The 72,089-nt window shown below is 43.6% G+C and overlaps 2 protein-coding genes across 2 annotated transcripts; one reads left to right on the plus strand and one right to left on the minus strand.

Moving 5' to 3' along the window:
- Positions 1–896: 896 nt before the first annotated feature.
- Positions 897–6,887, plus strand: olfml3a (olfactomedin-like 3a). Its single transcript, XM_036534308.1, has 3 exons — positions 897–1,136; positions 4,767–5,052; positions 6,053–6,887. The coding sequence occupies exons 1-3, from the start codon at positions 1,029–1,031 to the stop codon at positions 6,835–6,837; spliced, it is 1,179 nt and encodes a 392-aa protein (XP_036390201.1). The 5' UTR covers positions 897–1,028; the 3' UTR covers positions 6,838–6,887.
- A 5,421-nt stretch (positions 6,888–12,308) lies between these two features.
- syt6a (synaptotagmin VIa) lies at positions 12,309–56,876 on the minus strand. Its single transcript, XM_036532992.1, has 7 exons — positions 56,246–56,876; positions 24,357–24,741; positions 21,915–22,473; positions 16,186–16,306; positions 14,582–14,753; positions 13,160–13,310; positions 12,309–12,553 (listed from the first exon to the last, which is right to left on the minus strand). The coding sequence occupies exons 1-7, from the start codon at positions 56,400–56,402 to the stop codon at positions 12,482–12,484; spliced, it is 1,617 nt and encodes a 538-aa protein (XP_036388885.1). The 5' UTR covers positions 56,403–56,876; the 3' UTR covers positions 12,309–12,481.
- Between the last annotated feature and the right edge of the window lie 15,213 nt (positions 56,877–72,089).

Here is a 72,089-nt window from a genome sequence, read left to right on the forward strand (position 1 = left end):
TCCGAACTGCGCACTCATCATGTGTGGTCAGGGGAAAGGAAAACAGAATTGCATGCCTTGTTATTAGCTGCTCATACGTGTAGCTTTTCATCAGGGGCCAAGAAAGTACGTCTCCTTTGACGGGGCGTCTCTGAAATTAGGAACAACAGAGAAAAGGACTCTATTCAGCTCTGACCGTTAGGAACGACTTCGAGGATACTTATATAACAGGGGAACTCGGGTCCAAAAAATGTCCCCGTTCGCAGCAGGAATGAGCGGGCTGCAACGCACCGCTCATTGTTCTCCAGGTGGGGCAGTCAGACAGTACTGCAGCCGCTGTTATTTTTAGCCTGCTGCACTGCCAAAGTTCACATCCCTTTTGGAGTCCCATTTTGAAATTGCAGTATAAAGATTACAGCCTTAACCACTGGGAATGCAGTGAACCTTGCAGCGAGAGGAGTACTTTTACAGTGCAGCACTGTCCTGTCTGCCCTAATGGAATTGGTGTCAATCAGTCATCAAATAGACATGCCACATGTTTTGTGACAAAAGTTAAAAATATGTCAAGATCTATGATTAGGACATGATTATTATGTTATATTTTACATATGCCACTTAGAATAAATCCCTGTTCAGTATAACCATCAGTGGTATTAGATTTACTTTAAACATCACAGAAAGTTATTGATACACAAATCGGGGATACTTTATGCACAGTTGATTAAGAAAACTTATGTAAAGAGATGGGTGAGAAAAGAGAGAGAGAGAAAGAGAGAGAGACACAGGAGGTTTCAACGGGTTCAGATGCTCCTCCCTCAGCTTTTGCAAAAACATTCCTGCCAAGAGAGAGGGCCAGGGAGAGTTTGAAACTCCAGAAGGAGGACCTTCCTCCCTCCCTCGTGCTCTCACATGGACACACACACACGCACACACCCTCATCCACACACACACCCAGGACAGCAGCCTCCGCCAGAGCAGGATACACTACAGCTGCCTCCCGACTGCCTGGACCGACCGATCGTTGTGACGCCCCGCGCCCCTTCCTCAGCATGAGAACCTTCCTCATCCTCCTCCTCCTCGCCGCCTCTCTCTGCCTCTCCAGCGCCCAGCATCAGGCGCTGATGGACTACCTGGAGCAGAGACTGTTGGCCATCGAGGTGAGTGCCACTCCGCTTTACAGGGCAAACCCCCACATTCTCAAGGTGGCTGTTGCCACGGCGTTCGCCCCCAAAGACAGCGTCAATGATGTTTGGAACCAGGGCTCACCCAGCTCCAGTCCTCATTCTTGTTAGGTGCACAGATCTGGCACTGGGGAATTCATAGTTTAAGGGCATGTTAAAATGAAAGTCTTTAAGAATGCAATAAGCGCGAGAGTTGGTCAGACTTTGTGCCGGTAGAATGTGTCCTTCTGCAAACTGTTTTCTTTGGGGGCGTAGGTGTTCTAAGGCGGCGGGGAATGTCTCAGATGGAACTCAGCGCACAGTTGTGCCTGGAAGGTTTGGTTTTTGGTCTTTCTCCTCCAGTGTACAGTCTCAGCAACAGCAGTCCAATTAATGTAATCTCACTCTGACTCGTCAACCTCATTCATGCCCCCCGGCTACAAGGCAGCCAATGCAAACTGCTGTCTTATCTCTGTCTCTCTCTCTGTCACTCTTTCCTAATTCCTCCCTCACATCCTCTCCCTCTCCTTTTTCTCTCTCCTTTCTCCCTCTTTTTCCTCTTGCTCTGACTTACTTACTTTCTCTCTTTTTCTCTCACTCTCTCCCTTCGCTACCGTGCTTTTACTGTCTCTATCAGTCTCTCTCTATCACTCCTCATGCTTTCTCTCCCTCTCTCTCTGTTTCTCTCCCTGTCTCTTCCTCAAGAAACAACCTGCTTCTCAGTTTGCTGACTCCACACTAATATTCTTATAAACAAGCCAATTCATGAGTGCATTGTCAATGAGCTTCTCTTTTCGTTCCAGCTGGGGACTTGCTGAAAAAAGCTAAAAAAGAATAAAAGATGCTTTACTGCCCAAGCCGGATTCCCTTGATCACAGTGTGCTTTGAAATTCATGCCCACGGTTAATCCATGTTGCTGCCCGATAACATTGCCTCATCGTTACTCTAATGTAATAGGAATGCTATGGGCAACCAAGGCTTCGGCTCATATAATAAATGTTATGTATACTGCCACTTTTCTCATTTTTTCCCTAATATTCCATCACTGGATACAGTACATTTGCCATAGCAATAAATTGCATTGAGCACCACAGTACTGCGACACACTTCTGCTTTCTTTTCCAGTGATGTAGGAGTTGGGTTGCTTATAATCTCTGGGTTGTACAAAATGAATATTTCATAAATGAATTTATCAGAATCGGAGCTCATGTTTCTGGATGGCTCAGCCGGTCGCTCATTGTAAAATCTACATTGGGGGTTTTCAGCCATCCTGCTGACGTTAATGCTAAGGTTGCTGCTGTTCATCTTCATTCAGGCATAATTCCACCCCCATATGTCTTCCTCACTCCACCACGGCTTAAGCTGTCTCCGTGGCGCTGGGGACCGGTACGGGCACCTGCCTATTCTGGGTACATCCAGAGGTTTGGGCCATTCAGTGACAATGCCAGGAGGTCAGGATTTAGGCTGTCTATCACTAGCACTCTTCAGTTTGAAATGTTTTTCCTTAACCTTTGAACATTCTGAGGACTCCCTGTGATAACACTGCTGACCTCTAGGGGACTATGCACCTTGGCTGGAATCTCCTGACTGATTTCATGTGGTTTCGTGTTATTATTTCGGCCTTTTCGGTACGATATTTTCAGTACGATATTTCCTGACATAAAAGCTCCATAATGCTATCACTACCCTTTCATTTTAGCTGAATGCTTGTGCTTCCACTATGCACTTATGGTTAAAAGACGCAAACCACTGTCCCAAAGACATAGTACAGGCACACTGAGTAAACAGGAACAGGACAGCAGATTGTAAGTGATGGTAATTGTGCACTGCAGGACAAAGGAACACATGCATAGAGAATATGTGTGAATGAAAACACCAGCTCCTGCTTCAAGTGTATGCTCAGTACTGCAGTCTGCCCATTTGCTACCATCAGCAATAGGGCGTATAAAAACAGAGAGGATGAGAGACATTTAACCCTCTGTAAACCGGTGTGAATATTGCTCTTCGTTGTGTGAACTTCACTGAAAGGGATTTATGGACACCTACAGTACAAGGTTACCTTGATTGGCTGTCCTTTGTCCTTTGAGCAAGAGTTAAACAAAAACTGTTAATTAACTAGTTTACTTAATTAGTTAATTACTGTAACTAGTCTTGGAGTTAAGGGTTAACCTGCAAATATGATGTCATCTTGCCCACAACTGATTAATTAGGGGATAGTAGACAAAATAAGCACCATATAATATGCGGTAGTTATGAATAATCCTCTCATTCACTTTTAACAGTTCAGCTTATTTAGAAATCTGCATAATTCCCTTTCTGCATCTCCTGATGTGTTAAAGATAACCAGCCTTTAAGTCTGAAATATATGGAGGCTGTTCTGTGCAAAATTGAAAATTTTCTTTGCTTTTCTCCAATGTAGCATTCCATTCTCTCCTTTCCATTCTCATTTTTACAGTTTGACATTGGTTTGTAACTTGGACACAAAGCAGTGTCTCTGCGCCATCTAAGACTGCTCAGCATTGATGTAGATCCAGAACAGCTGTCGCGAAACGCCGTCCCGCCTGTTCCAGAAATCGATTGTCCAGATGTAGCAGTGAATGACCTGCCAACATCTCATTCAAATACAGTTCAGAACAAACAATCTAGAAGTTTATTCTGCAGACATGCCATTTCTGTTTGCGCTTTTTAAAATTTAAAACAGATATTCATATCTTCCATCCAGGAAATAAAGGATTGTATGCTGAATGAAATATGACATGGAAAAAAGATGAAGGTATTAGTACAGGGTCACATTTCTTTTTCTCCCTAAAAATCACATCGCAAACACTTGATGGTAGTGAAAGCCTACAAATATTGATTTGTAGCAAAAATAACACTGCTGACATGCCCCAGCTGCAAGATGCATCAAACCTAGCAAAGATAGATATCTGCTGTCTTGTCAAACTAAGCTGTTAAAGAAAACATAATTTCAGTAATCCGTTTACATTTACATTTTGCCATTTAGCAGATGCTCTTATCCAGAGCAACCTCCAACGTGCATATGCAAAGTACATTTAACAGTGCAACATAATAATGTATGTGTAATGTAATACTGAATACAGCCCAGTCATTATAGAGTTTTTAACTGTGATGCTGTTGCTGCCCTGTGTGCATAATTCGATCGGTAGCATATATTGACAGGTATCAAGATATGATGCCTCACTGGGCTAGTTTAAAACTCTGACCATTGGGCTGTTAAAAGCAGAATTCATTTGGTTCCGACAACAGAATGCTATCCTGCAAACAATTATTATTGGATGTCTGGACTGTTTATGAATCACAATTAGATAATTTCTCCTGCTGTCCCAGACCCTGTGCAATGCCCTGACAGGTGAGCAGACCAGAGATGGGGAAAACTTTATATGATGATAAATCAACAGTTTTTTTTTCTCTTCATCTCCTACTCCGCAGCTCCTTTTCAGTATGAGTGCATGCTTAATATTTCTGCCCCTTATTTACTGCATACATGCCACATACCCACATGGTACCTGGTCCATGTTTGCTCACTGTGCTCCACGGTCACGGTGACCTAACTTTCACGGTGGACCGCACATGAGACGTGGAACCTGTTGGCGTCTCTCCCTTCAGGACCGCATCTCTGTGTGGCACGAGCAGACCAGCCGCTACGCCACGGAGCTGCGGGAGTTCAAGCAGCAGATGGCGGCCCTGACAGAGAGCCTGGAGAAGGGCCGGGAGGCCCTGCGCACCGAGCTGGACGCGGTGGGCACCCGTGTGGACCGGGTGGAGCGGGAGATGGACTACCTGGAGACCCAGAACCCGGCGCCGCCCTGTGTGGAGACGGACGACAAGGTGGTGGAGCAGGAGGTGACCTCTGTGAAGGAGAAGAGCAAGGCCAAATATGCCAAGCTCTCGGGTGAGTGGCCCAGTGTTTGCAGGTAGTCTGGTAGTGGCCTTATCTCTTTACTCACAACAAAAAACAGCACACTCTGGTAAATGCATTACCCAGAGTCTCATTGCGCTTGGGTAGCCAGGCCTTTCTGATTAGTAAACCAGTGTCAGGGTTTCTGCCAAAATATTGCTCAGTAAAGTCCCTTGGTAGAGCAGTGAGATGACATGTATACACAGCATTATTAAATTGGGTGCATTCTGGAGCTAATTAGGTACTCATTTTTTAAAACATGTCATATAACTATGTTGGCGTCTGTTGTGTTGAAGGAATTGTGAAGACTCCAGTAACATGAAATATGTGCATAAATTGTTATTTTGGGGAGTGTCTAACTTCATGTTACTTCTTTAACTTTGGGGAGCGGCACAAGCGTTGTTTCGTTCTACTTCTGACTTGTTGAAAATGTTGTCCACTTCTGGGAGAATGTAGTTAAGATGAGAAGCATCCTTTTTCACAGTTGCTGTGCCCGTGTCCATGCCCCCCTTGATGTGGATTTGCCTCTTCCATCTGGTTTAATTTTGTCACATTGTATTTCATCACCGTAGGCAGTGTGCGCTGTCAGTTTTTTTCCATTTGATTTCAATGAGTTCATTTTCTCTTCACGGGCAATGAAATTGACAGCTCCAGGCTAGGCTGCATGTCCTGCATACTGAGGCACAACATCAAAAAGATATTCCAGGTGAGCAGGGAAACACCTGCCTCTTAAAGTCACAGTAATTACATATTTGTGATTGAAAAAGGAAGTATTTTAAAAAACGCAGCACTGGGCGTGAATGGAAAGATACGGCCCAACTCTCAGATCTTCTCTGATACTTTAGAATGTGCTCAGAGATGAAGTTATGATGTTATTTTGATAATGTCATTAACAAACTAATCATACTGACCATTGTGCCTGTGGTCACTTAAATAAAAAATGAATGTAATTGTGTTGCCCGCGTTGACCGTTGTGACCATGGCCACTCCGCAGATTGCAAAGACATGGTCTCCAGCATCAAAGCCATGAAAATCGTGAAGAGGATGGGCGGCCCTAAGGGCATGTGGACCAAGGACACCGTGAATAGGTCGACGAAGGTGTACATCTTCAACGGCACGGCCGAGGGCACCCTGTACGAGTTCGCCTCCGTGCGAGAGCTGGCGGCCTCGGCCGACATGTCCAGCGGCAGGTCCATCGAGCTGCCCTTCCTGTGGAGCGGCACGGGCCACGCCATCTACAACGGGTACGCCTACTATGTGAAGGAGGGCAAGGAGTTCCAGCTCATCAAGTACGACCTGCAGAACAGCTCGGTGGCGGACAGCGCCGTGTTCCCGGCGGAGGCCCAGGTGCCTGTCTACACCCTCAGCCCCGAGACCTACATCGACCTGGCGGCCGACGAGGAGGGGCTGTGGGCGCTGTACGCCACGAAAGACAACGAGCGCAACATCTGCCTGGCCAAGATGGACCCGGACACACTGGACATGGAGGACATGTGGGACACTCCCTGCCCCCGGGAGAACGCTGAGGCCGCCTTCATCATCTGCGGCACTGTCTACGTGGTGTACAACACCAAGCTGCCCAGCCGCTCACGTGTGCAGTGCATCTTCGACATCAACGACATGGTAACCAGTGAAGAGGCCCCCCTGCTGTACTTCCCTAGACGGTATAGCACCCATTCCAGCCTCAAGTACAACCCCCTGGAGAAGCTCATATATGCCTGGGACGATGGCTACCAGATCCTCTACAAGATGGCCATGAAGCAAAAGCCGGTGGTGTGAGCGCCCCCTAGTGTCCTGTGACATAACAAACCACTTTTTATCCTTAACTGGCTGCCCAATTTACAAATGCCTAATCAAAATCTGACAAATATTTAACTAGATTTTCAGTCTCAAATATTCATGTAGATGTTATTTGTATTTCTCTATCCAAATGATCATCCACAAGTACTATCCTTGTATCCTCTGTATACATACAGAGGTTAGGCAGCTGTAATTATATTGACATACTCATTCACAATTTCTCCAGCTATTTTTCAAATGAGATCACAGCAATACTGTGCAAGTCAGAAAAACACAAAGTAAGCTAATACTTCGAAGTCACCTCAACAGCTTTTTTGTATTTCTTATTTCCAAACTTGTGGGTGACATTGCAACCAGTGTATTATCAAATACATCCGGGCATAAATATGGATATAGTCATTTAACCAATAGCCTACCTGTGTTTATATCTGAACACTCTGGACAAATACTGAAGACCATAACTAATCATTATCTTTCAACAACCCTTCAAATCCCTGCGAAGTACAACAGTTTGATGTGTTCTCTTTCTTACCTTAAGCTGTTTCTGTACATGATTTTTCATACTGTTTCAGAATAAACAACAGCGACTGCTGTTTTCGTGGGTGTGTTTCAGAACCAAAGGAGAGGATCAAGAGAAATAACGAAGAGTCTAATTGCACATATTGTAACCTGCATCATGAACTTGTGAATGCCTCATATGATTAGACAGTGATTTTAAGTCAAGTCAGGCCCCATGGATTTGTCAGGCATCCCTGTTAATTTGTTTTAAATCCCATGTTTCTTGTGTTACATGTATAAATAGGTTAGCAATACACTGAGAGAAGACAACCCTTGCATTCAGACCTTAAAGGATAGTGGGTAATATGAGGTGAGTAAGCCTCTTATACTTTCTTTATAATTCACTTTTATAGGCATCGTCATTCATGGGATTTGTCTGGTACCATTCAATTACAAACTGAAACATTGTCCTTTATAGTGGACAACAGTTTACCACACACCATATCACCATTGTTTTGTTAAATTGCAGGTGCACAGGAAGTGAGGATGAGTTACTGAGCAATGAGGCTTGTGTTCCATAGGGAAATGGTTCACGCATTTGGACTTGAGGGTTAAAGCAGAAGCCTGTGAGATGGAGCATTTGTATTGATCAGTCTTGTTTCCGTTTCCCAGGGCTGCCGAAAAATATGTAATGTGAACATGTAAGCTACATTCGCTGACCTAAAGTATGCAATGGCATCATCTCGACGGATTTCTAATGTCTGAGACCTGTTTTTCATCGGCAGTTTAGCCTCCGTTCATTTCATCATGTTCATGTTTCATCAGTTTCTTCCCAGCTGGGGTCTGTGTTGCTTTTACAGACGTTACGTCTGATTGGAAAAGAAAACTCACTGGAATAAAAGCTTTTAGAACTAATAGTTTTATTGTGGATTCTTTAAAATACAAGGACAGTTTTCAAACAGTTATTTTACAAGTACAAAGTTTCAATACAAAATTGGAAAGTCAACCGATTGCATGATAAACGGAAGGAGAACATGAATCATATTAAGAAACACTACACACAATGGTAACCAAAGCAGCAAAGTCTTAAGCAGTCCTACGAACCTAAGCTAAACCAGTGATTCCCCAACTACAGAGCACACTCTACATTGTCTGGACAGAGGACTGTCATCACACACAGCGCAGGAAGTAGTGGGGGGTGGGGGAAAAAACTATCGTCGATCATTTCACGTTTTTTTCATCCGTCTGCAAAACGGAGTTGGAATGAAGGGATCCAATTAGGGTAGCTATATATAAATGCGTAAGTCTCAACAATCACGTAGTGCGGAACTGATGATGGAACGGAGAAATCCTTCCAGCTGAGCACTGCCACCTCGTTTACTTTACAGCTAACAAGTGCCAATTAGTGAAATGTCACAGCTCTCAGAGGCGTGAGGCTGTCCCCCTGGCCAGTCGCCCCCACGCATTGTCATACAGACAGGAGTAACTGAAAGATCGCTCGCCCCAGCCATTCCATTTTTTTTTACGTAAACTGGAAACAACCCAATCACTGAGGGTTCCCATTTTTTTTACATTTTGGTTCCCTGCCACTTCCTGTTTAGCCTAAAATAGGTTAAAACTTGATTTTAGATTGTGTTGAATCAGGCTATCAGGGTCCCTGGCCAGGGGAAGTCCTCATCTGAATGCTTTTTACATAGAGGTTGTGACACCTGTGAAGGCATCTTAATCCAACACTGCTTCAGCCTGATCAACAGGTGCATGGAACCAGTTTTTGTTCATGTTTGTTCATGTTTTTTTGGTTTGTGTGGAGGTGGGGGGCTGGGGGAGAGTCTAACTCTAGGGTAAGGAGCTGTCTGAAGGGACCTTGATGTTCAACATGAACACAGGTTAGAAGCTGAACCCCAAACTTGTCCACAATTCAAAACCTCACAAAAGCCCTGTATATGTAGTTATGAAGGTATCCCTTCTGGCAGGAAGGCCTGATGCACTCATGAGTGGATAATCTGTATGAGAAAGCATAGACTGTATCACCCTTGCAGGACCTTTGACCAATGTGCTTTGCCCTTGATCTCGAGCATTGCGTGAGTACAGCACAGTAACAAGTACCAAACTCTCCAGCTGTGAACCAGATATTGATTAAACCCTCTGAGATGAATCCCCTTGAACATGGCTTCCTTTGTGCTTTCAGTACAAAACATTGTGCAAAAGTGTTCGCTTGTGTGTTTACTTCATGGTGTAAAACATTACAAATGGTTTGTACTTCTCTTTGTATCAATCCATTTTTAGAAAAAAAAGCACTTCAAGAGGATTAGAAAAACGCTATTTCTAAATGTTTTCCTCTCAGCGTTACAAATTCAGATTTTACACAATATACAAAGGGCAAGCATTGCTGTAAAAAGTCAGCTGATCCAATACTTAGAGGATAATGTCATGTAAATAATCAACTCTGGTGCTAATTTATGTGCCAGCTTCTAATTAAGATGCCGATCGCACGAGCTTGAGGAGCGGTAAGCTCGAACACCACACAGTCAAGCTGCTGTGCACAGAACATCAGGTTCTCATTTCATTTTTTTTTACCTCTGCTGCTTTGCGGCAAATCTGACCATTCAGAAAATGGAGGTCATTACATTACCTCTTTCGAGTGTTAAGAGCAAACTGTGAATTTCACGTTAAATTGAGACATGAAGGTGTGTGGAAATGCTCTACATGTTGAAAATCAAGACAACAATAACCTAAACTATTGACACTATTAAACTGTATCACCTGTGAATGATTTCACAATTACTTCAAAAATTACTAAAGGAATTTTGGGCAAATATTAAATACTGGTATATTAACTATTACATGGACAAAGAGTTCAGGGTAGTTTTAATCATATCAGTCTAAACCGTAAAACTTGGGGGTGTGAGAAGTCAGTGAGCCTGAACAGAGTGCATCGGGGCTTTGGTGTAGAATGTAATCATATAATTGAGCAGCACTTTTTTACTTTGACATTGATGAATATATTCAAATATTGCTAGTAGCAGCAAGACAGGAAACATCTTTTCCTAATTTACTCTGGCAACTGAAAATGCAAAATAATATTTTTAAAATGGGATTTTAAATCATCTTGCGGCTTTCAATGCCCATTCAAAAGTAACAAGGCTAGTGTTCAATGTGGAAAGACTGAAAAATGCACAACAGGAAACCAATATGCTTCAGTCAATTCAAACCAATCATCAGACCTATATGTAACATATATGTATGTATGTATGTATGTATAGGACAGAGCTCTGTATTCATAGTGTGCTTCCTTTATTTTGCATAACCCAGTATGGTGCGTTCTGTTCAGACACAATTATTTCTTCACTTTGAAATTGAACTAATCCATATATTGCCAGGAAATCCAAATGGAACACAGAATTTGTTTTTGCAAGCTGGCTAACAAGGCAGCTCATATTAAATCTAAACATCTTTTAAAACAATCATAACAACTCATTAACTAGTAGTACTATGCATCAGGGTAAAAGTGACCATTACATGTCACAACAAAAAAGGTAAAGTCTTGCTGTAGCAGGCCTTGGTATCTGGATCTGTGGTCATCTAGAAGGATGCGCGCACCTAACTGTAATGTGGTTTGGACGGTGTTCCAGGACCAAGAAATACAGTGCTTGTTCTGTGATTTGCATTTATAATACTGAAGTGTTTCCTTAGCAAGACTACAGTATACTCACTGACCTGATAAAACACAACAGGATCACATTTGTAATGGTTATGTTATAGATTACCCAAAATGACTACAAGTATGTTGACCCTTTAATTGAAGAATAGGTACTTTTTACAGGAAACACAACAAAGGATTAATATACAGCTCTACAGCTCTACATGTCATAAAAAACATAAATAATTTTTTCAGACATGGACAAAATTTTCAGACATTGCCCATCAAATATTTTGCAAGTAATAGGATTGTGCTCTTTGGCCAGAAGACCCAACATCCACTACACAAATACTATCAAACCTACTCTGGAGAGGAGATAAGAGTGTGCTGAATATTCCATTAAACACGCGTTTAATGTCATTGAGCACTATGTTCTTCTATGTGTACGCTCACTATATGACCCTAGCACTTTCTGGCCAGGCTTATTGATCGTATCTACAATGTTCATTTAAGATTGATTGCCGGGTTTATGTATATTTCAGAAACATTGCAAAATTTACTGTCAGCCACTTGCTAACGCGTTTTTACCACACCCGTAGGCATGGGAATTGCGGTACTTTTTGAGATTTCTCAAAGGGCTTTAAAACCCTCAGATTCAATGTCATCATAAATAAAAATGCCTGTTATTCAATATGTTTAAAGTACTCTATTGATCTTTAAAACTAAATAGAACAGACGCGTTGATTAAATTTTACAATGCAGAACGTTGGTAATTGGATCGTGCTGTGATGTTGATGTTGTGGTATCCTTCTACCTCCTTCTCTCTCCTGTAAAATAATTAGAAACTAATAATTTTTCATACAATTTAACAACTGTACATTTCATAATGCCCATGTCTTTAATGGTCTCAGTATTAACCTCTTACTGGCCTGGTTGCTAGCTTCTCTTCCACTGAGACTTCTTCTCTGCTGTGACCTGGAAGCCAGCGCTTTGCACATTCTTCACACCCTTCCCCAGACTGTCCTTTTCTCCCATCACCACTTTTCCTCTGTATTGTTCGAGTTTGTCATGATGACTATCAAAGTGTAAAATCTAACCAAAGAGCTCTTCTGTGAGAGCAGAACAGAACATCCTGATATTTGGCAAGACCCCCGAGGGTCCCGTGATCTGACATGACACCGGTTGTCCTGGGAACATTAAGGCAGATCTTCAGGTACAATGAGGATGTCGCTCCAAGTTTACAGTACCCCACCCCACCCCTGATCTAGGATCAGCTGGCCCAACCCCAACCTCAGCCCCCAACCTTTCTTTGTGCAAACGGACAAAACTGACCCTGGATCGATGCTCGGTGGGGGACTGTCGATCTACACAGAGGATGTGCAGGGGAGGGGAGGGGGTTTTTCCTCAAGCGGACAGACATACAGAGAGTCACTAGGAGATGGCTGTGACCCCGCCGAGGGCCAAACAGGTCCCGAGCAGTCCTCCTCAGGGGCTGGAGGGAGGTTTGGGGGAGGGGCAGGAGCCCTGGCTGTCAAAACTGGCCGTACGACCCTTCCACTGCAGGGGAACACACAGAGACAGAGGCACCACTTCAGAGCCACGCTATCATTACCACTGTGAGCTCTGCTACTGCAGATAACAGGATGCTTTCACTTTAACAGGCGAGAAATGCATCTTTGCCTAACATTAGTTGAAGACCAAGCATTACACTGCAACCGATCGTGGCCAATAAGGCTGTCATATGGCCAATTTGGCTGTCATATTAAAACTGTTTATGTACACAAATAATACCACAGTTATATTATTTACTCAATAAACAATAAATCTAGTGGATATTCATGGACCATGTGTTACGTCATGAAATAGATACTTAAACTAAAGCTTGAATTATTCCTGTGTCAATTCCTTCAATTTCCTCTGGGTGTGTGATACCCCAGATGAATATGGGGAGAGCATAGACAAATAGGGTCCCTGCAGCTCTGTAGTCAAGAAAAGGGAAATTATGATGTTATGAAATGGGAAATTATGAGGATGACAGATCAAAACAAAGACAAATATTTTTCGGCATACAGTAGCGTGCCTGATGCACTTTAGGTCACGCAGTAAGTCACTAAATGGCAGGTTACTGTTTTAGTCTTTTTCCTCATGAACAGACAAACAGACCTCTTTTTCAGATTTCTTGGGCTCCATCAGGGGGTGCCAGTGAGCGATGGGCTTGCGGGGGTAAGCCAGCATCTCGTTCCAGTGGTCTCTGCCCAGCCCCTCGGCATTGCACCCCACGCGGTTTACCCCGATGATCTCATTGTGACCCACCCTGCAGGTGTAAAAAAAGTGAGTTGGTCACAGAAATGCCAAAACCCCAAAATGTGATATTCAAAATTCAAGATCCCTGATGCTGCTGCTCTGGTGTAATATGGATTTGCATGTCAGAGGCAATGCAAATGTTACAGTTGTTCTTTACAAGACAATTACTTTCTCAGCCATTAACAGCATGCAGTGTGTAATAGTGTGTAGCAGTGCTTTCAACAGTTGTATTAATCACAATCAATACTGCTGCTGAGCAAGTTTCTTGAATTATTCTGGGACAAATCTGCAGAATTAATAAGTAAACTGCATGCAGACTGAATAAGCGTATTTGCCAGGGTAAAATAATACATAATTTACAAATTACTGAAACACCAATACCTTTTGTTTGCCTCCTTTACTTAGAACCTGTGAATGGGGGAGGCGAAAATTATTGTTTTATGTAAGCGTGATAAATCGAAAGCCCTTGAGGTGCATTGAGTTTCTGCAGATTTGTGTTTGTGTGTGTGGAAAGAGACTTTCGCTCCCCTGAGCTCCACTTAATAAGAGCGGGGGGGAAAGCACCTGGGTGGTTTGAAGGAGAATAAAAACCTGAGCCCCAAGCACAGTGAAAATCAGCATGCTTCTTCGACAACATCTCCCACTGACAATGCATGAAATGCAAATCTGTTTTGAGAGCTTATCGTCTGAGACACCCTCTGATTTCTATGGAGCCGTAATGCTCCGTTACACCGGTTCAGAGAGGGGCAATCTATTCTGGCCCTTTCTAATCCAGCATCCCTGAGAAAATGTTTGTAATCCTGGGGTTTCAGTTGGCATGGAAACAGAACATGGGTGACCTGCTGGCCTCAGTACAGGGGCTCCCTATTGGTCATGGTCTTATATTTTACCCTCTGACTTTGAAAACCCTGCTATTTCATTGTACTTGGATCATGAGGAAATCAATGTACTTGTTCACTCCTTTGTGGTCTGTAACATCTGCCTTCAATCATTCTTGAGCTCACAATAACAGCCTAAGAGGAAGAAGGCCCAAATTCAATCTAACCACAATTTGCCTTCTTCTTTATTTAAGCAGGTGATTTTCATGCTTGCACATCGCTGAAATAAACAAAACAGAGAAACATGTCACATTGAAAATGTGTTACTTAAAACAGCAGATTGAGTTTCAGATTAAATCTGGGCCGAGGTCTCTCTTCATAACTCATGTATAAGACCTTGAGTTACTCTTGTTGCTCTTCTCTATGCTTATTTATAATGTGTTACACATGCAGCTTAGCGTACATGTCGTAGTCCATGACTGAGATGAGGAGGCTGACTTGGTCCATGCTCTCGGGCGGGATGTCGAAGATGATAGCCTCATTGTAGGTGGGGTTCAAGGTGTTCTTCTTGATGGTCGTCTTCTTCTTTTTCAAGCGTCTCCCATCACATATGAGGGACACTTTCACATAAGGGTCTGCTCATTGGAGATGGAACATGCATACTATTGTACAGTGAATATTGAAATATTTATTCCTCATTGAATGTTGGTATGTTAAAATTCTTAACTTCCATTTCAACCAAATTAAAATGTAACCCCTGGTACTTGATGGAAACCTTTTCCCTTAACTTAATTTTTAACTTGACTGGACAGATCTGGAGATGGTGTATATGGTGTAATATATTTATGTCATGTATGGATAAGCATATGTGTAAACAAATATTCATAACCTTTTTAAAGGTAGATTGTTTTTTAAGTAGAACTATTTATATGGAATTAATAGAGGCTGACTATCATAATCTTATAAAACCCCTGTGCTGTTCATAAAGAAAAGCTACACTGATTAACAGAAGCCACAACGTATCTATTGATTACTCAATCAAAAGCAGATACGCTTTTTGTAGGATTTGTTTACATCACTCTTTCTACAGTATAATAATAGCTTTCCTGCAAGCCTAGTTTTCTGCCTGCAGTGTTCACTGTTGATGAGTCAACACTTGCTATTCTGCAGGAAAGAGACACCGAGATTGAATACCTCATGCTGAGCTGTAATGGCACGGCCAGAACCTATCCGTCTTGCAAATGCTGTGTTATTTGTAAATAGATGGTTTTTAAGATCCATTTCGCCGGTATGTTAGTAAGACATAAGCCACCACAAACTCGCATAAAATCAAGAGGAAGCAGCTCGCCTTGAAACTGAATTGCTTGGGGTTATGATTTAATAGCCATGGCTTATTGCTCACAGATTCAATTCAGCCACAATGGAGGCCATCAAATCTTCAACCAAGGGATATTTTTTAACTTGTGAAATGTCAAAACAGATTAAAGCAAACAATAATAAACAATTTTCCGTTGGTATGACATCTGATTCATAGCTTGGAGCTTCATCCAAAAGTCACTTATGATTTAACTGCAAATATATGATTAATAATATATTTGCAAGACTTGGTTTTAGTCATTTGTATTTGAATTTGAAAATAGGCCAGTTATTAAACCCTAACCATTCCATGTAAATATGGAATACAGTTTGGCCCATAAGCATGAGTGGCTGTTCCAGTGAATGACAGTACACAATGCTTCATTGATAACTGATTTTTAAATGAGCATTTAGACAATATCTGTATAATGGTGACTCATTATTTCTGTTGACTGGAGATTTAACAGAATTATGGTTTTATATTTTTAGTTCAAACATTTCTATATATAGTGCTAGTACATAGTATAAGGTATAAGTGTAGAAAAATTATTACCTATCAAACCTTCTCAAAAAATCAATACAAATTCCACGCAAGGACATGCTTAATGAGAGATTACTGTAAACACATACAAACACACACATGCAGTGGTACACAAGTGCATATGTGTGGGCGCGCACACAGATAGAGACACACTGTGTATGGAGCAGAACCTGAGTATCCTGTGATGTCCATGGCCTTGAGGTTCCTGCACTTGATAACAGTGAGGGTGAGGCGCCCGGCGGTGGGCAGATAGCAGAGCGAGAACATTATCTCCCCCAGGTCCACGCTCTCCTGTGGGACCAAGAGCACGAGGTCAACCCGCTAATATGACATATGGTGCCCTGTCACAAACGCCAGAACCAGAATGTCATAAGCACAGCAGTGTATCAGGGAAAAGGTGTGTCCCTTTCTTGTAACCTGAAGCTGACAAATCATGAGCTCTTACACACAGAGAAATAATTAGCCATCTATTAAAATAATTATTATGAAAGCATAAAAGTAATTACTAAAGACACCAGGGAGACTGGAAAATCAGTGCAAACACTGTGGGTGGTTGTGGATCTGACTGTAGCGGTAGTACAGATATATAATCTGTATCTCTCCAGAGCTTTACTCCTGAGCTCCACAGAGGTAATCTTTAGGATAATAAGTCATTGTGTCAGCCCCAAACAGCAGAAGATTAAGGGCCATTGACTGAATTCCTCAAAGGTAGGAAGTGATGAGAATAAAGTTAAAAGAGGTTCATGAGAGTCAAATTGAGTCAAGAGAGAGTAAAGAGGTCTGCGGCCACAGGATCCCTTTCAACTGTTCCATTACTATATTCACATCTAAGTCTATCAAAATCCTACAGAGAGCTTGCCAAAGCCTGTAATAAATTGATTTGTCCTGTAAGGTGGAACAGGTGGCTCATATAAATGGTATCCAAATACCAGTCATAAATCACTGCAGAGGGATTCATTCTCCACTGAATCAAAGCCTACACTGAATTCTAGAGCTGTGCCTGTTAATTCTGAGCCTGAGTGCTGAGATCAGGGTGGATGATGCTCAGGCAGAGATTGACACGAAAGCCAATTAGCTGTTACGAGGGTCAGAGAAATGAGCTATCTCTCTTTCTCTCTCTCTGTCTCTCTCACATGTATGCAGCCCAAACTGACCTCTAATTGAATGTCAGTATCCTCAAACATTTCAGACATTTTCTTAGCACCAAGCGGAACACTGAGAGCCTGGTAATTCCAGCGACCATGATCCCTTTGCTGCGCGTCCAGGGTGGAGACATTTGCCAGCTCAGCGAAAACGTCTCGAGTCCACCATCAAGCGGAAAGCCGGTGAGGAGAGGTGACAGTTGCTATCAAGTCCTCCTCCACCACCTGCCTCAGCTAAAGCCTAGCAATCCTAATGCCGATTTCTAATGTCTGCTGTGGTTAGTCGGGGGCGCTCTGAGCCTCATCCTGTAAACAGAATTAAGGTTGATGGCTTCTGTTTTTTCTTTTCCCCTTTAATCACTTGAAATGAGCATCGTAAGCCCCTCGTGATGGGCTAATCCCGCGACTCTGTCACTACAGTGGCTTAATGGCCCACGCACCTTAAGGCGATTATGCTCAGAATGTAATTTGCAACTTTTCCTCGACTCCGGTTTAAGACGGAGGATTGAGCAGTTCAATCCTGTGCTATACGGTTTCTGAATACAATTGGTAAAGTATCCCAGGGACAATGCACAGAACAGGGAAGCAAGGCGGCGTACTGGATAAGAAACAACTTGTAACCAGGGGGTTGAGGGATTAAATCCCTGCCCCTGTTCAAGGAATTAAAATTTATAGTAAAATACACTAAATAAGCAATTGTATAAATAGATAATATGTAAACAAAGTTATTCATCCTTGGTCAAGCTACCTGCAGTATGAAGTAAATAAATGTGTTAAGAAATCAGAACTTCACATTAAAAAGTATCTCCAAATTGTTTCAGAAATTAGGCTCACAGAGTATAATATGATGAAAATTAAGCAAATTAGAGGAATTGAGTTAATAAATCTGAGTATAAGGAATGGTGAGACCTTCATGGAAGGATCTGAAAAATACTGTTCTAAAAATTATGCATAGTATTTATTCAAAGAGTCTACAGCCTGTATTTCTTTGTCCAGAATGCATTTGACAAACGACAATATCAGCTTTTCGGACAGCCTACAATGCCATTGTGCGGCACATTGCCTTTACACCTAAGCATGGAAACAAGTGAAACCAACCCACGCCTGACTGCCTGTCAAATAAGGCAGTCGGATGGCAATTCTGTTTCACTGATATGACAATTGTGATGAAACTGTGTAATGTACCAAGACTTTTAGAAATAAGAGAGAAATAATTTCTTCCGCAATAAGAAATTTCTGGCGGTGCACTCCTTTTTTGTATGTACCATATCTCTCTGCCACGGTGTCTTTATGTGTCTGATTACCTCAAAAAATCCTTCCTTGAAGTCTTTCACCCTGTGACAGCTAGTTCATTCCGAATGACGTTGCCTTTTAAACACTCATTCACCGTCATACAGCTGACAGAACCGGCTTCCTTTCATCCCCATGATGTCTATCGCAGAAGGTGAAAAAACTGGATCCTACAGCTAGCGAGGGAAGCCAGATCTTTATAAATACACTTGAGACTACATATGAGTACTGCTGAGTTCTTCCCCCAGCAGTTTGGATGGATTAAACATGGCTAAGTCACATCCTCGTGAAACTCCCAGCTAGCCCCTCCCCCCCCTCCTTCCTGTCAAACTGTTTATTTTTGTGGCTGATGGTGTTTTTTATTATTACATTTGATATGTTTTTCACCTCTCTGATCGACAGTCCTTTTTTGTTTCCCCCCGCTCCAAACTCATTGCTTCCCTGTGTCAGTTAAAGGGAGCACAGCTGTAAAAAGCAGTTTTACTCTGCCGACACTCCTCCTCTGAATCTTTTGGGGTTTTTACTATGCGGGGCTCCATTCTCATTAAGCAGCGATCCGGCCCATTGTCTGGCCTTCGTCCCCGTCGATGTCTACTTTATTACAGCAATTATGGTACGGTCCACTCACTGTTTCTATTGCAAATCACCTTGGCTCAATGAAATTAGCGCACTGCGCAAAGAGCTAACAGCTTTCTGCCACTTTAGCAATAACTACAAGATCAGTGAATGGCCTCTCTGAGGAAGGCTTCTGTGTGATGAATGAGGTACCCGAGCCCCTGGAGTGGTGCCCAGTGGTGCGACTCCTACAGACTGGAGTATCATAGCCAAGACTATTTTGGGCACAAACTCATGCATACTGCAAATGCTGTCTTTCCCTTGTTTTCTCAGTGCAGTACATGTGATATCAACACACTGCTATAATGTAGCATACCCAGTTGAATCAACTTATAGGTATTTTTAGGCACATGCGTTTGCGCGCACTAATGCAATGTCATAAGGGTGTTATACAGTACATGGGCCGTTTGAATGAAAAAACATTGAAAGATAAAAAAAAGGAAAAAATGTTTATAAGAACTAAATTCACATGAGATATACTGTACCATTGACCTGTCTCTTTTTACCATTACCAAAATTACCACAATACATAACACTTCGGTTTACTAGTGTCTTTGCAGAACATTGTCATTTAATGTCCAGGGAATAACATGTTATTAATGTTTTTAATATACTGCACTACCTCTGAGTTACCTGATGCCTTTACCATATCATATTTGATTTTTGCATGGCCCCATTGATAGCAACCATAAAGAACTCCCCTCTGGGCTTTAGCCTTGGGCATGCTACCTCATGTCACCTCACAGGTAATGCAATGTGGCTAACAACTTGGCCACCAGTGGAGTTTGGTTGTGGGGTGCGGTAAGCAGGTAATGCTCTCAAATAGGCAGGCCCAAATGAACAGAGGTAGTATAAAAGCAGGTGAGGATTTTTTTTTCATGTTAGAAAATCCTTATACACCCTTAATTGAACTCTGTAGTACCCATGTCAGTACCTTGAACTGATGTAACCCCACAGTTAGCGGTGGGTCCAGGGTAATAGGAAACTACATCATATTAAGACCTCAGCTGCAGAGCACCTGCCTCTGCAGTGGCAGTGAGGGCAAACAAAGGCAAGCAGTGAGTGTGTAACTGCGGCTGCCATGGGACCACCCACATCGCTGGGCAGGCCCCGAAACTCACCCAGTGTATGCGGCTGCTGACAACTCAGCAGCTTCTGCTTCTTAAACCTCACAAGCGCTGACACCTGCCCACCACTTTATCAAAACAAAATATCTTCAGCAACAAAGGATTGCCGGGGAGGGTTTCAGATCCTCAAAGCATAAGAGGGAGGATTGGACTGAAAACACCTACACAGGAATTGTTCCTGTCTGGTTATCTAATCTGCCATCTAATACATATGCCACGGAAGATAATTGCTTCAAATAGAACATGTGCTATTGCTAATAAGCTCAGGGACAGGGAAGCACTGAAAGGCAGTGCCACTCAAACTAATATGATCTCAAAGCTCAGCGGGTTTAACCTTAACTCTGAAGCATGCAGACAAGCCTTTAGTGTCAACAAAACTAACAGTTTAAGGTCCTCTGGGGCACTGGATTAGTTAATGTGTAAAACCAGTAAAGGTCAGTCAGGGAAAAAAAACAGTGATAAAAGAACCTCCTCATTAATACGCTAATATGCCAATGCTAAAGCTAAAATGCTAATAATGACTTTTCTTATACTACTGTCACCACAAATTTGTCAACCAGAACTATCATGCTGTGATTATTTGGTCTGGTAATACGCATTACACTATAAATGGAGGTCTAAACTCAGACCTGTTATTTCCTTTAAATTCTTTGACTAGCTGCCTCTAACTTGTGGACTTTGATCTTTGTGCAGTGGTGAAAGACTGCAGCGCATGATAACAACAGATTAATAATAATTGCAATAATCTTAAAAACATTAAAAAAGATAAATGCTATTTTGCCAAAAGGGTCTGAGTGATACTGATTCTATCTGGCACCAAGAAGGGAGAGCATAAAACATTACCCATCCCTTTGAAGTCCTCTCTAATGAATCTGAAATATACAATATGTGGATACATTTCCTTTTTCAAATCCAAATGTGTCTTTTAAAATTTTAATTAAATCCGGATTACATCTTAAAACTTCTTTGCTACAATAATGAGTGTTGTATTTTCTATATCCACGGTTTGTGCTTTTACCATGTTTAAGCAACCTTTCTGGGGGAAAAATGAAAATAGTTGTTGGCGCCTAGACTTAACGTTGACTTAAATAAAGTCTTGGAGAAAAGTCAAACTGTGTTGAGAACAATTTCTTTTGGTTTTCTACAGAGGGATACCACTACGTATGAAAGCACTGTGGTATGAAAAGTTGCTGCATTTATCAAAAAGTTGTGAAACAAAACTAACCTAACATTTTAAAGTTGAAGAGTATGATCTCTTGAGTTTGTTTAACCACTTGGTACCACTTTCATGATTGTGAAAATCTATCACATAGAATACAGGAAAAAAAAAATTCTGTTGCTTGACAATGTCATTGTTAATGCCATTGAAAGCTTGCTGTTCCAGCACTTATAAACAGAGGAATATCTGTATATAGCAAGGCATGCTGGACAGGGAGTCAAACATACTTTATAACATACAGACAGACCTTGCACCAAAACAATAATGGAAAGTTACTATTAATTTTCAGATTCAGCCCCAGGCACAGTTTCATCTGTTTCCAATCGTAGGCCAAGAGAGAACTCTCACTGGAGATTCCATCAATGAGCAAGGCTCACTTCCTGCATACGTAATAAGCTTTGTATTAATCATGGGGAACAGAAAAGGTGAGGTGACACAAATTGAAGCAAATGAGGCACAGTTTGCCTTATCAAGGGAAAAAACTAAATAAATAAAGAGCTTCTTACGGTGGTGGCATACTGAATGTCCTTCCAGATCGATGTCTCCCTGGAGAGGTCTGACGCCTCGAAGAGATTGTCCAGTATTACCTCCCCGATCATGTCGTGCCGAGAGAATCGGTCAAAGTCAAACACGCTCAGGTGGAGCTTGCTGGTGGCCAGCTCATCGTAGGTGACCGGGAACTGGAAGGACTCGTCGAACGTGGGGTTGAGGGTCTTGCGGTGGACGCGCGTCTGGAACTTACGCTTGCGGTCAGGGAGCAGGTAAATCTTGACGTAGGGGTCGGAGCTGCCGCATAAGTCCTTGGCGGGCAGGTCGAAGGCCTTGAGGATGTTGACGATGAGCGCCTCGTTCTCATAGTCGTACTTGAGGGAGAAGTTGATCTTGCCGCAGGTCTTGCCGCCGTTCTTGGACGACTCCTCCGTCTCCAGCGTCTTCTGCTTATAGAGCTCGGGCTTGATGCGACCGATGCAGGTGGGCTGCTCGTCCACGTCCACATAGTCGTTGCCCAGGTCCAGGCTGGACACCTGCATCTGTCTGGGGAGGTGCCTCTTAAAAGAGCTGTGCCTGCAAAAGGAAGGGGGAGGGGGTGAGAGAGGGACAGGCATAGAGAGGAGAGGGTGAAAGAGTGAATGAAAGAGAGACAGAGAGGAGAGAAAGAGAGAATGAACAGGAGGGGAGAGGGAGAGAGGGGGGAGGAGGAGGATGGGGACACAGAGGGAGCGAGGGAGGGGAACACAGGGAGAAAGAAGGTAAAGGAGCCAGAGTGAGAAAGAAGGAGAAAGAGGGAGAGAGCCAAGAAGAGAGAAAACCAGGGAAAGAGAAACAGTGAGAGAGAGAAAAAGTGTCAGAAGGAAAGGGAGAGCGTGAAAGACAGAAGTAAAGGTAGAAAGGGGAGGGGGAGCATGAGAGAGAGAGGGAAGGGAGGGGAAAGAGAAGAGGAGAGAAAAGGAAAAAGAGACAGACAGAGAGAGTTGAGCTGGCTTGGCAGGCTTGCCATAGTGATGTGACAGTGTGAACGGTAAATTCGTGCGCTGGAATTGTGCCCAGAACCAGGTGTGAAATCTGGGTGGTGCACAGCTGCGGCTGCCTCAAGCTGAAATACCCCTGTCCAATTTCACCCACTGTGGAAACAGGTGCTTCCTCTGAGGTAAACAATACCAGCAAGGTTCTGCATAAACCCACAGCCAGGAAATTATGATCCTTTTTATTTCCAAATATCATCACATCAGTGGCACAAGAGATAGTTACATGAATAAAAAAACTCAGTTGATACTAAGACATATAATCCCCAGTCATTTCAGTAGTTTGTTGGATTTGCTGCCCTAAAGAGGCACTGGAAGAACACCAAAGTGATTTGTCCTCAGTGTAATCTGCTCCCTGTAGTCTTAATTATTTTCCATGAAAAGGGACAGTAGACCTCATAAGTCCAATATGCATAATGAGGAGCAGAGCATTATTCTGTGGAATCGCACATAAATCTGGAATAACCTGAAGGTCTTAGAGAACAAGAAAAGAAGTTATACAAATTTTGGCACCAATGTGCAAATTAATAAACATTAAAAATATATTTCTAGAAATACACAAGTTGCATGAAATCATGGACTTAGATCAAAGGTATCTCTCTGTTTTGCAAGCATGAAAAAGCATGTTAAGTTCATATGAGATGAACCGCTGCCAGGGAAATCAATTTTCCTCACCGCTGACTTTAATTTGCTGCCGTTATGTAGAGATTTTACTCCTCTTTTCGGGACCCACGTGCGGCTGCTATAGCCTTGGAACATCTAAGCGATTCAAGACGATGGCGAAAAATCACATGTGAATTGACTTCCGGCAATGTGTGTGCACTGCTTCTGTTGGTATCAAACAAGAGCAAACAGCTTCTGCTGCTGTCTCATCCATCTAGGGAAGAAAAAAGCCAAACTCCTCAAAGTGGCAGCAACCAGATCGTAGGCTTATTGCCCTTCGGCTATGGAAAATAAGACCATTAAGACAATTACTAGTGACTGCCAAAAGCCTCCAAACGTTCGCCAGAGGAGGCATAGCAATAATAAAAAAAATTATTATCTATATTTGTATTTTAATTATTTTAATTATATTTGTATTTTAATTACAATTTTATATTTACAAATACAAAAATATCCTGGTTTAGTATTTGAAGTACAAATTACAAAATTTCAATATGCTTTGAAATGTTAATTTCAAACATAGGTACAGTGTACAAATACAAATGCCAAGTCTTTTCAAATACAAATGCTAGTTTTTAAGTGGCTGGTTGCCCACTTCCCTGTGTTAATCTCTGCATGATGCAGTTGACCTTTCTCGGCCCAGACCCACCAGGATCAAGACCCATAATCCTCACTGCGGTAGCACAGGAAATGCTCAGATTTATCAATGGCCCTTAATTCAGAGACCTTGGCGTCCGAGGCGTGCGAGGGGCGTGGCCTGACCTGGTTGAGGAGGCGGGCTCAGTGGTCTGCCGCTGCATGCGCTGGGTGCGGCGCAGGAAGTGGTCCTTCATGGAGAGCTGCACATCCGCCGGGATGTCAGGCGACGTGTGGCTGATCTTCACCGCCGCCTCCAGGAAGCTCATGGAGGACAGGGGGTCCTTCAGCTTCTCCGTCGCCATGGTGACCGGGGCGCGATGCGGCTGCGGGGCGTGGTTGTCTCCGCCTCCTTCGGGGGGGCAGGCCGGGGCAAGGGCAGCGGCGCTAGAGGACAGGGCCTTGTTTCGCCAGGGCACCCAGCAGAGCTTCCAAGTGGCGAACGCACAGAGTCCCAGAAGGGCCAGGCCACACACCACAAACACTACAAGGAGGAAGCTGAAAGAGAGGTCTGACAGAGAAACACGGGAGGGGAGGTCGCACAATATGGACAGACAGATGGCAATAGCAGCGAGAGGGAAAGACACACATAAGGATCCTGGTTAACAACAAGCCCAAATTAAAACGATTTCCTTTCAGTTGTGAATTGAGTTCTGTAGATAAATAGACATTATAAATATCACAGGGAATACATTAGACATATGATCAGGCCTAGTAATCAATAACTGTTTCCACATATAACCTGCAGTATAATGAAATGAAATATAGACATGAATAATATAACACAGATATATATTTTCACACATTTCTCACAGAATGGCTGAGGCTGAGTATGGGAAATATTAAACAGTACAAAAGTGGTTATGTGTAACATGAAAATGCAATAAAATTAAAATTAAAAACCCTCCTTACAATATGTAACATCTTGATATTTGTTATACAAATGTAGTTGATGAGGACAGACCAACACTAAGATCAATAAAGCTTGGCATGGATTCACAGTTCTCTGAGCATATGTATCACAAAGTGTAACTCTAAATGGAAGGCAGAACCAATTAAACATTTTAAAGTTTTTTTGAGATTACATGCAGACATGTTCCCCATCCTGATATATTCATAAATAATTCAGCAAACAACAATCCATTTTGTAAAGCGGACCGTACAGAGCCGTACATCAAACGACATTTTAAGAGCAAACTGAGCGAGTCTTAACATTAGCTTGAAAAACTAATTTAATCTCCAGACGAAGAGCCTGATAACTATTGCCCTTATATAAAAGCTAAAATGAGTTAACAGCCACATTAAATCAATGCAGAATTTATTTAATGAAGAGGGCTCATGGGTAATTAAGTAGAAACGCCGCTTATCAGCCATTAGCTGCATTTTTCCTAACACTGTTTTTATTCATTTTCAGATGATAGATTGCCTGTCTGTTGGGCCTGGGTTTTCACATTATAAATAATTTGGAACATCTGATACAGTAAAAGTGTGCCCAAAATTTCATTTTAAACTTTAAACATTTTCAAGCATGGGGTGAGGGGTGAAGAAATTACGCATAGTTTAACATATTTTGTGTTGCTGTTGTTTTATGGACGTGACCTTCTGCATCACTTCAACACGTTCATCAAGGTTCAGGTTTTGACCCCTTTGGGTGTGTTAACAATTTGGAATTGATCATTACTACTCTCATTACTCATTAGTCAGTCTCATAGTCCACAACATGCTCACATACACAAAATCCCTAAAAGCCATAATTCCCTATGGCTTAAGATTAATGAGAATTAAGCCATCAACCAGAATGTTAAACATACACAGGCACGCACACACACACACACACACACACGCACACACACGCACACACACACACACACACACACACACGCACACACACACACACACACACACACACACTCAGGAAGAAAGATACACATGCATACACATATAAACACACACAGACACTCATGCATACACACAAAGGCAAATACACACAGAAAAAGGGACACACACTCACAATGCACACACAAACATGCACACAGGCGATATGGCTATAGCAGTCCTAATGTTTGACTTGCAGATGTGTGTGAATGCAATTACACATCCTCAATAAATTAAAAATAGGTCTATAATCTATTTTCAAAGGAATCCAGTCTCTCTGGAAAATCACAGCAGCGTCTAACACCCTCAGCGGCTGTTATATCTCTGCATGCTAAAGAAAAAAACTGCTGAGGGTCTCAGTTTGTGTGAGTATTATGGTCGTATTTGCAGAGGAACCAAATGAAAACAAAGGCTTGGGGAGGAACCAAGAGCACTGACAGACCATACAGATATCCATTCTTACTCAAAACTGCCTCACCATCGTTGGCAGGGCCCAGGGGAACAATTGCCTTTACAAACGTTTTCTTGTTATGAAGAAATGAATTATTTTCCACCTGAAACTGGTGCATTTTAAATGTATGCCTGTGTCCATTTGATTCTGAATTTTCTTCAACAGTCAGGATTTTTCTGCAGTTTACCTATAATAATTTACCCAGTAGTATCCCCTAGGTTCTTGGGGCAGTCTGTATGTGCACTGACTTCACAATTCACACTGAATGCAGTGTAGCTCAACAGCGCCCTGGCAAACTCATTTTACGCCTCTGCTGGATGATTTTTTTGTAAAACATGTAATTGAATATATTGAGTTAAACAGTGTTGTGTTGAACACCGCTCCTAACATCCAAGGTCATATTCTAATTTAATGGACATTTTGCTGTTTAATTAATGCCATATGCTTCCAAAATCTGTTCCTCCAAACAAAAACTTTCACTCCGTGACCTGCACTCATATTAAAGCTCCCTGACCTTACATTGGCCATATGTGAGATACAGTTTGTTCAAGGTAAAGTTGCTGGAAGGGACTGCTCTGTCTTTGTTGTCTCTCCCAAGTCATTCCACAGTGGACTGACACGATCCACATTAATTAGCATGAATATTTAATTGTGATCATATTATCAGCTGAGCTTGATTAGTTTCCAGGTCGAGCACACTATCATCAATATTCATTTGGATTCATTCAAAGCAGACAGCCTAGTCTGGGTTGACTTATAGTACATAACTGACATTTTCACAGGCTGTGCATTCATATAGTAGGATATTTACTGTGGCAATCTGAGTCAGAAAGAAAAAATAATTCTGCAAATGTAGCACTGCACGATTACACCTGTATATTATTGCAAGTATCACAAATCTGTCTTCTAAAGAAGTGGAACTCTGCGTTTACCCACTTGCAAGACAGAGCTGTGGACAATCCTGTCACAGTCGGCTTTCACTGGAGATAAACCCTCCAAAACTTTTGACAAACTGCACAGTCCATCTTTGGAGCCTGAGGTTTCAGCTTGACAGAAGATTAGCTTCTTTTTGCTCAGCTGGGGATTCAATGTCCAAACTTTCTGCCTCTGGACACTCAGCTAAAGCCCACAGTGAATTAAGCATCTGGTGTGGAGGATTCTCAGCTTATCCCAAGTGGAGACAGGATTTCAGAGTCTGGGGATTTGCACCTTGTAGGGGTATAATGGGTCATAGCCATGACTTTTTCCCCATCATCCAAACTCACTGACGATGCAAACCCACCCACTGGCCAAACACAGGCTGACGAGCTGTTATTTTTAACTTTTAGCATTAGCACTGATCATAGGTGTAGCACGGCAGCCACTCAACTGCTTCTCAGATGCTGGATTCTTAGGTCAAATCCAATTCCAATATCTTTTAGTTGGATCGTGTGTGTGCGTGCGTGTGTGTGTTAGTGTCATTTATACCTTTGAAAAAAAGGTTTCCAGGCTACTGGCAAAATCCTTTAATGAATAGGTCAAAGCATGTACCTCAAAGGAGGACAATCCATTCAGACTGAGGAACTGCAATTTTAATTTAAAACATCTTTCAGAAAATTAATTGCTGTGAAACTTTTTAGAAAAGAGGAGGCGGCAAAGAGCTTTTCATTCATAATATCATTGAGCTAATCAATAATAACCGTGCACCAAATGCATTATTTATGCAGGCTGAAATGGGTTCTTTCCTGTGACTCACCAATGACAGGCAGGAGTCACTTGTGAAATGATAGTTATTGTATATGTAATAAATTGCATGATACTGAATTTTTAATAACAAATAGATAGCCCTTTTAAAATGTGTTATGAGTGAAGAATAACAGAACGGATGCACTCTGTTTGCCCTGTTCTTTTTTCATTTCCCAGGGGACCTGTGGATATAGCTGTAGTTTTGGGGGAGGTGGACCAATGAAGACAGAAGACATGGGGCACATGTAGGTGCGTGTAATGAACGGTAACCATGCAATACCGCTCTCCCCAGACCATCAGCATGGGAGCGGTCTGGCACTCAATTAAGGGCCGCTCCCCTGGGACGATCCGGGCCTCCGAATCAATCGGTGGGAATTTTCTGTGCCTTTTGCTGGCGGAATTAGCAGGGGGGATCGATACTATCGCGGTAGATCCCTTGTTCGCCCTTCGTCTGGAAAAAGCCCACCCTGGGGTGGAAATGATTAATGCATGCTTAAAAGGGACAGGCAAAGAAAGAACTGTGCTCTCCTGTGTCCAAATTGCTTTTGAACAGTCTTCTTGCAAAATCACAAATTCTGTAGCTGTCTTGCCATGTTCTGACCCTCTTTGCCATCACACTAAACACTTACAACATTCTAAAACAATTCCATGTGAACTTGCTCTTACGTAGAAATTTCTTGTATTTTATTGTGGATCGTGTTACGTAAATGACACATATAAATGATTTTTGGTTAGTCCTTGCTCAAGGACCTGAATGCCCCCTTCTGTGACTAGGTTTCTGAATTTTCTTACAGGCAGACCTCAGGTAGTAAGAATGGGCTAGTTCACCTCTAGCACCATCACCCTGAGTACAGGAGCCCCACAGGGTTGTGTCCTGAACCCCCTACTCTACTCTCTCTATACACACAACTGTGTGTCCTCTTACAGGTCCACTTCTGTTGTCAAATTTGCTGATGATACAGTGGTTCTGGGCCTCATCTCCAACAACGATGAGACCGCCTACCTAGACAAGGTGGAGAAGCTGATAACCTGGTGCCAGGAGAACTGTCTCTATCTGAACGTCAGCAAAACCAAGGAGCTGGTTGTGGACTTCAGAAGGAGGCAGCAGCAGACTTACACCCCACTCATGATTGGTGGGACCCAAGTGGAGAGAGTGAGTAGCTTCAGGTATCTTGGAGTTCATATCACTGAGGACCTGATGGCCAAAACTGAGAGGATCAGGAGGACCCAGGCCATCAGACTCCTCAATACAGACATGCCCGCCACACTAATCTTGAACACAAACTCTGGTCTTTAATGATGTGGTTGTTACTTTCCTGCTCTCAGTACTACCTGCATTTGGTACTTTCTAGTTTTTATTCTTTTTGTACATGTTTTCCTTTCATCTATTTTATCTATTTTTATCCAATTTATTTTTATCTCTTCTATTTTGCACAGTCTAAGGAGTTGGACCAGTTTTACATTTCATTACAAGTTGTATACTGTTTATAACTGTGCATGTGACAAATAAAGTTCTTGAGTCTTGAGTCTTGAGTCTTTATACATTCAGAATGTTTTCATACTTTGGTCAGAATGTGAATGTGCTGCGCTTTGTATGATGTGGTATGCATGGTCTTTATTTTGACAAATTGCATTGGAACTTTGTATGAATATTGTGAATATTGAATATTAGAATACTTTGCACACATCTAGGGCAGGTTTATTAGCTGTTGCAGAGCCTTGAGCTCTGCACACTGCCTGTATATGGTTTTCCATGGTTTTCTGTTCTCCACAGTAATCGTTGTACATTAATGTAAATTCAGACCAGAGAAGCTGAAAGCTCTCATTAGAATCAGCTCTGATGCCAAAATGCTTTCATCAGCAAAGTTTGTCATAGGGAACAGACAAAGCCTGTGATGAGGCCTTGCTAATGATAATGCTGTCCTCAGACTTTTCTGTCAGAGACCGAAAACTGAGTGATCACTGCACTCAAAAAACAGTTATTCCTGCGATGATGCATGATCAGAGGACACCAGCTAAAATTATAATAGACCTGCTCATTTGTGGTGGATCTGCACAACCTCGTGAGTGCATATATGTGTTTTAGACTTACATGATAACCAGTTGAAGGGCATAATTAAACAATGGCCAAACAGAGGGCAGTGTCAAAGTGCATTTGCAACCAGGAGCACCCTGCGGCATCAACACGGACTCCCACTGCAATATGCAACCTGCAATGCTACAAAGACCAGAGGTGAGGCAATTTCATGGATCAGCGGTCTACTGCGATGAGCATGAGTCTGAGTGATTGAGAGGTCTCATCTGCGTCTTAATACCAGATTAAATATACATGACAGAGATGTAAATGTGTGCTGTCTGTGCTTGGCTGCACTTCCAGCTGATTGGCTTTAATGATCTGTAGTACAGCGAACCCATTTACCCCAACCTCTGCTTCCCTCTGAAATGACACAGAGAACAATAGACTGTGTATATATATTTTCTTTTTCCTTTTACTAGCTGGTGCAAGAGCTCCACAGGTACATTCAACTTAACAAGAAGTGCTAAAAAGACTCTCATTATGAAAGCTGGGTCTTCTCAGACATCATAACCTGTGAATTTCTGAATGAAAAATGTCCAAGTGTGATTTGCCGAACCAGGCCTCATGAAGCGTTTCATAGGGCCAACAAATTTAATTAAGCCTTGTTTTGAAGCAGAGTCAGGGAGCAAACTGAAGCCCCAGGGTATTTTCTTCAAGTGCCTTCCAATCTGACCTGGTTTCCATAGAAACCTGGCCATTAGACGAAAGATGCGCTCACTGTTGCCCATTATGTATTGAGTAGTCTGAAGCAAAATAAAACGGCACACCTTCCCACGCGTCTGAAATTGCCATGGAAAGGGAATAGGGGATGGCAGACATTGCCTACTGCTGCCATGTGAACCGAGGTGCCATACCACAGCCCCAAGAAACCACAACAAGTGTTACCTGAAGTTTCAGTGGCCCTGAATGTCATGGAGATGTAGGTACCCCCCCTCCCGATTATTCATGGCCCTTCTAAAATAATGCACAGCTTATTCTGCCACATAACCCATTCACCTGGGTTCACCCCGTGCGGCGTCTCAAGGGATAATGGGAAGGCAGTATGTCATCTCCATATCTATGGCCTCGAATCACTTAAAGCCTTTCTTTCCTGTGTATTTTAATGGAGGACAATACTGCAGGGGCATGAGAAGGGGGCCCTGGAAAAAAGGAGTGGCAGCTAGCCACGGTAAGCGAGAGCAGTGGGACAAGAAGTGTGTGCAAGCACCCCTGCCTCATCTCCAGAGCCGTGACAATCCATCATGCCATTCACATTGTCAGGGAAATAGACAGGGCTCACCTACTGACTCATTGTCTCCATGCCAGGGCGGACGCTGGGTTTTATCAGAACGAGTGAAAACGAACGTGACGTTGACACTTTCAGCCGCCCCGTGAAGAATCAGCACCTGTCACTCTGGTCCTCCCGGCCTCTAGCGTTTTCACGCCTCGACCGCCATCAGCGGTCAGTTGCGTTGTCTACGCGGGTGACGCGGGGCACAGCTGTGGCATTGATTGAGCTCCTCTGAGGGGTAGTGACGAAACGGGCAAGGGAGGCGGTCGTGGCCCTGTTGTTCCCTCCTGCTGTGAACAGAACATTCCCGGGCGCATGGGCAAAAGCTGTCGAAGGCGCTCGCCCTTCCACCCCTCAGCCATAAATTTGTGGGGCTTCTGGGAAAAATCTCTGTGCTTCACCCCAGGCGGCTTTAGATCATTTTATTTCATACCTTATTTCTCACTGCATTAAATCTCAAAATCCCCAAATCCCCAAATCTCGGTCCCTGACTCCAGCACTCTGCCAGGTGAGAATGCTCTGACAGGGGTGTGTAAAATTAGGAAGCCAGGGAATGGGTAGGAAAGCAGCGCAACAAAAATAAGAAAACGATATTCGTATGGCGAAAACACTGGCCTGTCAGCTCGCACAGGCATTATTTGGTTGATTTCAATCATTTTTTGCAAGAATGAGTCGAGTGGAGCGACGTTATGACAATGCTCTCAAATTGCAACAGGACAGAGAGGAGTGTGGAAACAGCGTGAGCCACCTTTTGAACACAGGCTATAGCATAGCCTTAAGTGCTAAGGCACATAACACATTTTAACAAGGGGGGCGATGTGAAATAACTTTGCGAAGAGGCTGCAAATGCTCAAAAGGAGGTGAAGATTACACTCACAGGGGCATTAGCACCAGAGACTCATTACGTCGACTGAACCTGCTAACAAGTTGAGGAGCGATGAGGTAATTAATATGCTGTGATGATCCTCAGAAAAACGCAACAGTGTTGTCAGAACTTCTTCTCTCATGTGTGGAGCTCCACGGCACATCTCCAAGGTCTCCACAGAGGCTATGGGAAAAGTACGCCACCCAAACAGCACAGAAATAAAAGCAGAAGGTAAACCCAATAACCTTCTGCTTATGATGCTAAGACCGCACCACTCACACACAAAACCCAGTCTCACAAGCTATATCGAGCCATTCAGCTTTATTTGAGTTGATTGGTTTGAATCTTAAAGGCTCCCGAAAATCTCCGGTAAGTTACGTTATTTGAAGTATCGGACAAGCCCAAGCCCAAGCACAGTGTGACTGCAGTGGTTCACAGCAGACTGCTGACCTCTTCTTTACCTTCACAATTCACCCACATGATCCTAATCAGGTCCTCGTCAACATCAATTGTGCAACAGCTTGGTACAAAAAAAAAATGTACGCTAAAAATAGAACAAATAAGGCCGTGGGAGAAATCTATAAAAGAAACATGTTTCACCACATTGTGTTCTGCGCAGGGCTGTTAACAAATTCAGTACAATGTGTTTCATTTCTGTTTGCAATGCTAAAAGTGGCCCTTTCTCATAATGTTCAGTTTTCTGATTTGATGTAATTTACAACCTAATAGCTAAAGCTTGGGCATACTATTTGGTCAGCAGTTGCAAGCTAATAGGCCATTAATCTGGATGTTGACTAAGATCTCCTATCTTTGACATACAGCTGTGAGTTTGCCAACATTTCAGGCACATAGGTCAGGCTTTTGGGAGATCCTCTACTGCCCTGGGTCCTAATCTCATACATATTTTCCGCAAAAAACTGGTGTGGTGGATAAAGCATTTTTATTCTGGACCTTCTGTCTTCAGAAAGTTAACACATCAAGCAGAATCTTTTCAATCATCTTTGAGATTCATAGGCTGAAATAAATTTCCTGGCCTCTGCAGATGTATCTTCCACTTTCCTCAGAGTTCCAGCTCATGAAATTCATGTTTAGTGATACATCAATGCTGTTTGACAGCACAGTCTGCAAGCTGTGGAGGTGGTTATGAATATCAGTGTAGTGCTTCATTCTAGCTAATTTAATTCTAGCTAGTTTACTTAATTACTAATTAATGTAACCCTGCAGGTAAAAAAATAATAATTCAAGTGGTTTAATTATTGTCAGCTCAATAGTGGCACATCACCAGTTCCCATAATGAGAAATTCCAACATTTTGAAATGCTTTTCACCTTGAGGCAGATGGCACAATTTCCAATTATAATCCTACAGAGTTAAATTTACTTCATCAAATGTAACGTAAAAAGTAAAATGTAAGAACTATTTGTGAGGAAAGAGGTAACCTATTTCAACAGCTGAAAGACAGACAGAGCGTGCTGTTTATTGATAAGCTCTCTTTGTGTTTCCATGTGTGCTGAACCTTGTTTGCATTTCCTGTTGGCTTTCCATTTCAGATCAGTGCTAACAGAGGCTCATGGCGGGTTTTAGTCTGGCATTTGAATGCAGGAAACACATGTCTTGTTTTCATGTTTCGCAATCCCCAAGATTAAAGCAGCAGTTATCAATTCTCTATCTTCCCGATGTTTAGAAACAGCCACCATGCGGTGCAAGGCAAATTGAGTCTCCCGTAGAAAAGCCACAGAAGATATTGCTCTCGTGTTTCAGCCCCTCTTGACCCCTTTGACGATATGGTAATCCGCTTTGCTCACTTTGACACAAAGAAATGTGGCCTCAATTTGCCAGCCGCCAGTTACCGTGATTGCCAGGCAGCAATGGCCCATGCGCAACCCGAGGCGGCCTCGCTCATTTTGAAGCTCACCTTCTTTTTTCCATACACCGCCTCACCGATGAGACAGAGAGCCGGGGTCCTACCTTCCCCGCGATAATTAAAGATCCATCAGTTGCTCTTTGCAAAGTGCAGGCACGCCAACTCCTCAGCCATGGAGAAATTCCAAAATACTGGTTCCCTCAATCTGGCCACCTAACCACCGCAAGTATAATTGGTATAATTAAAATCTGGCCTCTCCACCTGAGAGTTCAGGTATGAAATGACTTGGAGGGATGAGCCAAGTTGGTGATAGACGAAGTGGAATTCTCACTCATTGAAGTGTTTTGAGATTTAATGAAGAATTCTGTACAAATCCGAAAAAAGAATGGATGGATGGATGAATGAATGAATGAATGGATGGATGCATGCGTGCATGCATACAATCTGTGTCATTATCCCTGTGCTTGCACGTCACCACTCTTCCGGGCCGCCTGATCAAGAAACATTTCTTGTGGCATATGAAACTCGCTGCTGACAAAATCGCAAAAATCTCAACTTGAAATAGCCAATGTCATCTATATGGTTGTCACATCATTGAAGATTATTAGCCCGGAAAGTGGTGGGATGAAATCTACAACCCAGACAGCATAAAGCTGTCCTTAGTCAGTCAAATTACAGCTTGCCGCGTTCTGTAAGCCCCCTATCTTCTAAAAATAAAATCCTTCTTGCCAATCATTTGCACCTTTTATTCCCAATGGTCTGAGAGTGGTGATTATTATGCATTCCAAGTCCCCACTACAACAGTCAAAGCACTATGAGAGGAATAGGCTTTTCATCAAAAGCTCCCCTCTTTGTTCCGTCAGATTTAATTGGTATTAATATCAGTAATATAAGAGCAATTTACATATGGTCCAAATGAAATGTCAGAGTGGAGCAACAGTCACGAAGGGAACGCAGGGGGAACACAGTTGTGGGGCAGTGGGGGACAACACATGGAGGAACCTGAGGATGTGGATCAGCTGATTAGGTTTTACACATCTAGCCTGTATCCAGCCATGCTTCATCGGCTGTTTAAGTCCGAAGATATAACAATAAAACTGCAACGACCCATTCCTCCCTTATAAAACAATTTCACGTTTCAATTAATTTCATTGCAGGCGAAGCTAAATGGGATAGTCATGACCCATCCAAAATAACAAGGCAGGCGTTGGGAGGTCTAGATTTACCCCCCTAATTTTTTTTTTACAGCGCAAATGTGTAGATGTCTGTAAATAATGAATGATAGTCTTTGGCATATTTGGAGGTGGGATCTAGAATTTCTCATTACTGCTTGAATGTGAAACAGGTGGGTGGACATAATTTCAAAGGCAGGATATTAGCCTCACCGATGTATTACCATGTTTCTTCTTGTCTTTGATACCTCTTGGCTCAATTCGTATTTAATGGAGAGCCCCTGAGAAACCCACACATGTGTGGCCCTCGATGTCTCTCACAGGAGTTGCATAAAGGACATTTTTTAATAGTGTGCATGCAGGGAAAGTGCACCGCATTGATAAGACCTACCCTGCACCGCATTGTCTCTCCTTATCCTTTGTGGGAGGAAAGTCTGTTTTATCCTCCATGCGGCTGTCTCTGTATGATAATGGAAATGATTAGCATTTGTTGTGGGACAGCAGAGAGAGCTTTTTTGGGGAGATAAGAGCCGGCAGGGCCAGGCTGGCAGGGTGTAAAGGAATTTCATTAATTGTGGAAGCGAAGAGACTGACCACGGAGGGAGGGCAGTCGACAGGAAGCCAGACTGTTCCTTTCAAAATGTACAACCCGACATGGAAGGCATCCCACCGCTTCCTCACAAAGTCCTCTCGGACGAATATGTATTATAAGATTAAATGCATCTGGCACTTCAATACACAAAAGCCAGGAGGCTTTTTTTCACTCTGCTGTTTCTTGTTTTACACCGTTTACCCTGGTTTGCTGCTGGCGGTGACATCATCCATTTGCCAGGTCAACTTCCTTAATTTCATTGGCCTCCATTAACCCATACCACACATTTTGCAAAGCCAGGTTTTTTTCAGCGTAGTGGATATACAGCAGTAGGCTCTTAAAAGGAATCTTTTCAACAAGGGCATAGATTCAGTCTGACCTTTGACCTAACCGGTGGCTAGAATGACCAGTCAGCATGATGGGGTTGATTAGACAGTGATACTTGACCTTGGTCTGATTCCCAGAGCCCAGTGGGAGAAAAATCACTGAACATGAAGTGTGACACACAACTAGCACAATGCCAGCCATGCAGCTATTCCTACTGAGCCTGATCTCAAGGAGCAGGGCTCTTTCCCAAGCCCCCTCTCCTGCCAAGCCTTGCCCCCCCCCGGCTCAAGAGTCTCTGGGCTGCCTCCCCCAGTGCATTCCACAACTGCGCTCCGGCCAGCGGATATCGAGCCACTGCGTAAATAGGCGACCAAATCCCATCGATCAGTGCAATGCAGATGCATCTTCTCCATGCCCTCGCCTGAAATGACAGGTAATGTGGAAGCCAGATAATCAGCATACCGCCTGCCTGCCTAAAGCTTCAAGAGGATATGAAGGAAAGCCACTCTGTTTTGTTAAACAGACTTCATTTCCATGGCTTCATGAAGTCAATAGCATTTTAACAGCATGGAAGGGCAGTACCATATGCAAGGCAGACTGCATGTACAATTCTGTGGAGTCATCTTCCTTGTACAGAGCGATCCCCAAACATAAAACACAACAAGACACTTGAAACTTTTTTACTGCAAAGTCACCCCCCTCCACAAATAGGTCTTTTTCTGTTTTCCTCCACCCCCACCACCCCACCTTTGAAGATTTATCTTCGCTTGTTTACAGGGAGTTGAAGATTATAGTCATTCCGCAGTGAGGCAAGAATCGATCCAAGCTACACCCCTGTCAGAAAAACACGCCTTCGTTTTCACTGTCTTTGAAACAGATTGCCTCCCCAGAGGTGAGTACGCGAGTTTGCGTGCGTTTTATGCGTCCTCGGAATTGATGCCCCGGCAGTGAGTTTTTACAGCTGTGTTTCAACACCCCATTTCGCACCGCTAATGACGACCAGCGTGGCCACACAGGGAGTTTTACGGCTAGCTCTGAGTGCGTGACATTTTAAAGGGAAGTCATAAAAACGTGCTGCAGGAGAAAAGCCATGCCCCCCCCCCTCCCCACCCACCAGCCCGTAACCCCCCCCCCATCCACTCCAGCTCAGAGAGACCCCTTCAGCCACCCGGATCAACCCGGATCATGTCACCCAACATGAGCATCCCCATGTGGCAAGCACCAGAGCCTGGCCGGCGGAGAACTAATCAGATCTGATTGGATTTGGCCCTCGCTGCTGCTGCTGCTGCTGCTGCTGCTACTGCTGCTGCTGCTGCTGCTGTTACTGCTGCCGCTGCTGTGGGGGTAGGGAAGCGATAGCCAGCCTGTGACTGCACCAATGAAACAGGTGAACGCTCACCGATGCAGGACGAGCTACTGCTGGGGGGGGGGGGGGGGGGGGGGCCGCGCTCTCCTGCATTGTCACTCAGAGTGCCGGGCTTCGGAGAGGGGGCTGAAAAATCACACCACAGGGCTCCGTCTCATCCACTTTGCATTCACTTTCCAGCGCATTGCATTCTCTGTAGATATGTGTGGTAACTCACTAGGGGGAAAGCGTGCCGGCTTTGGACGGCAGACGGGCAGTGGTGCGAATTTAACCATGACGCTCCAGTTTGTGGAAGCGGAGCGCCTGCCGACATTTGCCCTGAACCAGCTTCACAGCGGCAATCTTTAATTGAACTGACACACAACTAATGCACTTAAAGTTGATGAAATCGGTCAACCCGCAGTACAGCACGTGAGAGAAGACTGCTGCAAGAGGAGGCTCTTCTGGTACGTTAGGGATCTATCTGCATGTCGTGCAGTCTATCCCCGAGTCAGGGGGTACTGTATATGAGAGCCGCGGTCTTTCCAGTTACATAACTGACGAGCCAAGCCGCAAAAGACACAAAGCATGATCAAAAGAGTAGAGGCTGCCTGTCTGCATGCAGTCATCAAGCTTTAATAAATAAAAAATATATGATCCAGAATCACCCCAGAAAAAGTGTGCAAGTGTTAAAAGAGCACAGTTGTGATTAAATATTAACACAGCCCTCAATTTATAAATGATATCAAATCAACTGACCCCCCGCAACAGAGATTAATCACATCAGTCACTCTTACAAATTGCATTTAAGCTACCGAGTGCATTTTACCATGGTGAATAGAAACAGATGATGAAACAAACAACAAAAAAGCCCCACACATGAAAAAAAAAACCCTGGATGCTATATCTGAGGAGGATCAGAGGACTGCTCCCCTGCTTTGATGTGCTAGATTGAAAACCCCAAAAAGTAATTATTCCACATGATAACAAACTTCAGTCGCCCGGGAAATAAAAGCGGTGAGATAAACCGCAGCTGGGAAAACACACCCGCACACACAGACACACACAGACACAAATCACAGGTGAACAGTGTACAAAAGTAAGTGACAACAAACAAAAGGAACTGCAGCTGACTCTCACGGAACGCCCAGCTCTCCCATTCTCCCTCTCTTTCCCACACCAGCAACCTGTTTCAGCTGAGCCGGTGATCCCACAAAGGGGGGAGCACACATTAAAGCAAGTGGACTGAAACGGAACCCCTTGAAAGCAGCTTGCTTCAGAACTGCTGAGAAGCGGAGTGGCAGCGGTACTCACTGGTGACTGGGGTGCTCGCTCTCTCTCTCCCTCTCTCTCTCTCTCTCTCTTCTCTCTTTGTCTCCCCGCTCTGGCGTCTCCTCGATCCTCTCCCTCCCCTGCCTCCAGACAGAATGAGCTTCCACTGCGCTGAAGACCCCGTTTCTATGGTACTGCCAGTGATCCAGCCAGTGAGATACTGTGCGCTTCCCTGAGACTGGAGAGCGGTCACTAACGTTTCATGAATAACCTCAGCTAATCCCTGTTGGTACAACATCTTGGTGGCTCTACCTAGCTGCTGCCCACCCCCCCCCCCCCCCAACAACCCCCCCCTTCACAGCACTCCTGCTAAATCAGTCTTTTGCCAAGTTCATTGATCTTGCCTTATTTCAGCCCTGTGAAAGGGCGGCATTCAGGGCTCGATAAATAAACATTATGAAATATATGCCTAAAAAAAGAGGAGAGGAACAAAAGGAGGTAGCCCATAAGTTGGGGCGTATGAATATTAATGAGGTGCCCTCATGAATATCAAACGCGGCCATGAATGGATGCCCCAATATTGGGCACCAGGGCTCCCGCCACTGTTTGTTTGGCATGGAGTTTTTTTTTTTTTTTTGCCCTCATTCAAACAAGGAAAATATTACGCAAATGCATGTGTGAGAGGATGACAGGGATCTTTACAAAGCGCAGCGACATGGGTACACTTTGTTCCGGTGGACTGGTTAAGACACCGCTGCACGGCCTGAGCACGCGTGTCCCCTCACCCGTGAGGCATGCCTTATCGGTTTTACATGCTTCCGAGCATATTTTGCCTCAGTCTCCTGCTGCAGTCGACTGGGGTCACGCACTTTATGGTGCTCCCTCCTGTACGGATATAGCAGTCTCTTGTAGCCGACTTCTCCTAAGATTAGCATCAGTGCATCCTCAGCCGCATCGAACGGGCAGGAGGAAGGAAAAAATAACTCCTCTGCTCTGCTTTTCTATCCACGCTATCCACGATAAACTGACCAAAAGAACAGAGCCAGAGTATTGATTAACGTGTCAAATGGGATCATCCTTTTTGTAGTAAACTCTCGGTGGCATGCGTAGTGAAATTTTGCTGCGCAAGGCCAACTGTGAAATGGAGAGGCATTTAATAACACTGGATGTAGCAGGGTAACGTGCTGTGATGCCTGTGATAATTTCTGAAACACCCTGAATCAACAGATCTCAATCTATGAAGTTTAATATGTCTCTGAAATGTGCAGGGACTGTTTTTTTGCCACAGTGTAATGTGTAAAGATTAGACAGACAAAGGCAGCGACTGTAACAGCAGATTGCAATCTTCAATGCCTGTCTCATGGGGGGGGGGTTCTGTTTGCATGGACATGGGCTAGCTGTTGAGGCCACCAAAACAGTATTTTCAGCAACGTTTGTTGGTTTTCACACTTATGGTTGCCAGCGGGTATCATGAATTTCAACTCTGAACGATGCCAGTAATTCAGCACATTGCTAATATAGTGCCAGGGAATAAAAAGGTATGCTCAGTGCACAATTTTAATTTGAGTAAGCTAAAGATTTGCAATTTAAAACAGATTGCAGACCACGTACGTTGGTGCAAATAATCTTTCATTTTTTATATAAATATTTTACATAATACCTTGTTGGATTTGACAATACATTAAAACCTGTATGTGGATACAACACAAAGCACTTTACTCTTTGGTGCTCTGATATGAAACAAACATAATAATAAATCATTTTGTTTGATTCTCACCTATACAGTCTAATTACTGCAAGACAAATATAACCGAATGAAAGAGCATGACTGGTCTTTGGGAATAAGACAGGATAAATGTATCAGTACTTTGCTTGCCATGATATATTAACAGTGGTTATATTTTACAAGGGGCATGCAGCTAGGTTTTGATGGAATGAAGAGACCGTCCTGCACATTTCAACTATGGCATTTATGACTAGGGAATGCAGGAATAAAACAATCTGCCTTGGAAGTGCAATATTTCACCTTTCACATCAAAGCTGCCCTGTGGAAGTACTTGGTCTAAAGTCCTTCGCTGTGCATATGTGTTGTATGCACCCTGTTAAATGGGGTTGTGGTAGTTTGTGGTTGAATTCTGCTGAAAGGGAATCTTCAAAATATAGCAAGCATGATGTTAATGAGTGACCACAGTGCCATGGTACATGGACTGTGTGGCTGCTGTCATTAGTATTATCATCATCAATTATCACCAATATGATGATGATGATGATGACTGTTATTATTATTATTATTATTTTGTTGTTATTATTATTATTATTATTATTATTATTATTATTAGTGGTACTCCCAACTGCAATGGTGGAATAGTAGTAATATATCTTGATGATAAAAGTCTGAGAGTTACAGGGTGTTTGAAACATTTCAAATTGATGTATTTGCAACACAGACATCATGCAAACTGAAGTGAATATAATCCGTTCAAGATTAAATTATTTTCTCTGATTACCATGTCCTTTCTTGTGTTTGCACATCATTATTTAAACAAAAATCCCTGCATAACGTTGAGCCTATGATCCGATTTGCTAAACTAATAATATTATTGTCTGCTTAATTCCAATAAAATTGGCATTGGCTTAAACATATCCTCTGTTGTGATACAAATTTATTTGCTTTATTTCTGCTTCATGCACAAAGAGGAATAAACTCTACCAGTGCTGGAGTTAGTAAATTTCACATCATAACTCCTCATTCTGATTGGTCAGAAATTTGTCACACCCACACCTTAGTTTTAGGCAGTTTCCAGTCCCTTAACCACGGGGTTTAGTGCTTCCCATCTCAAACAGGAAAATTACATTTTTACTGTTCCCACCCACACACATTAGTGATATAGGGCATCGCCGCTTGTGCCATTTGCATTCAGACCAAGAAAATTGGGCCAATAAAGTCACAAAGTGACAATACATTACAATAAACAGCTGGCCTTTCTTTCCTCACTGAACAGAGCCTTTTCATTTTCCCAAAGCTCTAAAACCTGTGCTGCGTGACAAAAAAAGTAAATTAAAGGCTGCTTGAAATCAGCGGAGGAACCTGTCATCAAACTGATTATAGCACTCAAAACGGTGTAAAAACACATGCTTGTTGCACATAGTGCTGGTTAGATTCTCTCAAAGCTAATATTCTTTTAAAATAAGGATTTTGTTTAAAAACGGAATCTCAATTTCCCGCAAATAACTCTTCCAGCCTCCCTGAATAAATTCTAGTTAACTCTGTGCAAATTGCAGTTGAGTCAAGCGTGGCAAACTGTTTTAATCAACACATTATACCTGCCAGCTCTCTGTTTGACGTTTTTCATTTAAATCCTAACATATGCAAGAGCAGCTCTGTCAATTTTCCAACCAACAGCCAAAGGCTCTCGTCTGACCTTGTGCCACTCAGACTCTTTCAGCACCTTAACATCCAGCCTCAGTGACCTCAGAAAATCAGTTAGCCCTGATTGTAGAGAACCTTGCCAATTAAAACTTGTAGATGAATTCATTTTGCAGAGCTCCTCACCTGCATTTGAACCTAACAATCTTGAGAAATAAGATCCACAATGAGAGGAAGAACAGTGTCCCTTTATTAGGGGAAATTCAAGCATCCAAAATAACTGCCCCCCCCAGTTCTTGCACAAGTACAGCACTTCCTGCAGGGAATGATCTGGGTTCACAGCACATCATAGCACCACTGCCGTGGCAATTAACCATGTCATTGATATTGTAAATGCCACAGAAATCATATAGCTGCCATATTTATTGATCTCTCTAATGCCTTTGAGACAGTAGATCATAAGGTATTCATTTAACGATTTATAGATATTGGATTTAGAAGCAATGCAGCTGGTTGGTCCAAATATGGGCTCTTTGCTGATGGTCAGGGGTTGGATTTTCATGATATCACCAAAGAGGAACTACAAAAATCCCTTCTTGGCCAATTCTTATTTGCAATACAGTATGAATGGAATTGACCAGATGCTGCACAATGTTTTTCTGCAGATCACACCATAGCATACACCTCTGTTCCCACTCCAAAACAGATCTTCAGCCATCTTTTAACACCATTCAATCCTACTGATAGTTTTACAAGGGTCTTTTCATGATGATAAAAACCAAACTCATGGTGTTCTCCATCTCAAAGTCCTTTTTTAGCATTGACCCTGCCCCCTTCCGTGTTTCAGGGTTAGGGTTAGCTAGCTCTGTCAGCTAGTTAAACAAAAATATTTTCAGATGATAAGAGCATATAAGTCAATCAAGGGATATCCTCTCTCGCACCACCTCAGACTATCTAGAATTAATACCCAAGGTAGCCTCCCATCACAGCCTCTCCCCAGCTCCCAGCTCCACATCTCCCAAACCACAGATCACCACCCTAGAGGATACATTGTGTGTGTGACTAAGTACAAACACATAGGGGTTTCAGCTTGATAAAAACATTACTTTCAAAACACACATCAACACCCTTGTCAGGTAACTTATTAAGCTAATTTAAGATGGGTGTCTGTTGCCAAAACAAATACGCCCTACTGCTGGTATTAGATGATACTGGAGTACTGGAGTTCTGGTATGAGATTATGGGGCATATATGTATACATATGTGCAATTCCACATTCTTAAAAAACAGTGCACTGTGTTTCATTGCCAATGCAAGGTATGCTCTATTTTCTGTGAGAAACAGCTGTAAATCCCTAAAGACCAGCAGATGTACTCATTCGCACACGTACTTTTGCAAAGTTATCCAGGGACAATTCACTCTGAGCCTCAGCAGCCTTCTCTCACTCTGTCTTGGTAGAACCAGAGCTCCACACCTTTGGATCGATACTTTTTGAGGTCCTGTAAACTTTCTCCAGCTTCAGTAAACAAGTTTCAATTACTGTGCTTCCAGCTCAAGATGTAAGATACAGAAACAGCTAAAACTGAGTTACTCCATCGAGCCAGAGGAGTTAAAATTGAACTTTTCTGATCTTATAAGTCACGGGTGCAAAAAGTGCACCTGTTTTTCTACTTATTAATGTCCACTCCTCCTGTCAAACCCATGACTGTAGCTAACCTGTTTTAAGTTGCCACTAAACTGACAAGGATTCCATTTCAAAATCCAAAAAGGATTTCTATCTCAGTGGGATTTACTTGCTTTAATAGAAACTGAGAGTAAAAACAGCATACACTCTGAAATACGTCTCATTCACCATGTAACATTTCTGCTTCACCTGTCCTTCAGACCAGAGATGTGAATTTTCCTTCACGCACTATGCTCAGCTGTCAATCAAAGAGTAACTTTTTCCTTGCATTTGAGATCATCTGTTGTGTGACTTGCTGTTGATTTTGTATTATTGTTGATCTGTATTGCTACTTATTAAAGTTAACTTCTATGACCAAGAGATACAAAATGTACATTTCTTGTATAGATGTGTAGACCCCCCTCATCTCAGTGAGCACATCCCCAGTATAAATAACACACAAGCCTCCTTATCCATTTGAAAACATTTTGGAGGTAAAAGGCTGCTGCACTGTGGTCAAAGTAGGCATTTTGAGAAAGAGTGCCTAGTGTTTCAACAAAAAGATTTTAAAAACCAGCCAGCAAGCACTTTGCACTCCTCAAGATTTTCCTGCCCTCCACAAACTGAAGCCCCTGTGCAATTCACCTCATGACAAACTTGTTCAAACTGAGAGAGACCAGAGCGGGCGCGGAAGATACGGATGGAGGGAGATGGACGGGGGCCAGAATTTCGACTGAGCCGAATGTGGAGTGACGGGTCACATCAAAGACACGGGACGCCCCCACCTACCAGTGGCTAGAGGCCGGGGCTGGCCGGAGGCAGCTGTCCAAAATTGCAATAAGGCTTTATTATGTATGTCATGTGTTAATTTATATGCAGGCGCTCATTTGCATATTCTGTTCTCTGCTGTGCAGGGGTAGCTCACAGCCTAAGTTGTTTAGCTGCTGCTGTGACACTTAATTGCCATTTGCCTTACTGAGGCCCTGGGGTCCGTGAAAGGAGAGCTGCTGCAAACGGCTTTGGCGTCAAACATGGGAAAATTAACAACGCAGCTGATGACAATGATTTTTAGACACTTGAGCAGCCAAAGGTGCCACCGACAGGATATAAATGTGTGGAAAACTTTTAATCAGGCATAGTCTTTGTGTCGAGCAACAGTTGTGGCAGCGTGTTGTTTTATTCCTTTTCTTTATTTTATTTTGTGCTGGTTGTCTTATTTCAATAAGCATTTTACCTCCTTTGAGTGACTGCATTTTGACCTCATCGTCAGATTTTAGACAGTATGTTCAGACATTTCACTGTCTCCAAGTTTCTTTTCAAAATATATAACAACAAAAATGATTTTCAAAAATCGATTATCAAATCACAATCATTGTTGTGCTGTGGAACACCCTTCGCCGGAATATCCATTCGCCGGAAAGGTTATGTTATCGGTTAGTGCTGGGCACAAACCAGTTTGTCCTTAATAAATGAAGGGAGCCAGCTAGTTTCAACCAAAAGCAGCAAACTCCATTAGCACTGCAGATATTCTGGAACACAAGGTCAAGCTTACTTTCAAGTGTGTTAGCTCTCATCTTGCTGTATGCAATATTGCTTGTTATGCAAAATCTGTTTTCCCATGCATGTAAGATATGAAGTGAATATATAATTGTTCTTAAAGACAGAAGGTTGATGGATATAATTTCTGTGAGGGGTGTATGTTTGGACTGCATAGACAGCAACCACTGTATAGCGTGGGCCTGTGAACTTGGAAGAAGTGCCCAGAATATACATTAAAGGAGGTCTAGGGGTCAAACATCACAAGGGATCCACCTCAGCACATTCATCTTCCCAATGATCCACATATCAATGGCCTGCTGTCATCTCCAGCACAAAGAGAGAGCACTGCGCCACGGTACCCCCCACTCCAGTGGGGCAGCGAGGGAAGAGATTCAAGAAGCAGCTTGGGTTGAAACACGCATCCTCCAGGGAGCAGGTTCAAAGAACGAATCTAAATCGAAATCTGCTCGGCGTGACTCGCGTTATTCAAAGGCGCCTTGGGAGAGATTTAATGGAGCCACTCAAAAAACCCTTCGATCCCTTGACAATGGCAGCCGAGACCATGGGTTTGGCATGGAGAGGGCATAGGGACAGCCCAGAGGACAGGATTTTCTGAGCGCACTCAAGCACAACGACAAACAGGAAAGCGTGCTGGGCGGAATGCTCACTTATTGAACCACACAAGATGGCGCAGGTGGCTTGAAGCCTCTGTGATCTTGAGGCCTGCAATTTTGTGGATTTTAAACCTGTGTCGCAATTATGTTTTCCATCTTTGAGAAGCTTTTACACTCAAAGCATATAGGCTTCCGCGTCCACAGAATGTAGAAATGCACTAATTAGTAAGACCCAAACAAGTGGATTACTGATAAGTACATGCTTCATTATTGTAATAAGCTCATTTCTATGCACTTCTTTTGCATGCTTGGAATTAGCCCATATTAATACAGCACTTGTGCAAACAGCACTTTGCATTCATAGCTGCCTACCGTTTTACTGATATGTATCAAGCGCTTGAATGAGCTGCCCAAAACAGCTGAAGTGGACGTAATAGATTCCTTATGTTCCCGCCATTCCGTATGAATTGCTACCACATCGCCACCGCATTTCTGACAGGAGCTGCTCTCATCTCTCGTCGCCACTATTTTAGGCGATGTGTTTCTTGGGCCTGCTTTTCTTGCTAGATCAGGGACTTTGGGTTACAGGCCTCCAGCATAGCAGTGAACATTAATGCTCATATGAATACATGACAAGGTTGTCCAAGGTGAGTAGAAATTAACATTAAGACCTGCTGGCTTGAGAGACAATTCTTTATCTTTAGCAGCCTAGCTAAGCAGCAAGCAGACCAGTAAGCTTCCACATACGGAGAGGGTATAACACATAAAGGGATGCGCTCATATATTAACATCAAAAGCTGTTTTACACAACATCAACCACAAACACATCCCCTCTAAGGTTACTGGAAGCTAACCCTGGAAATAGATTTGGTTGGGTGTGCTGGATCAAGCAAGCAAGCAGTCAGTTCCTGTAAGGCTGCTAAATTGCAAGAGCTATGCAGAGTCTAATTTTCGGATACCTTTCAGTAAATTCCAGGGAATTTTTAATTGATCGACTTACAAGGGAACACACAGTTTGCATGTAGGCTGTGGCAACATTCAGAGGAGCGGCTGTCTGCATTCATATCTCTTTGCTCATGGCCTGACCACCCCCCCCCCCCCTCCCCACACACACACACACACACACACACTCTTTAGAATGCGGAGCAGATATACAGCACTGGCCAGCCTGACCTCAGTCCCGGGCTTAATGGAAAAACGTATTCTCAATATGATTTAGCCGTGTACATCACAGCTTTTAATTACGTATCCCTGCCCTTTTGGCCCCTGTTGTTTTAATTTGGCTCTCACGGTGGTGTACTTTTGGACAATGCTCTCCAGCCTGAATCCAATTCATAACCCCCTTTGTGGAGGAAAAGAGGGAACATTTTTGGTGACAAAAATAAAAAATCCAGCAAAGTGGCTCTCCTTTCAAAACAGAAGTGTTGTCCTCATGTCGTTTGAATTAACAAGGACATGTACTGTGTTTGCATTTAAAAATACAAAAAAATTACATAAACTACACAAGCAGATTTAAAAACATGCCGGAGGAGTTAGCTTTTTATCAGAGTTGTTTAATAAATAAGTGCTGAAACAACATTGTTATTCAGAGCTACGTTTCTGACAACCACTGGAAACACTTGCCTCTGGGTTGAGATGTGCCAACATTAGTGATGGTTTTCTGTGAATACTGGCTGTTGTGTGTCTCCAGCAGAACTTAGTTCTGGAACTGGCACCAAAGTGCGCTAACCAGCAAAGCAGCTAACATTTCCACACATCTTAGATTAAGTTACTGTTACAGGCTTGTATAATTTCACTGTTTTTCAGTGCAAGGCTTTGTCATTGATGTGCCCTTATCCTTAGTATGATATACATTAAGTCTATCTTCCCATGATCACCTTGCAAATCACCATGACTAATTACATCAGGCAAATAAATACATGAAATTGAATAAAATATAAGCACAATCTCACTGCTATGCTCTGTCAACAAATGATTTGGCTTCATGGCTTTGTTTTTCCCCTTCATGGCATGTTTTTTCTCTGACTGTACTGCCATCACATTCACAACTTGTTATCCGTATCAAACAGGTTGGCATGGAAAAGCAATAAAACTAACACCATCCACCACAGCTGTTAAGCCTCGCTGTCAGTGTCTGTTAGTATATTTAACATCAGCAAGCTGCTTTTTAACAGAGGGCCTTAACACTATCAGAGATGAAATGCCACAGCGTCCCTCTGTAGACGGTCAAAGCCCGGGCACGGACGAAATGGGATTTCTCACATTAGCCTGCGCGGTGCACCCAGCCGCCCCCTCACCACACCGCCAACCCCCCCCCCCATCTGCCCGGCAGCCTCAAAGCATGGCTCTTTATTTGATTTCTACATGTGGCCGTCACGTCCTGGACGCCTCTCTCTGTCCTCCAGGGAGGGACTCTGTTTCATGAAAACAGAACACAATAGATTTCTGGAAATTGGGATGATTAGGTCTGTAATGCCACTGAGTGCCAGATGTGCTTGCTTCACTGGAGCTTTCTGGGCTGCTGCGTACCCAGCCTGCCACAGGATCAAAAAAAGGAATTTACTGCTTCAGATTGTTTCTGCTTTGTCTTATGCTAATGAGATTTAAATGTACTAGCTATGTTAGGCATCATGATCAGTTACATATTCGCCCACTGTTTATGAAGTACTGGCAACACAGAATAGTGCATAATACTATGTAAAATGACACTGTTGATAAAAGGATCACTATAATGCGATTAAGTGTTGTGTAACATCATAGACTCTTAAGGCATCTGCTGAGCCTTCTGGCAGTTCACTTTCTCTCTCTCACACACACGCACGCACACAGACACACACACACACTCTGACACCCTTCATATACCTTTGGGAAGCTCTGATGTTTGCTATTAATTTGATCTTTCATGCATGCAGCATTTTCATCCAATTAGCGAATAAGGTGTTTGGAATCATTAACCTCTTCTTTATTAATGTGCTAAGTTGGTGCTCTAAAGTTTCTGGATTAGTCTGATATATTTAAAAAATGCATTGTCCTTCATTTCTTCAGTTCATTAGAGCATTAACATTACCACCTCAGCTAGGAAATGTGAGGCTATACAGATAGCACTCCATAGCCACATTCCTGTCACTGTCCAAGCTAGAAGACAGGCCTATTCACCATCACAGAGCTTTCATTGTTTCAGGTGATTTGGGCTGTATTGATACCAGTGATTGCCAGGACCCTGTGGATTCTCAATGGTCATCTGTACTGGGGCTCATTTAGTATTGATTACTGCTACACCATTTCTTAACATCTGAGTGAGAGCTCAGTTATTGAGAAGTCAATGCTGGTATTCAAGTGTCAGAAGCACAACCATAACATATACATTAAAAGCAGAATTTTCACTCTTGCAAAACTGTTTTATAAGGAGTTGATTCACCGCAAGATTTGTCCAATTGATCAGAGAATCCTATATTATACCAATATTTCCTACTGGACATTATTGTTCTAACAAAATTTCACTCACAGTCACAGTCTATTTTTTCCTATTCTTGATTACAGCAATCAATACTCTCCTCTAATTTACTTAGAGATCCTGTGTTCTTAGGATCAGTTAAGGAAACATGCCATTTAATCCTATAAATGTATTCAATCCCCTGTGACATCACTTCCTGCCACAGTGCAAGAGACCCACCTGACTTCACAAACATTTGTTGCCTACACCCCTGTCAGCGGAAGGCCCGGCTTGCCATCCTGCATGTGGCACAGAAGGTCAGCTAAATTATTCACAGGGACTCAATGGGGCCCCGACGCCCCTAATCCCCAGAGGAGGAAACAGAGCTTCTCTCCACCGCTGTGCGAGTAGATCAAACCGCCTTTTCCTGTGCCACTCTCTGTGCCATTGTAGCATGGCGAGGGTGTTACTTATTCATGGGCACATACGGCAGCGAGGGGCATCGCCGCAGGGGGAGCCGCCCTTTTACGGCTCCGCTCGGAGGGCCCCCTCGCACAGGCAATCTGTGCCATCGAGGGGCAGCACAAAACCTCCACATGTCAATCATCGAAATAAAACCGGAGATAGAGCAGATCTGAACCCCCCCCCCCCAAACACACACACACACACACACACACACACACAGACACACATTGCTCGCGGCCTTCCCGGTGATTGGCATTCTGTCAGCTTCGCCTCCTTTGTTTTAAGCTCATTTAGATGAGAAGAAGGGCCTTTGGAAGGACAAGGACCGCCGACCCCACTCAGGTCGCGCCGTGGAAGAGGGAAGCGTTGGATTTAACCTGTGGCTTTACTGCGCACTCGGTGGCGAAATAAGCTCAGCTCCTGCGCACGCTGCAGCCAGACCTGGATAAACTAGTGATGAGCCAGGAGTGCTCTAATAATCCTGTGTGCCTGCCTGCATATCTTGGTGGCTGAGAGCAAGCTCTCCCCATTACATCCAGCCAGCAGTGTGAGTGCGGTACAGTCAGAATGCAGTCTGCATCTTCACACACCACTGCCATCTCCTCTGTTCCCATGAAAGCTGTCCACACCTAGTTCCCACTGTGCACTGCCTGGCATCACCGCAGCAACTGCTCCATGCCATAATGACACTTGCGATATTATCATGTAAATCAAGTACTGTTGCTTAACTTGCTTAACAAAAGCAAGCAAAACAACAAAAATCCCATTCTGAGTTTGCAGAGTGCCTCTTTTAATGCTACCGATACTTAAAACAGCATTGTTTTTTAGTGTTTTGTTGCCGGGCTGGCCGTCGTCCAGCGTCCCTGGGCGCGCAGCCGGTGGTTCTCCTGTTGGGTGAGCGGACATGAATTATTGAAAGCTAATCCTCCAGACAGGGGTGGCCTGATATGATGTTGCTGCTCTTTTTCCCGCTGTTGTGCGGGTTTCGGGGTCACGCAAGCCGCCGCACATCCATGCTAATGTTAGCGGGGACACACACGCGGGAGGCCGCCGGCAGAGCTACCCCCGCCATGCTAATATCCTCCCTCAGCAAGAAGCCCCGCCGAATAGCGTGCGCCGGGAGAGGCCGCGGATGAAAGATGACAGGATAAAATAAGCTCTGACTTAACGCGCTTGGTGCGCCCTGGGTGCGTGTGAGACTGTGTACCTGTGTGGCCAGGGATGGTGCAGTGAGTAAATAAAGGAAATACAGTGTTTTCAAGCCCCTGGCTTGTTTTTTCCATGCTGTAGGTAACAACATTTCAACCATTGTCTGGCCTGACAACCCCCCTGCCCTGACTCCGAAGGACATCTTTCATTTGAACTGTCTAAATCACCCGCAGCCTCTTAATTAGTTGGAGAATGCACCCCCCCCCCCCCCACCACCCCCCCAATTCATCCTACAAACAATATTGTCTCCATTTGTTTCAAAGCAGCTGGAGGGTCTTTTCATAGTCACAAAACTCTCCCTTTAATTGGAACACAATCAGCACGACTTAAAGCTGCCAAACTGAGTCCCCCTCCATAGCCCCAGATGCTGCAGAGTAATTCAGCTCCTGGTATAGATGGAGAGGCTCTCGGATCACCCATGCGGTGGCCTTCAAATAATTGTGGCTGCTGGGACCCATGTGACGCGAGCGATCTCTGAGCGCTCACCCACTCAAAGGCGGGTGCTGAAACCTCACCACAGGGACCCGAGGATGCAGAAAACACGCCTGTTCCAGAACTCGTAATGTTCCTTCTGTCAGGGAGGGAAAATGACTGCAATCAACACAGCCCCTGGAAGACGCGAGCATTGACAGCAAACCAAAGCGGCGTGCTTCTCTGCCGTCCACAGTTTGATGGGCCGCTGTTATTTCAGGAGGTCTCTTGAAACTAAGCATGAAAGGTTAACTGCAGAGGTGAATGAGGGGAAACACACTCAGAGTTATGGAGTTGGTTGGATAAAAGCAACTTACTGTTATTTAAAAGACAACAAAAGTGGTTACATAAGGTATGAGGAGTGATACCTAGGGAAAGCTGGCTAGCATTTATTTGGACATCAGATTCAACCAACAGAATCAACAATCAGAATCAATCAAGTATCAGAAACTGACTTGTTGGGGCACTTGGTTAGATTCCATAAGTGACAAATTGCAACCTGTCTTTGCATCCTCCATGACCTAGAAATTGGTTGTGTGAATTACCATTCCACTTCTGTATGAGACTTGTGAATGAACCTTGGATTAATCTCCTCCAACAGAGGATGCATAGAAGTATCTTCATGCAGAAGAGTTTTTCAAGGATCTGTGATGTAGGGCCTCACACATGACCCATGTTCCATACATTTTTTTAAAATGTATGGAATGCAAAAAACAGCCAGAGGAGTAAAATGACAAATCACAATACAAATAAATTACAAACTGACAATTACATACATGGATTTGGATATTTTAATAGATTTTTTTTGTTCTGAATAATTCATGACTAATATATTTTAATCATCCTTAAAAACTTTATAAATTGGCTTTTTATTTTTAAAAAATCTATTGTGAATAAAAACTTTTGCTAGCAAAATAGTCAAATTAATCCATTCCACAGATTTCTCTGCTATAGGTACCTCCTTTTCTACTCACATCTTTTCTGTGTGTGCAATCGATGTGTCCATCAATGCACTTTCCCTGGGATTCATTGATTTACACGAAGACACAAACTTCCTTTGAATGTATTTCAGACTCAATCTAGATATGTGTTAAAAAAAAAAAATAAGCAACTCTGGTTATCGTAACACTAATCACACATTTTCCATTCAGTTTACTGAGAAAACTTTAACTCCCTTTCCTTTGTGTGACAGACACTTGAAGGGGAAGCAGCCAAACGCGTGAAAAGAGGTTTCAATGCGCGCAATATGATGCAGGAATATATGACATCCCTACTTTGACAGCAGCACACAACAGCAAGGTTTCACGTTTATTTGATTTTCCAGTGTCGATAGACCGGGAGCCCCCTCACCCTGTCCACTGAACCCGCCTCGACAATAGGAAGCGGGCTCTGTTCAGCATCTATCTGGCACTAGCAATTCATGTCGACAGCTGGATAACGGGCAGTGGCATTTCTTGTCCCCACAGCTCATCCGCAGATGCCACGGGCTCGGTGAGGCTCGTTCGATTCCCTCCCCGTGATGGTAACGCGGATTGACGCGGAGTTCGGTAGCTCACTGAGGGACAGGCCCCTCAAAGCGAGGATCCGTCTCTACAGAAACGTCACCAGAAGACATTCCGAGCATCTGTCTGCGGTGGCGATTTCTCATGTCTGTATTTTCTGAAAATGCCTTCAAATTCGAAACATTTCCACTCAAGGCTCATGCCGAGGCACGTACGTTTGTGTACGAGCATGCATTTCTGCTACAACCGTCTTTCTTTTGCCAACAAGCATGTCAAAAAAAGGCGTCTCAAATGAGCCAAAGAAAGTGTGTTTCTTCCTTGGGAGTCTAGTTCCCTCAGCTTGGCTGGACGCTGTGGCATTGTTTGGACATGTTCAGCTGTCTTTCCCAGATAATGTATACTAATGAACCGCCCGCGGACTGAGTTATTAAGTCCAGCTCTGTTACTCCGGGACTGCCGTGGTTTCGGGGGATGCGTGAGTGGAGGCACATTGTCCAGCATATGCACACGCGGACACTGGTATTCCCCCCTCCGGCAGGCTCGTTCCCTCAGATGGCCCCTGTGAAAACGCTGCTGGATAAACAGGCTGGAGAAAGTGTGAGAAGCAGAAGTGAAAGCGCAGTAATAACATGAGAGAGGTCTCCAGAGCGCTGAGCAAATAAATTGTCCGTGTGCGTTCGCAAGCGCAGGGGTGGGCACGTTTTTCCTGTACTTCTGTCCCCTAAAGGACGGCCGCTCCTTCAGACCATTCCGTCAGTTCCGGTGAACCCTGCGAGAGCGATCACACGGCCATAGCCGCGGCCAGCTGTCACGTTGAGTCAAGTCGGCGGAAGCGCGATGACAGGTCGGGGGAGAGAGAAAATGGCCGCAGGGAGCCGCAGACTGCTGGCGAAGCGTGGACGTATTTAGCGGCGCTGGACGAGGCTGTCGCCGGGGACCGTGGTCGTAAATCGCAACCGCTCGGCGTTGGAGGAGTCATCCGTGAACGGCTCGCACCTCGTACAGGACTGAGGTCTGGTCAGGGTGGTGTGACAACACCTACAGAGAGGTGTGTTCTTGGGCCCTACACCCAGGGCTCATACATACAGACCTGCACAAGTGACAGACCCTCTCATTGCCACTGCCACTCAGCCCAGAAAAAAGCACCTGCCTTACCACCACGGAGGTGCACAACTCCTCTGTGTAGCACCATACAGCCCTTGTTCCATACACACACACATACACACTGTCTGACACTTCAGCCATACAGAGGCACATTACACTGAAAGGCCTGCCCTATATTTAATCTGCAGAAGAAACACACTGGATGCTAATTTAGTGTCAAAGCCAGCGAGAGGACCGCAGCCCGTCAGTAGAATCGTGTCACGGACGATCAAACGTGTCTGCCGGAAATGCAAGATGATGGTAGGCCGACTTTAGGCCAATCGCACCCCCCTTTTGGCCTGTTCCACAAAGTGTTCCAGCTCTGAGAGGTAGTGCGGGTTAATAGAATAGTGATTGTCCTGGGCTCACTCGTGGCATCCATCCAAATAGAGAGCTCGTTTTTAGTAATATGTCTTCGAAAAAACTACACAAGAGTGCCCACAGTGTCATCTGGAAGTCTATTTTAGAATGTGATTACTAGATGTATTCCTTTTGAAAGGACACTTTAGAAGTACTCGCATAATCGCAAATTCAGACAGCACTTGCTTTGGAGTAGCCCACTGCTCTTTGCCTTTAGGTTATAAAAACTTATTAGAGTTATTTTGGAGAGCAGCAAAGAGTCTGATCTGAACAACTCTGTGCTAATGCGCGAAAACAGAGTGAAATATCTGTAAGATTTCAAGCTCTCTCCCTCGGTGATAGCTACATTCCGTGCAGCTTCAGAAAATACATTATTGATTCATTTTGACTAATTGATCACTTGAGGGGGGCGGAACGGGTGGCCTTTGACAGGAAGTAAATATAGCAATCGCAAGCCCTCAATGCTCATTAAATCGCACACCCCTCTTTGCGATGCTCGTTCTGCCTTGAATAATTAAACGCTTTCAAACGCGGGCGGAGATTAATACAGATAGAGATTAACTCCTATGGGTCATAGCTTCCACCTGTTTCCCGCCCGAGCATGGCAGAGCGCGGGTTTCCAAACTCGCCCAGGAAAGCCCCCACCCCTCCCCAGCCTCTCAGGGAGGCACAGAAGCGGCAGTGTGGTGCAGTGGCGAGGAGGGGAGGAGCGGTGATCGTAACCCAAAGGTCGCGCTCGCCATTCCCAGGTGGGGCGCCGATGCTGACGCTAATTAACCTGAACTGCTTGAGTAAAAAAACGCAGCTCTTTAAAGAGCAGATATGCATGCGACTGTGTATAAGTCACTCTGGATAAGGGCTGGCTAATAATGTAAACACTGAGCGTGGCTGAGAGTTGTGGATTCAAATCCGGGTCAGCACGCAGCTCTTCTGCCCCAGGGCAAGGTACAGTAAGAAAAACAAATTGCTTATGTATTCAAAAACTGAAAAAAACAACTGCCTGCGTTGTATGCTGCCCTGGAAGAGGGAATTTGCTAAATAATGCAGTAGAGAACAGTACCTGCACACTAGTATGAAGCTCCCACAAAGTGATGGGAACTTCATACTTTACCAATGTGTGGGCACCATTCTTTAATACACAATGCTATTACTGCCAAGCACCTGGTTTAACAATTGATTCGTGCACATGGTTCTAAACTTTATTTGCTATGCAAATGGAGGTAGATTTCCAGCTATGACCCAGCCAATGGCAGATGTGTATTCAAACCTGTTTGCAAACATCGCACATTTCTAAATACATGCAACTTCCATACTCATACTGAATTCTTATGAATAATGAAGAAAGTATCTTTTTTACTGTTAGAGTTAAATAAATCTGACATGCTGTGATCGATATTGCCGCCGCTGGGAGTTACCTGGCTCGTCGTGGCTGGGGTTGTGGTTGGACAGTAGCACGAGATATTCCTCACAGGTGTTCGAGTCCAGGAGCTGGCTGTTTTGAAGACAAAGGTCAACAATCAGGGCCACCGCCTTCTGACAAAACATGTCATTCTCCTTCCCGGCCGGATTCATGCTCTCAGCTGCATCCTTCGTCCTCCGTTTATCCCGGGGTGTTCACACACACTCAGAGACAGAAAGCAGCACGTGAGAAGAAATGTAACTTGCCTTTGCTTCTTGTCGCTGTTCTTGCACTGTCTCTGAAGCGCGTGCGTGTGTGTGTGTCAGTGTGTGTCAGTGTGTGTCTGTGTGTGTGTATGTGTGTGTATGTGTGTCTGTGTAAGTGTGTGTGTATGTGTGTGGAAAGGGGGAGGGGACACTTAATGAATCACTTGTTGCCCCCAGGTATTCCGGTGGCAGGCATATTGCATCACGTTAAATCTGCAGCTCAGAAATGAAACGCAACAAATGAGTCCACTTAGCCACTGGTGGGGTGTAATCTGTGCCCCCGCCTCGCGCCACCCCCGTGCTACGCTGTAATGAAAAGTCTCATTAGCGCTGCAGATTTGTTTTTCTCAAGTCGTCGAATCCCAGGGCGGACTTTTCTCTCCCTTCTGACCGGATCCCCAGAGCAGCGTGCTCTCCGTGGCTCTCTCTCCCTCTCCCTCATCGGCAGGCTGACGGGCTGGCTGTTTACACATGGGGGGGGGGGATCCTTCTTCTCCGCTTCACGGTACCTCCCTCTCTCCCCTGCCGTTGGCTTGTGCACGCGCCTGTGTGTTCGTGGGTGCATGTGTGTGTGTGTGTGTGTGTGTGTGTGTGTGTGTGTGTGTGTGTGAGAGTGTGTGTGCACGTGTGTGCATGTGTTTATGTATGCATTCTTCTGTGTGTGTGCAAGTGTATATGTATGCATATGACTGTAACCACTATCTTTGTTCGTGTATCTGTCTGTGCACACGTGTGTATGTATGCGTTTGTGTGAATGTGTAACCATGCATATGCATTTATGTATGTGAGTGTATATGCGTGCCCATCTAAGTATGTATGTGTGCTTGTTGCATCTGAATGTGTGTATAAGTGCATGTGCCTTCAAATGAATTTGTGTGTGATTGTATGTACACATCTGTTTATGTCTTTTTCTGTGTGTCTGTGTCTGTACACATGTGTGTGCATGTATTCACACATACCTGCATGTGTTCATTTGTGTATGTACCTCTTTGTCCTTGTATGTGTGTATATGTGTTTTCCATGTGTGCGTATGTGTTTGTCTGTGTGTGGATGTGTATTTCTCTGTGTATGTGTGTATATGTGTTTTTCCTTGCACATGTCTGTGTATGTGTTTGTCGGGGTGAGTGTGTGAGTGTGTGTGAGTGTGTGTGTGTGTGTGTGTGTGTGTGTGCCTCCCAGTAGAGTTGATCCACTCAGCAGAGGAGCACCACTGCACTGTCTCAAGCAGCAGAGTGCGGCTGTCCCTGAAACACAGAAACATGCCTGATTTTAGCTCCACACAGGTCCCTGAGCCCACAGGGGCTGGTGCTGGTCTACCTCTGAGACATTAACATTGCAATGTTACGTCAATAATGTAAATATACAATAGGGAAAACTGCGAACCATTTCATTTCAAGCCAGTTCTAACACCATTAGTCCAACAGCCATCTGGACCCTGTAATTAATTAGCGGGTATAATCATGAAATCAGATTTATCCTAATCGAGGGACATCTGAGGCAAAAAGACATCATTCACGTCATTTACATAACACAGCATGCTTCCATAATATCAGTGTGAGATTAAACAGACTTGCAAAAAAGGAGCCGTGCGTTGAATCTGTTTTTAAGTAAAGAGTAAACCACTTTGCACTGTGCCACTCATTGTTCGAAGAGACTATTTGTCCGTGCATATCATAAAGGATGTCATCATTTTGAACCTTACATCATTTTGAACCACAAAGGTAGATGAGCCACAGGCTGAGAAGTGTCTGTGTTGATTCAGTCATGTCCGCTTGACCTACTGATGCAAGCAGGGAGGGTGCACATCACCGCTGTATGGGGGGATCAACTAATAACCAGCGGATGGCCAGGTTCAACTTCTCTTCCAGACAGTCTTCTAATAGAAAATATGGCATGCACTTTTGGGCTACCATCATTACATCTCATTTAAACAATTAATGCAAAAGAAGTGAAGGACCAATGCAAAACAAGGTCGATCTCCGTGAGCCCAGATCAATGCATCGAAGAACCGCATTGTTCTGGTTAATTGGGTGGCCTGTCCTAGAGAACAGCGATGTGCTATTTCAGTGTGCTTTTTGAGGTGAGGTTTTTCGGATGGAAGAATGGTGGAAATAATTGGGCCCTAATCACAGTCGTTGTTCGCCGCCCCGCCCTTGCTCCTCTCTGGTGTCTAGTTAACGATTGCAGGACCCACTTGGACAAACAACAAATAACACTTCCACAGGTTTGCGGAGGCAGTCTGTTACATTTGTCCATCAGCTTCCCGTTCTGCGTTTCTCTTTGCATACCTGTTGTATGCGCTTGTTAGCTGTCCAGCCAGCCAGCCACTATACTTCCTCGTACCAATCAAGTTCTAGCGTGTTGCTATTGGGCCTGATCATTAGGTACATAGTTCTGCAGCACTTGCTGTGACTTACATGGCAACAAACCATTGCACCGGCTCCCCATCTCGCCAGCTCATACGCGCTTTTTTTGGCACACAATAACCATTTGGGTAATGAGAGCTTTTTTGGGGGCATTTATACTGCCGCAGCTGTCACTCCTCAATGAACCCAGGCGTATGGTCGGTCATTAACAGACAGGAGATATATTATGATTATACAAAGGCCCTAATTTGCTGGTGAAAGCAGTCTGTCCCAGTTCCCAGATCTTCTGGTTAGGTGTTGCATAATTATCCTAGCAGAAAGAGCTGCTCAGGCTGGCTTCTAATGACTGCACACAAAGGCATTTCGCCTTGGCCTTGTAAATGGAACCATCATGTGCTGGAGGCTGGAACTCAATCTCAGAGTCCAACCCAAAAGTCCCCCACCCCACTAATCACATATATCAAGCTGACAGCATTTCTTCATCAGACTGTTGACCCAGACAACTGAGGCATTCACCCTCAACACTGGTTTTGTAATTGGCTTTTGGCAGGTGAGTCCAAGTCCTCATTCGATCTGAGCCCCATGTTGCACTCAATTTCTGCTCATGTTCCCCCGATTGGTCCCCCATGTCGAGCTGCATGTGAAATGCTCGAAGACAAGCCTCACGATTACTATAGCAACTGTGTTTGTTCACGGCCGGTCTGCCATCCTCCTGCCTGCTCATGTATGAACATCCTCAGTTTGCGCTCATTGATTTTTTTTTTCCTTCATCATTTTATTTCTCAGGTGAGAAATTGTTTGTTTCAATGGAGCGAATCCGGGAAACACGGCAAACAAATGTTTTTCTTCCCCCTCTCCAACTTCAATTTTCAACCTGGGCTTTAGGGCACGAAGAGAGACAGCCGCGTTCCCGGTTAAATTGCCAGTTTCTGCATGGTAGGATAACATTTACTAACATTCTACTAATCTGATTTCAGGAGATGTTGCAAATAAAACGTGAATGTAACTATTGGAGAACATGGTTTGCTGTTTGATGTGAGTTGTGGCTTGGAGTATAATGAAGGGATTGTACGTGTTCCCAAGGTTAAGGTTTTTGGCCAGCCCATTTGGACATCATAAATGGGGGAAAGGTGGCAATGGGGTAGAGGAGGGACAGCTGACATGGACAGGAAGTTGTAAGAGGGATTTTTATACTGAATAGAACTGGTCTAATTAATTGAAATTAATACTGTTAGAACAGTTATTTGCATGTTTATTAGTATAACTGGTCTATCTACGTTTACATTATTGCTTAGGTATTGTCTGAAAATTCTCCACACAAATATTTGTTTGGAACTTCAGTAATCCTCAGTGATCTCACTCGATTATAAGATAAGCCTTGTCTTGCCCTGTCCACGTGCTGCAGAACAACTATCTGAGGAGTGGGAATGCCTCCTGGAGTCAGTCAGAATCCTTAATCGGAATATTGATTTGCCATTTCAGGTTCCATTGCTTTATCTGAGGCAAACAGTTGGAGCTTGTTTCTTGATTTTTTTTTTCTCAGGCCAGCTCTTCTATGATTCATCGGACCATCTGGGGTCCTCGGAGTTTGACCCAGCGGCACCTGTTACAACTGTCTCCAGCTGCGGCAGGTCCAGCCAACGTCACAGCGGGAGGCCAATCTCCCGGAGGTCACCGCCTTTAACGATGCATTCCAGAGAGCTGCGGAGGAGAGCCACTATGCTCCCCAGCCGAAATGCATGAGAAGGGCAGGGATCGAGATCTTGACCCTGTTTGTGAAAGGAGGAGCACTCGTTAAATTTCCCGTTGGTCCTCCAGACATTTGGATAACTCCAATTTCTGAAATTGTATGCCTGAGCTCACCTTCCTCTGCTGGTGCCTCCGGTCTCAATGGAAACTGTGTGTTTGTCACGGGTGCGTGATGAAATGACCTCACCGCAGGTGTGCACAGGCGGCTGGGGCTTGTAAAATCACCCATCATTCTGATTTAGCCTTTTCTGCTGCAATGTCATCAATGGCTAATCGATCTTCTGGCGAGCATGTGGGAAGATACAGCGTTGAGGCAGGCAGCTATGCAGGCATTCCCTCCACTTGTAGCAGAACTTCATTCATTTGTGTGCAGACATGAGGCAATGTGTATCGAACTCCACCACTGTTTCCTTTAAAAACCAACAGGCCAGATATGAAATACTTATAAGCTCTTTTTATATTGGGTATCCATGAAAATATTCCAGTATTGTTCAAAAAAGTTCTGTGGGGTTTAAAATCCGACCACGCTGTATTCCACTCAGATGATACAAAAACATGAGGTAAGCATAGAACAAAAGCAAGACATATGATGTTGCAATGGAGTGGGGTTTTGATAGGAAGAGAAAGGACCTGTCTTTGATTTAAGGGTGTCTTCGTTATCACACACACCAAATGAGTCACCCTGGCACTGATCGTATTGTGTCTGATCAAACCAACCTTGATGAATTGCTATGCCACATCACGGATCCCCAGCAATAACAGCGAGAGTAATCGCAGGTTGTGGCAGTTTAATATTAATGAGAGGACAATAAACAGCTGCCACTTAGTGCCCACACAAAACAATCAGCAGCCAGCTTTATAATAACAACAAAACAAGCACAGACACTCAGTTAATCACAGTTACTGTTGCACACTTGATAGCTGTGGATAAAAGGCATAAATATGCATTTTAAGTAGGATTATTGGTGAATTGGGTGTGTTCACATTCATGGTTTAGGGGGAACAGTTAAATGGTTATCACAGAGTCCTGCTGAAACCCTTAATGGAAGGGGAAGTAAACTTCTTTAGTGGGTCAGCGGTTGTAATTGATTTCACAGATCACTGCAAAAATGGTACATTTTTTCGCTGTGGTTGCATTGGGTGAAACATCTACCAAGAGTAATGGATTAGATAACTATCCTGCCTTAAGTATAGGAGCCTTCTTAATCAAATCTGTGTGTGTGTGTGTGTGTGTGTGTGTGTGTGTATGTGTGTGTATGTGTGTGTGCGTGTGGGGGGGGGGGGGGGGCATTACTATGATTGATATACAAATATAATATCAATTTTCACTTAAATTTGAACTACAGTTGCTATACAACATGCAATTATCTGTGACAATCAGCAGTTCAAAAGCATTTCAATCATTACCTGCATATCAAGTTGTGCTCATATTGATCTGACGTTAATATTGACATTTCCTTTCATGTTTCATTTCTTTGGTTTCGTAAGGTTTTCCAATGACTGTATTTTTGACGCACGAGTGTTATGAGGATTTTTTTCACAGTAATGGTGTGGAGTTATAATAAGCTCCTGCGTAATAACCTGAGCTCCTGCATTGATCCGGGATCCATCGTCTGATGTGCGCATATTTTTCATAATGGCAGACGAGGGGGGGGTCACTGAGATGAGAACCTGGGTTTCACATGCAAATTGACTTCCCTGTCAACTTCGCCTCCGATTCATCTCTGCGGTGACAGGGCCAAGGCTGCAGGTGTTGAACTTGATTTGGAGAGGCAAACCGCATGACAAAAGGGTCGCTGGCTCAAAGCAATGCTAATCAACTATTGTCTTTCCCCACACAAAACCTGTCTCCGGTGATCAGATGCGGTGATTTATGTGCGTGAACGATTTTGTGTGTGTGTGTGTGTGTGTTGGTGCGTGTGTGTGTGTGTGTGTGATTTCAGCTGAAGAGTGCAGCTTGAGGGTTAATGAAGTCATGCCTTCTCTTTGAGTTATGGTTTTATGCTGTGCCCATGTGCTTCAAAAGAACCGGAGGATATTTCATGGCATGCAGACACGAGCAGTAACAGATTTTTCTCCCCAGGATACTAATCTCTGAAGTTATCTCTATATCAGAGCATCATATGTCATAAGCACCTCATTTTTTTATTCACTGGCATATCTATATTCCATGTCTTATGATCATAAAATGGCATATGAGTGCGAGAGAATTTTATCATAATCTGTGGATATTTACAGTGGATTTGTTTAACTCCTCAAGTTTGCGTATAGTAGCAGTTTATCATTTTCCACACTATCAGAAAATAGGGTTTAATTTATTCATTGAACTTGACACCAACAGATCATTGTATCATTACACACAGAACCATGCACAGTTTTGTTTGTGACACCAGCCCTCGCCAAGGGTGGCGTGTGCTGCTAAACCAGGTTACATAACACAGCTCCTGCCAGCCATCTGACCAGGCCCTGAATTATGCTGCCAGAGGAGCCTGCAGGCTAATTATGGAAGTCCGGATGAAAGCGCATGTCGAGTTTTCGCACAGACCTCAGGACTAGGGTAACTTCTCAGAGAATATTAGTGAGTATCTGCCGTTACGGACAGGTATGACTCGTTAGGTGGCTGTCTCTGAAGTCATTTACCGGGTTGTTAATTGACAAGGGGAATACGATTCTTAATTAAAGGATACAAAGGCTTGCAGCAGAAGACGAGTTATGATTCTGGCACTGTGTCTCAGCTGAATGTGTTTGAGAGTTCATCTGAGGTAAAGATGCAGCTTAATTCTGGCATGTATAGAATCAAAAACTCAGATGTTTGTTTCGGGAATAGAAGGCGCATTGTAGTGTACTGTATGCTGCATTTGTTGGTGTCAGCTGTGGGAATTTTATTACATTACATGGATAACACTGCGCTCTACAATTGCTGAAGATGAGACTCGTGCACTGAAAAACTGAGAGGTGGCCACAAGTGAACTAATTGACTATGAAGGCACTGATGAGACTGTGGGGTTTTATCATCATTTTTCTCTTTTTTGTAGTTGCAGTCCTACTGTGTCATCCGTGATGTAAAATAATTTCACTCCCATTCATTTTTTTCCCAATTTATAACCAAGCAATTGACCTGGCAATGGCTTGTCCCAAGCATTACTACACGTGCATACATAACTTGCACTTCATTTGTGAAATAGTTTTGTATTAAAACATAAGGTTCATTTGACGTTGGTTACTTGGATCAGGCTGTAACAAACATCTGTTTGGAAATGCTACTCTTCCCTCTAAATGCCAGCTCATTAGCACTGGGGAAAAAACTACTTCCTTACTGAACATTAGCTTTCTATTTTTCTTCTCTCCAAAGGCCATTGCTGGTCTGCTGCGGTCTACAAAATCTACTGCACTTTGAATATTTTCCTTTATTAATAGGAAGGCTCAGCCTCTCGATGCACATGTTGCAGCTGACTATGGTCCTGCATGGCACTGGGTTGCTGCCAAGCTGGTCCAACTATAAATATCCACAATAGCTGATTTATCATAGTAATTTCTGTCGTAATGTGTTGCCGTGAGCCAGCATGATGAACAGGATGGTGTGATTATGCAAGCCGGGATGTATTATATCAGTCAGTAAATAGGTACCATATTTAGCCTGATATGGGCACCGCTGTACTTAATACTACTGCCCTTCTGATATTAGATGGCCATTAAGTAAGTTCATAATATAAGTTCACATATTATGTACAAAATAATGTTTTTCCCTCTTGGTTTAGCAAAAAGTAAGTAAACTATATTGGGTCACATTGGTTCAGTATGTTTCATTGTAAATGGTATCCATCTGAGGTTATACAATCTGTGCAAATTAAAAAGTTTTTGAGAGTCTTCTTGGAAAACAAACCCATCATTACATGGAAAAATTCATTCATTCTTAAGCATCTCAATTGCATACATAGTATGTATTATACAATTATATAGTATATACATAATTATATACAATTCAGGGACTTCAAACTAGCAAAGATAATCACGCAAACCTTTGTCATTAAGAAATGTAAATCTGTCTGTGAAGCAACATTAAAACCAGTTTTGTCGAGACTCCTGTGTTTACGGCTTTCCCCAAGCCAGTAAGAATAAAAGTCCAACAAAGCAAAAAATGCATTATCTGCTAATTAGCATTCCGTATCTTTATGAGCTAAGCTAATTACTCCCGCCCAGATCCATAAAGATGTTTGACACAACCTGATTGCTAAGCACCAACGACAGTCAATCTCCAGCTATAACATTTGGTCCCGAGTATGAGGCACCCAGCAGGTTGCATTTGCTGTTGTATTTGTCATGATGTAGAATTAAAGAAAATATAATTTTGAAAGAAAAACACACACTTTCCTGAACTCATTTTAAAGACTGTGTTTGCAGCAGTTATTGCGTCTGTCTCACCCACCCACGTTGGTTATTCATAGACTTGTGTCAGTATACACAACAGGGCCGCCGCGGCACTTGACTCCAGCGGGCGCTGATTCACGTCTTGGTGGCGGAACCAAGCATGGGTTTAATTTCAGAGTGTCTGTCGCGACGGATTCTCCGGGTGCCCACCTCCGGCTGTTTCCCAACGACCTGGGGTGAGATGTTTGTTCAGGTGGTACAGAACACGGCCATGACTCACACGGCCTCTGCAAGCACATTAAAACTTTGGCTTTGCCTCTCCCCACATCCCCACCCCCACCCCTTCCAATCTCGATATTGGTGTGATTCTTGCTCTGGTCTCCAAGGCTACCGGCCCCAGAGGACCATCCTGATCGAGGAACTCATAAGTCAGATGCATGCTGATGACAAATAAATGGGAAGGAACGCGGTGGTGGGGGACACTCAGGTCCTCACAGGGTTTTAGATTTTGATACCCTAAATCTCACATTAGAACTACAGAATGAAGGCCATTCGCCTGATTGAGACTGTAATTAGGGAAATCAGGAGCTGGTGTTCATGGGGAGATAAATCAAGAGTAGAACAAAAACATCCTAGACTGTGTAAGCAGGGACAGGATTTAAATGCTCTATTTTCTACATTTAGATTTTTCACGTTTAAGTGCTTGCTTTGACAGCCATTATGGACCCGTATAAAACCCACAGGAGTGCGATGTTGATTGCTGACTTCTGAGTCAATTGTGCAGTGTATCGTGTCTCACGAGGGACCACAGTACCAGGCGATATTCAGTGGAACAAAAAGTCCTGAGACATTTTGGGGTAACAGCTTGGGCTCTGCTTAAAAGGGTCATTACAAGCGGCAAAGGAACTACGAGGAGCTGTATCACATCGGCAGAGGCTGCAGTTTCCGTAATCAATACTCAGTGTGAGCAAAGTCATTATGTTAATCTAATGTGTGGTGTGATAAAATGTAACAATTGTAGAAAAAGTGCATCAGCCGTCTTCGACACTGGCTCCTGTATAGGGTTGCCAGATGATTATACAGATTTCATGCCTTGCCAGAAAGTATCTGAAAGAGCCAATCAATCACACTTCAGTGCAAAGCAATTTAAAAAGAAGATCACAACATCTCAGTACCCCAATCAAATATGTGTTTTTCATTTCTGGAATTTAATAGGAAACAGCATCAGGCTGAACTAATGAGTCAGCACGAAATCAGCCAAACCCCTGCCAGTCTGGATTGAAAAATCCTATAGCTGGCAACCTTTCTCTGTTCAGGAACTTCCTGTGGCACTTTATCGCTTAACCACCCCAGCTGAAGTGCTCATCGCCTTGATCGAACCAGTCTGGTTGCCATTCACGGCTGTCGTCGGGGATTTAATGGGAGCAGGAGAAACCTGCTGGACAGCTTCAGAGCCGTCTCCGCCGAAGCGAGGGGTGAGCCCACCTGCCCCGCCCTGACCAGTGGCTTCCATTCAGCCGCGTGTCAGGTCTCGTTTGTGCGAGAAAGGTGCAGGGATCTTCGGGAGGTCCACTCGCAGAAACAAGCAGGTGCAGAGACAATGCCGCGTATCTCCCAGACATCGACTCGCGGCTCCGCGGCACGTGAAACCTGTCAGCCTGAATGATGCGGAGCTCAGCTCAAGCTCGCCTGAGCATGAGATCTGCTGCTGCATGCAAGTAAATGCTGCTTCCACCACGGCCCTCAGAAGCGAGAGAAAGTTACTCACTTAACCATCCTCTTCTGATTTGTGTAACTTTCAAATAGTATAAATGTGTGCGAGAGCCTGGGTGGCTCGGAGGATCAAGGCACATTTCGATTTCTGTAGCATGAAGTATCTTGATGTATTCTCTCTCAACAAGACAACAGCCCATTGCAGGGTCATTACCCATAATCCATCTCTCTAATGCCAAGTGCCAAGTAAAGGAGCAATATATCAGTGGTGGTCAGAGACATGAAAATAGAAGAGGCAGAGAATTTGCCCTCACGATGTGATAATTATATACGCTCTGTCTTCTTCTCTTGTAATCATTCTCACTAAGATGAAAAAATAACTAGATTCATGTAAAAATAGTTTGTTGATGTCTTTGTGGTACAGCATAAAAATGGGGGAAAAGTTCAAGGAAATAATTGGTTGAATCAGTCAGGTTATGATTTATTATTTATTGCTTGAACCAGTCAGTTTATGCTCTGGACACCAAGTTGTGGTGTTCAGAGCATAAAACAAAGAAATGTCATCTATAATTGACAAACCCTGGACTGGAAGACCCAAAAAACTGCCTAAGAAGTACCTGTAAGATACAATCTTGAAGGAACAGGCAGAAATGTCTTGTGGCCTTCTCCAGCCGTCAGGACTGAAAGAACATGTTGCAATAAGACAACCTCTGTTAAAAAGGAGAAATAAGACTAAAAGGCTAATATATGCTAAAAGTTTTTGTATCCCTGTGCAGAGTACAAAAAAAGAAAAATATGTAAAAGGGAAAGAGAGACTTTTTCATATTGAGATCACTTCCTCTATATTAACCACATGCACCATATGGCCTAGTCATATTATCCATTGACACAAAGGTCATTTCAAATGTTTTTAGACCTAAAAGAATTGGATATTGAATTTTGGGCTATTTGGGCTAATAATTAGGCTAAACTAAAATGCTTTTACTTGCATACTTTCATAAGAAACCAGTATTCCACCGCATTAGTACATTTCAAGTGCTGTCGTTTCAGTTTGATCACGTTCTTTACCGTCTTCAAAATTTTATCTATATAATACAGTAAATCCATATCTACAGTAAATCTATTTCTATAATACTAATGGTGTTTCAGTGTGTCATTTGCTCATTGTTATTGTGTGATCTTTGACACAAAAAAGTGTAGCACACAATGTAATTATGACTTGATGGAAATACTTGGATGTGATAAAAGAAACAAACATTAAGCTCAGATCTGACTTTGTGATTGAAAGCAACAAGACACATTTCAACTAGTGAAATAAAATAGCAAGCATCAAAAATATTTCTCCTCCATTCCTGTCATGTGTTTGTGTCAAAGGTGACACATTACTGATGTCTTAATGGCCTGAACTGGTCTTTACCTCCAGCCATATTGTAAAGGTTGAGGCCAATGTTTGATTCTCCCTTTTGTGACTGTGTGTGAATCTTTTGTGGCTGTGTCTCACCAAAGGCTGTGAGAGTAATTGCATCCGTGCTCAGTCTACATGGGCAGTGGTTCAGAAAGCCGTGTTCCTCTTAATTATTAGTCTCAGCCTTCATTAAAGCTCTATTCTGAGCCACCTAAACTCCACTGGCCATCTTAATAACATAGCTGCACGTTTGCGCTTTGATGAGAGCCACAATCGAAAGCATCACTCGCCAGAGCGGCCAGAGATGGCTCTAAATAAACTGGCCACGGGTTACGTAAGGTTCGGAGAGCCTCTTAGATCTGGGTGTCTCGTCATTACAGGCAGATGGAATCGAAGAGAACGCTTTTGGCAGGCATGTTGGTGTCATTTCCTTCTGCATGCGGTGAGTTGGTCTGTTGTTGGAAACAGCAGAGTGTTTTATTGTAGTTATTTATTTACTTGGTAGCTCCCCTTACCCTTAGCTGCTTTCAGAGCATTAATGTATACCATAGACACAGAGAACAGTGCAAAGCATTAAACACTATTTCAGTAGGATTTCCTAATACAAAATTCCAGGTGCAAAAAGAGCAGATACAATCCACTAAAGTACCAAAGCTATTTATTAACATATGATACAGCACAAACCAAGCACTGGTGTTAAGGTGCTGGTTTAGTGCTACGTGCTCAGACTTAAAACCGTGTAGCACAGTGTCAGTACATATCAAAGTTTGGAAACACACGCGCAGTCGAAAGGGGTGAATCTTCGGTAGCTGACAGAGGGGTGACGGAAGGTGATGAGTGACTCAGCCGCTGTCACAGGACCCGGAGTTGTTAAAGACCGAGCCTTTGGGGGACAGAGACTGCGCTGCGTGTAGGGGCGGTCTGGCCGTGGGCACAGCTGGCCTGGACCACGGTTCGAAAGCAACACACGGACAGCTGTGTGAAGCAAAGACAAGTGAAGCCCGGAAGGTGTTGGTGGTTGGGGACGTGGGGAGAGCACTCAAGCAGCAATCAAGTTCCACACTACATGAGGGTGGGGGTTATCTGGTTGTTTTGGCAACAGAGGCCTGCCAGGCAGGAAATAAAAAAAACCTAGATGGGAGAGCAATCAGGCCTGGTCAGAGACCTGGCAGAGAGAGTCGGGGCATTTCCTCAGACATTCACTGTGAAGACCTATCAGGTGGGAGTCAGCATCACGATATTCTAGGAGAACATGGATGTGTTGCCCAGGACTACACCCAGAGTTGAAAGTGAGGGGTCAGCGCATCACTCTGAGAAACCATCTCTTTGTCATCCTCCCTCCCCCATCTTGTCTCAACAAATCAAAGGTGCAATTGTGATTTTTTTTTTTTGCAGCATGTACAAGAACCACACCAACAGTGGCAGTAAGCTGTTCTTTGTCACTTTGTGATAAAGTCACACTAATTATTGCCACCTTTTGCCATGAATGAAGCATCCTCAGTGGAAGCAAACGAAAGACACATTCACGTTGTTTATTCCAAAAACGCACAGTTACCATTCTGTATGTGATATGATTGCAATAGCAGTGATAATCCTGCAGGGAGAATGGTACCAATTATGTTTGAGCTTGAAGTAGTGTTAATGTATCGTCATGCAGCGTGGCCAGAAAACACATTATCCCTCTTCTCCAGACAGTAGATCCCCTGACCGTTATTTAGCCCCCAGCGAGTGCTGAAACTGGGTCGAAGTGTGGCTTATATAAGGGCTTGTGCTCAGTGCAGTGTGCAGGGGGGTTTTTGTGATGCATGGGTTCCGAATCAGGTGAGTCACAACTGCCCTCCCGGCCATTCTCGCACCCTCACTGCGCCCCGGCCCAGCCCGGCCCGAGCTGTTTTGACATCGGTTGTTTACCTTTTGTTCTCTTTGAAGCCCGTTGAAGTTTCTGTCCACCAGTACTTTGTGTAGACGCACTACAATGCAGCTGCTTTTTCCCTGCTTCTTACTGGTCATGAGCCAGTTCCCAGTTTGAAATGAGAAGCATCCTCTCCTCTCTGAGTTTTACCTGCTTTGCGAGAGGCTCACCGACCCTGTGCCGGATTTTTCCACGAGTCAGCCAGCCTGCAGGTGCCTCCTCCGCTGACCCCGAGCTGTCCTTTTGTGCCCGTTTTGTGACAGGATGATTAAGCTTGGTGGTGGCAGTGAAAGAACACGAGGATATCTGCAGAGTATTGTGGAGGGGGTGCAAGCAGTTGCCTCATATTCCCTGTGCATAGCGACAGACACCACATGATAAATGTCACTGAGAAATAACAATAAACAGTCCCAACACGGGGGACAAAGACTGAAGGAAATATCGAAAGGAAAATGCATTTTCATGGGTTTTTTTCCAGTTTTGAATGTTTTATTCATTGCTTTGATGGTGATGACAGTTACAAATGTTTTTTTATTCCCCTCTGCCAAATCATTCGAATCAGGCACAATTCTGAAATTACTAAACAAGTAGCTTCATCAAAAAAAAAACACAGATTGCAAATTAAGAAAGGAAGGAAAACCAAACCTTGCTAATAACAAATGATCCTTTTTCCAATTTCCTCTGTGACTGCAGACTTGCTAACTGCTGCATACAGCGTAAAAATCATCAGGTTGTAATTGGATTCACTAATTGTTCTATATGACTTTTTCATCTCCTTTGCAGTCTAAGGAATGAACATGCTATCAAGCATGATAATTACAACAGAGTGGATTATATTTATCATTTTAAAAATCAGACTAATTCATTTTAAAATATATATGTATATACTTTTCCATCTCCGGGTATTTATCAGGAGTCACAGCAGACAAGATCCAGGATAAGGTCTATATCAGGAACATGATTTATAATCCAGTGACAGTGGTTTGATTTGAAATAACACAAATCAAACCACAAATCTGAGTACAAAAAGACAATATCTTGAACAATGGCTACTTTTTGGAAGATTATCTTATTTCTGAACCCAATGTTTCATTGTGCTGGAGTTTTCTAGACTCTTCTTAAACTGAAAATCAAACCCAAGATGTTTTTATCCTGAGCATAATTTGAAATTAATAATAAATATCCATGATTTAACTTTCTTGAGGCTGTCTGCGTTAAGAAGACTGAAGGGATATCGGAGACAGTGGTCTCCAACATGGAGGCCTTACTGGTTGTCGCCAGGCCCTCTGGGTCACCAAAAAGTTGTGACATGTAACTGGCTTTTGCAGAAGGTGGCGTGAAAACTGTCGCACTGCCTCAGATGTGCCGGATGCTTAGCGCCGGGTGGCTAACAGCGCGCTCCGTGTCCCTGGGGCGCCTCTTTCCAGATGGAGAAGGAAGCCATGCGACCAGACATGACATCTGTCCCCCAAAGTTCAAGAGCACCATGGAGACAAAAACAATAAAGCCGGCACTCCGCTAACAGTTCGGTCTTCCTTGCAGCCTGTACCGAAGCATGTTCCATTTCATTTCTATCAAACTAACCGAATAAACCCACGGCCCTCTCCAGTCATTTGTATGACCTGTTCGAGGGAGGAACTGCACAACAATGATAAATTGGTTTCGCGGTACACGGAGGTGGCTTTTCAACTTGACATCTGAACACATATGCACGTAAGTGAGCAGACCTTTCATCACCCATATCAAGATTACTGAACTAATTTGTGACAGAAGTGTTAAAATGGAACATAACTAAGACAGAGAGCCCCTCTCTTACATTTGCCAACATGGCATGAAAACAGACACTTTCATTAGTTCCATTACTTCCATTTATCTGACAGTGAAACATAAGATATCCTGTAACAAATTAAACCCATGATGCCTGTCATCAGGTAATTAGTGTTGAGGAGATTGAGTGTTTAAATGAGAACAAAAAAATGAACTATGAAGAAATACATTTATTGTGAATTTTTTTTTAGTTCATACAATTACTGTTGTGTCTTGCTGTTATGTTTTGTGCACCATTTTCAGCTTGATGGATA

The sequence above is a fragment of the Megalops cyprinoides genome, chromosome 7 (genome assembly GCF_013368585.1).
Source record: "Megalops cyprinoides isolate fMegCyp1 chromosome 7, fMegCyp1.pri, whole genome shotgun sequence".
Lineage (NCBI taxonomy): Eukaryota > Metazoa > Chordata > Actinopteri > Elopiformes > Megalopidae > Megalops > Megalops cyprinoides.

Bases quoted from the DNA above. Each gene is read 5' to 3' on its own strand.
- syt6a (XM_036532992.1), bottom strand. From the start codon at position 56,402: ATGAATCCGGCCGGGAAGGAGAATGACATGTTTTGTCAGAAGGCGGTG. The intron at 16,307-21,914 runs GTAAGAAGCTCT...TTGGTCCCACAG, and splicing joins ACATTCAGTATGCCACCACC to GAGAGCGTGGACCTGGGGGA. The intron at 12,554-13,159 runs GTCTGTTTGTCT...GTTCCCCTGCAG, and splicing joins CCAAGAAATCTGAAAAAGAG to TGGAAGGGTCGTACGGCCAG.
- olfml3a (XM_036534308.1), top strand. From the start codon at position 1,029: ATGAGAACCTTCCTCATCCTCCTCCTCCTCGCCGCCTCTCTCTGCCTC. The intron at 1,137-4,766 runs GTGAGTGCCACT...CTCTCCCTTCAG, and splicing joins AGAGACTGTTGGCCATCGAG to GACCGCATCTCTGTGTGGCA. The intron at 5,053-6,052 runs GTGAGTGGCCCA...GCCACTCCGCAG, and splicing joins CAAATATGCCAAGCTCTCGG to ATTGCAAAGACATGGTCTCC.